Source organism: Schistocerca gregaria, chromosome X (genome assembly GCF_023897955.1).
Source record: "Schistocerca gregaria isolate iqSchGreg1 chromosome X, iqSchGreg1.2, whole genome shotgun sequence".
NCBI lineage: Eukaryota > Metazoa > Arthropoda > Insecta > Orthoptera > Acrididae > Schistocerca > Schistocerca gregaria.
In genome coordinates this window covers 87967933-88040021 of record NC_064931.1, presented here as the reverse complement: position 1 = coordinate 88040021, position 72089 = coordinate 87967933, and positions in this window count along the sequence as shown.

Sequence of the window (72089 nt, the reverse complement as noted above, 5' to 3'; positions counted from 1 at the left end):
GAAATTTATGTTTCGAAATGCCCTCGTATATCTACGACTTCCTGATAAAGACGCTAGAAACAGAGAAGTGGGTAATAAAGCGTAGTGGTCCGGAAGATGAACTGCATCGTATCTGCGATGAAATGATACTGCTTGGAGATAAAACAATACCTCTTGAGAGAATTCTATTCACACTTGAAGAAGGTTTTAAAAGCACTGGATGAAAATGAAAATGGCTCGGAGCGCTATGGGACTTAACATCTGTGGTCATCAGTCCCCTAGAACTTAGAACTACTTAAACCTAACTAAGTTAAGGACATCAAAAACACCCATGCCCGTGGCAGGATTCGAACCTGCGACCGTAGCAGTCGCGCGGTTCCGGGCTGCGTGCCTAGAACCGCTAGACCACCGCGGCCGGCGATGAAAATGAACACAAAGAAAACTGAAATGATTAAAAATGTGTGGAGAAGTAGGTATGAAAGAGAAAACAAGAGATCAAGCTGAATAGATTGTACACTACATATATTTGGGGAGCATGCTAACTGATAACTGTACAAGTGAAGAAGAATTAAGATCAATCACATCAGCGGAAAAGTAAGGAATCCAGGAAAAGCAACGCTTATTAGGCAGAAAAATTGTGCTGGAGCTGAGGAAATGTTGGTAAAAGGCTTCGTGTTAAATGTTTTTCTGTACGGCTGAGAAAGTAGGACATTGTAGGAGAGAGAAAAATACAAAATTTAACCATTCAGTATAGAGGTTTGGAGGAGGATGCAAAAAATAAGCCGGATGGATAAAGTGAAGACGAGTGAAGATATGGGATAGGTACAGGAACAAAGAACACTCCTAAACTTGGTTCAGACAAGGAAAGGAGACATGATTGGACATATTCTGTGAGGAGAAGGAAATGTAACAACAGTTATCGAAGGGACGGTGAAAGGACAGAATAAAAGAGAAAATCAGATGTAAGAAACGCAACATGAAGTGAAAAGAGAGAGGTACCAGGCTGCCAAGCAGTTGGCTTGGATGTGGATCATATGGAAATAGCAACCATGTCTGGCATCTACTAATAGGCAGAGCAATTTATGATGATGATTCTTCCTGCTATATTGTAAATGCACAATTAGTAGAACTTTGCTGTTTGCTATTTTACAGGTTGTTGCACTTTTAATGGCCACATTAAAGAGAGAGAATGAGCGAGAGAGAGAGAGAGAGAGAGAGAAAGAGAGAGAAAGAGAAAGGACTGAGAGGCATGGAATGTAAGTCATCAACTTTCACTCTGCAAATCGTCTTTCTTTGGTATAGCGGTCCGAATGAAATGATTTTCTGGGTGATACTATAACCCTCCAGTAGCTTTGGGATCACAGCCTGAGTGATGCTGAAAATATGTACGGGAGTGGAAACGTACTGTCGTTCTCAAAACACCAAGAAGAAACTAGGGAGAAAAAATGTGAACCTGAAAAAAAATTATAACTGGTGTGACAATAACTATTGTGCATGTTTAGATGTATTTCCATTTAGGTAACCGTTCTGTACTGCAATGTACAAGAGAGAGGCTTCAAATACACCAGGAAATTCTATTCTTCTCTATTGTATACGTACCATCTGAGGGTACGTAATTAATATCATTAGGCCTGAGGTCATGGAACAATAGCGCACAAGATTAGCGAACGCTATACATCGACTTTGTCTAGTATAATTGTGACAGATACTGTCCAGCAGTCAGGTACTAATTGCGCAATCAGTATCGATTCCCACCTCGGCCCGCTAGCAATCCATTACAATGACACCGAGTCCTCACGTGACAGGTGGTTTAATTACGGAGGATTGGATCGACGTGTACAGTCCCTGTGGACTTGGGTTCCGGCGTCCTTGTCTGAGATACGCCCAGCGTCCTGTTCTCCACGCTGTGCTCCCAATAGTACTCTTTTCTTTTATAATAACCCTCGACTGTGTTTTCTAAGCCGTGTTATCTGTGGAAGTATGAAATATAATTTTCTGACATTCATAGTTAAATCGCTGACTCTTTCTGATTAAGCATCTTAGCTGATTTTAAGTTGCTTGACGACAGAAGACTAGTAAGTAAGCACCTGATAGGGAAAAAATCACGTGGTACAAAACTTTCAATTTCTAAAACCAGAAAGTAATGAAACGCCTTAATGTGTGGGACGCTCATCTTAAGAGCATATTTATATTCCATGAAACTGCAACATCAATGACGCACTCAAATCAAAGTAGTGTAAGTTGCAAATAAGATGCAGACTGACATTTCACATATGATGATTAGGCACAAAGGGCACATAAAAATTACCAATATTTTCCCACATATTTGTCCATCGTGCCAATAGTGCCCAAACGAGTCCACAGAATCTATTTCTTGTTTACAGGATCTCTACGAATCCCAAGTAGGATCACATGGGACATAAGAATTTTCAACAACAAGACCGGTTAGTGCCTTTTTACCCAGGAAAATGATTAAGGATAAATCAGTGTTCATAACACAAAGTCCCCGTCCAATGCATGTCTTTTGTCTCATTAAGCACTAGGGATGTTAGCTCGTTGAATGCTAGCCACCGACTATATCTGTCACAAAGACTTCCCGCGCTACTTTCTGCCAAACCATATCTTACAGTCCCACCTGAGGGACATCCATTCAGCTTTTACAGCTCATACAATCCTAAGTTCCTAAGCATGAAACAGTTGTACATATAATGATTTAATACATTTATATTATGAAAGAACCTGGTTTTAAAAAGAACATTTAGAAATTAATTCAGGGTAAATAAAGTTATAGAAATAAGAAATTTTTATTTCCATATGCTTCAAGTCAAAGAACGTTATAACACACACATTTCAGTATTCCGAAGATACACAGAGATTACATAGAAGTAGCATAATCGATAACAGACATAAATTTTAGATATGCCTCATGTTTCAGTGATGTTTCTCGTTTAGGATAGCATCGTGAAACATCTATAATACTTCACACACCCTTGGCCCCACTATATACAAGTTTCAGCAGAAACAACGCATTTTTACACAAGCAGCAATAAATGGTTTGAGCCCATATGGTTCTCACTGCCTCAGATGTTACTTGGCATCAAACTGCTCCATACACTCTTGCCAACCTTTAGAAAAAAGTGAAATCCATTATCTGGTAGTACTGATTCTGGTTTTCATCTAGTTGCAAGGTATTCTATCATTCTGTTAAATACAGCTGCAGTTGTTGCTTTTTCAAGTAGAGAGAGTTCTATAAGGTTGCAAAAGACTTCCAGTGCCAATAGCATATATGTAAAAATTTCCGCAGTCTTCAGGTGAGGCCATATAAATCCACAGAAAATAAATCAAATGTGTCTCCAGTGTAGTATTTGGCGTGGTACCCTTATTGGTTCGGTTTGTAAGTCTTGCCTTTTGGAAAATATTGCACAAGTTTAGAAGATCAGTCCTTTTATTTGCTAGGCTATCAAGAGCTACTATGACATCCAAAATTTTTTCGGTACACTTCTTGGTTCCACAATGTTCTAATGCGAGGTGAAAATAACCTGTTACATCTGTCTCAAAGTATTATGGCAAACAAACCTTCCAATCACCCATATCTACATCTTTCCGTTTATATAAAACGTCTTTGGATATCTTGTAATATTGGGCAATATGAGGATGATTGTCATTACCAAAACTAACTTTAAGCAATTGCCAATCTTATTTTTACATGTATGTTCAGTTTTCTCTTTCCCAGTTACTTCTTTACTGAAACGCATCTGGAATGTACCGTTATCATTATTCTCTCTACATAGACAGATTGGATATTCATGCAGTCTATATAAAGCATCTGCCACACAATTGCCGCTGTATTTAAGGTAACAAATATCATAATCATTTTGTTGTAGGCATTTGCACAGCGGGTTAACCTCTCATTTAATAATCGACAATATTTTAGAAATATTAGTGCTTTATCATCACTATGAATAACAATTTTATGCTCCCATAAATAATTCTCAAAGTTTTTCAATCCCTGTATAATTACCAAAGCTTGTTTCTCAGATATGATGCAATTTAATTAATATTGATTTAGTGTCCTGTTCAGTAACGCCTTCGTTTTGTGGTCTGTTCCACCTGGGGTAATGATTTCTTGCAAGATTTCAACCCCCAATTCCATTTGCAATGCCGTCAGCACTCATATGAAATAGTTGCGTTAATTTTGGATTGTTTAAAATATTATTCCTTAACAATTCCATTTTTAATTCTTTGAAATTGTCTTGGGATTCCTTAATCCAAGTAAAGGTACTATTTGTTCCAAGTAAGTTGTCTGAATGAGGACTATTAAAAGCCCACAGTTTTACAGATTTGCTGTAACATACACACAGCTTGAAGCTGTTTTTTATTCTGGGTGAGTGTACGTTTCAGTAGCTGTTAACTTCTTTAGGTTCTTGGCAGTCTCAGATGTCGGATTAATGTCCCCAGAAATTAAATTCTCTTTTTGCAAATTCGCTATTTTTAAGTTTTAAGGTCATCCAACTGATCGAAGAGCAGTGAAGACTTACTTAGCAATTCACAGTATTCTCGCTACTCTTCTGTGGCAAATGAGAATTCATCTAAGTATAAACTTATTCTGACACTCAGTTCTCACCCTGAAACTGAATCTAATGCAGGGGATAAAGACGGTAACGAATGTATTGAGATCAAAAGGAATCTCTTTCTAATGGTAACATTTGACAGCAAATAAAAATACCGTGTAGTTATGGGGTGTTGCACCTAATGGAACTTGCCAGTATCCGGATGTCAAATCGAGGACTGTTAGATACTATGTGTTAGTGAATTTCTGTAACGTCTCATTTAAGGTTGGTCAGCTTCTTATTTAGCAGTTCTACTTGAAGATTGCGCGTCACTTACCACTCACTGCCCGTCAGCTTTGTTATCCATTATAAGGCGAGGACTGTTGTCTTCTCTGTTGTTCGTCTCAATTACTCACTATCCAGTCAAGTCTGTTTTTGCCTGAACGGCTTGTTTCTTAGCCAAGGCAACTGACAAATGTCTCAAAATAAAAATTCATTACAGTTTATTTGAAAAATACTGTGCAATTCATTTTTCTGTTCTGACGTAAGGTCATGTAAATTGTCAGGTACAATTTCTACATCTAATGACTCAAATTTAGTATCCTGTTTAATTTATGTGCCCTCAAATGCCATGTCTAAAGTACCTGATTTAGTGTTAATTCTGACAGTTTCATCACTATAATAAATAATAACTCTTTGTTTATCCAGCTAATCGATGTTCAAAACTCATCGTGGCATTCAGATAAGCGGCAACCAAAAAATCATGTTGACATTTTTGCCCTTTAATTTTGATATGTACAAGCTTATTCGTTTCTCCTGTAGCCCCTACAAAATAGACACCGTTTACCGACATAATAACTAGACGAGGTTTGTCTATGATATAGTCGAAAAATGACTGTCATTTGTCACTGGTCTGCGATATTGCATCTAAAAATATTTTTAATAAAACACTGTGTATTTCAACGGAAATAATAGTCTGTTTTACTGTCATATTTTCGGAGTTATCTTGGTTCCCTGACAATAAGTTTTGATCGACCATGATATCATTCCAAGTAATGTTGTTAAAGAAATGTTGTTTATCTGCAGATCATCTACATCTGGAGGTTTGTTCCGTTTTCGGATTTCAAAGAATTTTACAATTTGAACCGACTATTGACAGTGTCTTATATAATCTGGAGGTTTTTTCTTTTTCGGTTCTCTGTTTACTTCTGATTTTTGCTTTGAAATTGTTTCATATTTTTGAGCATAAGAATATTTCGCAATGCAATCATATGATTTGATTGCCTGACCATGCTCTTCATCAGAAATATTGGCGGAATCTGACTACTAGGGGTCGCTATTTGGTTCCAACATAAACGCTTTTCTCTGTCGTGTGGCAAATTCTTCATCTGACCTTTCATCATAATTTGAATATTTAGGGTCACAGTTTTCTCCTAAAGTTAATAATCCTTTCTATATCATAACAGGCTTTTCGTCTGATCTGTCTTCTTCATCGGATCTAATGATGTCTTCTATATTTCTTGCAGTCATCATGTACTTCAATAATTCGTAAACATTCGTCTGTACTCACCTAGTCTTGGCTACTGTCGTTTGATTAGTCAGGAATGCCCTCCGATATATTTGTGCCTGTGTATGGATGTCCGAATGAAAATTTCATCGTACTCCTTAACACAACAGGCACTGCAGTAACGTGGTTATCCGCCGATATTAGGCAGCGACTTTTAATTGAAATGTCCTCACCCTGCACGGGAATTATGCAATGCGTACGAGTGCCGGATGTGAGTCATGAACGACCAGGTATAGATGTTCGGGTCTGGCCGTGAGTTGTACACAGCCAGCCAGACCAGCTAAAGCGACTGCTCGCGTAAAGTGGGAAACAAGGGTTCGCATCCTGGTCCGGAACAAATTTTCATTGTCGTCATCTCATTACACAGCTGATGGTTGACCGTATTCGTAGTTGAGAATACATTTCAGGAATACTTTGGATAATGAGTTCCTCTTCATCCATTCCCCTTCTGTTTACGAGCATACTCGTTTTCCTATCACTAATTTCAATTACAGTGGCAGTTTGCGTAGTGTGTGTAGCGCATTTTACCTCGAACCTATCGCCTCTTCAATTCTTTCGGCATAAGAAATCTGTGCTGTGCTATGTATGTCAACGTTCTCTCTGATCTTCTGTTCTTGTGCAACGTCCTACTGTCAACGTCCCTTAGGTGCTCAGCATTCATTTGCTGCGGTTTGGTGAATCCGGGGTTCTCGTGCTGGGAACTGGTAAGCTCCGTCAGTCCTCTGTTACTGTAAGCTCTGGCGTGCTTCAGCGATCACCGTGCGGTGTGGCGGTGGAACGTTGTGTGTCTCAGGGAAGGGGGATCTCGGCTAGACCACCCAGATCGCGAGAATAGAATAAACGTCTATAAAAGGCCCCTCAGTCTCCAGGTGTGCTACGCGCTGATGAGATGCATGGCTGTTGAGGTGGAACAGTCGTTAGCGGACAACCTCTGGGGAACCTGCCGCACCTCAGTTATATAAGACTTACCTAGGCACGCGGGGCTCTGTCTAGGTGGACTTCTATTTCCCTAGCTACCAGGGGGATCGAGATGGATACTACGAAGTTCCCTCTTCCACATCCCAGCGGAATGGGTGGGCCGCTTACAGGGCTCATGTAGCCAGCCCTCCAGACTCAGGAGTTACACAGAGTTTATCTATGCACAGTAACAGAACGCACGCTGCCAGTCAGAAAGTGTTTTATATTGTGAAACGGAAACCACCAGAAAGCTAAATGGCTTGGAGAATATGCCGTAAAAACGGAGCTCCACAACACCTTGAATGATAGCAAAGGTGTTGTGAACTGTCGAGATATTGTTGACATTCCCAAGGAGGAATGAAAGTATGAGTGGGCATAAGAGAGGATCGTTGACATGCAGAATACACTGAAAAGGGTGAATGGAGATCTGGTGAAATCTGACTTTTTCATCCTTACATTCAATAGCACGAAACCACCAGAGCCTATCAAGGCGGCTTTTTTCGTCTCAGCGTATGGCCATATGCCCCTAATCCACATGCGCTGTTTTAAGTGCCAACGGTCTGGGCACACCACCTTAGGATGCAAGGGTAAAGCTATTTGTGGAAAATGTGGTAATGCCACCCATGATGGCGTTGACTGCTCCTCCCCTCCAAAGTGTGTAAATTGCTGTGGGGATCACCCTGTCTGGAGTAGGGCTTGCATTGTCTGCATTGAAGAGCCGAAGATACAGGAGATTAAGAATTCGAAACGCAGCCCACATGGGGTGGCCAAGAAGATCAGTAAGTACACCTCCCACATTCTCTATCTCTTTTGCTTCCGCCCTTAAAAAGCGTCTTTCTACAGCCAAAGCTTCTATAAAAACGGAGGTTGCTAGTGTCGGCACTAGTACCTGCGTTTGTCAGTGTACTTGTGAAACTGCAGTTGTGTCCAAGCCCATAGCCCCTGCGAGAACATATGAGAAAGCCACCTTTAAGGCCATTGCGGAACTCACGGTATCTTCAAGGGCAGAGTCTTGTACAAAATCCAGTGCTGCTTCTGCCTCTGTTGCGGTAGTTCCCGCAAAGCCATTCCAGGTCAAGAAAGCAAATGGATAGCTTGCGCCACAGGCGAAAACAGGGCGTAGACTATCAGACCATGTTGATGTCATTTGACTTGATGGCTCTGCTACTTCTGCTTCAGAGCCAATGGACCACAAAGTCTGCCCAGGGCAACCATCTTGCCAGAAAAAATGAAGCGTCAACTGTTGTGGGCTCCTCAGCCAGGCGGAAAGACAGGGTGAAAATCCAACCACCATTGTAAATGGCTCCCATACTACAGTGGAACATGTATGGCTTCAGGACTCATGTGAAGGAACTGAAATTCCTTGAAAAGGCACAACCCCAGTGCTTGTGTTTACAAGAAACGCACTTCAAAGCTATTGATGCCGCTGTGCTACGGGCCTACACCATCCACTTCCACCATAAGGATGGCCTGACTGAGGAACGAGCCAGTGGAGGTATTGCTCTGTTGGTACTAACACTCACCACTCCCCTGCTCTCCACTTGCCTTGTAAGCTGTAGCCATTACAGCTGATGCGAGTCCGGCGATCACTATTTGCTCCCTGTACTTAAATATGCAGGATATAACACTCTGTGAGGCTCTCACATGCCTTGTTGAACAACTCCCCAGCCCGTTTCTCTTACTGGGTGATTTCAATGCCAATGATGTATTCTGAGGCTCACACTGTTTCTACCCCAGGGGTCGAGTGTTGGAGATCTTCATGATATCTCACAAGCTGGGCGTCCTTAACACAGGCAGTCTCACACATTTCTCGGCTGCTACCAGGCCATCCTCCACCATTGAGTTCTCTTTCTGCTCTCTAGCCCTTGCAAACTCAGTACACTGGGAAGCAACTGATGACCTTCGTTCTAGTAACCACTCCGCCCTGTGGATCCACCTACTGAATGGAGGATTGCTGGAACAGACGCCACCAAGATTGATGATAAGCAGGGCTAACTGGGCCCTGTTCAGCCAGTTGGCTGTGTTTGAACACTGTGACAGCGTTCAGGTATGGATGGCCCACATGACATGTATGATCCATCATGCCGCTGTCCTGTCCATATCAAAGTCTCTAGGTCCTCTTAGGAGGTGACCTGTACCTTGATGGACAGAAGAATAAAAATGGTTCAAATGGCTCTGAGCACTATGGGACTCAACATCTGAGGTCATCAGTCCCCTAGAACTTAGAACTACTTAAACCTAACTAACCTAAGGACATCACACACATCCATGCCCGAGGCAGGATTCGAACCTGCAACCATAGCGGTCGCACGGTTCCAGACTGAAGCACCTAGAACCGCTCGGCCACCTCGGCCGGCAACAGAAGAGTACCGTTCAGCTATCTGGGCCAGGCGTGCAACTCTTCGACAGTTTAAACGCTGACAGACAGTGGACGGCCTCACAGCCTCTAGAATCGCGAGAGCGAAGGCTCGACGCACGTCATTAAGGAGAGCAAAAAACCGTCATAGTAAGTGTTCCTGGACTCCATCAACCTTTCCACTTGTTCTGTAAAAATATGGGAAGCCGCCGGGAGGATTTCTAGTAAACACAGTCGTTTGCAGATAGCAGCAGTACTGAAACAGAGGTGTCTGCAAACAGCGCCCAGACTTATCACTCAGATGCTGGCTGAACATTTTGCAAAAACTACAGCCAGTCGGTGTGGTCGTGCGCTTCTAGACGCTTCAGTGTGGAACCGCGCGACCGCTACGGTTGCAGGTTCGAATCCTGCCTCGGGCATGGATGTTTGTGATGTCCTTAGGTTAGTTAGGTTTAAGTAGTTCTAAGTTCTAGGGGACTGATGACCTCAGATGTTAAGTCCCATAGTGCTCAGAACCACTTGAACCATTTGCAAAAACTAGAGCCGATGCAAGCCAGGATCCGGAATGTTGTCGCTACTGTGCTACTGTAGAGAGGGGCAAGTTGGAGTTCAGATCCACCTGTTCTGAGGCCTACAGCTTTCCTTTCTCCATGTGGGAGCTCGAGTCGGCACAGTGTGAGACTCGTGATACTGCACCTGATCACGACCAAATCCGGTACTTCACGCTTCGACATTTGCCAGTGGCGTCAAATGATATCCTCCTCAAATGTTTCAATCTTATATGGCAGACAGGCACCTTCCCCAACTCGTGGAGGAAGGCGGTTCTAATCCCTCAACTGAAACTGGGAAACAACTGTACATCTTTCAGTAGTTACAGGAGTATCATCTTAACGAGCTGTGCAGGAAAATTTTGGAGCGAATGGTTAACTGTCGTGTGGTCTGGTTGTTAAGGACTAGACAAATCCTTAGCCACTGTCATTGTGGATTCTTGAGATTTCAGTCCACTGTCGGCAACCTGGCCCTGCTGGAGGCGGCTGTTCACAGTATTTCCTACGCAACAGTTACTGTATCGGTATATTCTTCGACATCAGTAAAGCGTACGATACTAGTTTGAGACACTGTATTCCTGCACAACTGCAGTAGTGGGGCTTTCCTGGCCACCTCCACATCTTCATGTGGTCTTTTCTGTCTCATCGGTTTTTTTCGGATCTGAGTTAGTGCCTCAATGTCAGATCGTTTTGAGCAGGAGAATTGTGTCTCTCAGGGCCATAGCCGAAAATAGTATCACGTCTATGGTAAGGAGTCCTGTACAGTGGTCCTTGTTTCTGGACAATTATGCTGTTTTCTGATCATCCTCCAGTGTTGCAACAGCAAGCTGTCAGTTGAAACTTACTGTGCGGGGGTTAGAGGAGTGGGCTGCAAAGATGGGCTTTCAGTTTTCTTCTGATAAGTGTATGTGTGTTCATTTTAATCGTTCTCTTCGTATTTTTTATTTGCCTGCCTTGCACATGGGGGCACCATTTTAGAGACTCTGTGCTGTTTCTGGGCCTTATATTTGACTGGAAATTGTCGTGGTTGCCACACCTGAGAGATTTGAAAGCCAGAACCCTGGAGGCATTGAATCTTTTAGTGCCTAAGCCACAGTTCTTGGGGATCTGACAGGATGGGTTTTCCCCATTTCTATATGGCTTTCGTGAGTTCGCTGCTGGTCTACGGGTGCACAGTGTACGGATCACTATGGCCTTCTTGTCTGGAGACCACTGTCGTTGTCCACAATGAGAGGATTCGGCTAGCTACGGGTGCTTATAGGACCAGTCCCATACCCAACCCCTACGATGAGACCAGGGAACCACCACTTACCATCCGGCAGGAGCTCCTCGTGGTGCATCAGGCGTGTAAGGTCCTTGCAGCTCCGACTTCAGCCGCACACCATACCGTTGCTCGTCTGCCGCTGGAACGCCTTTTCTTCAAATATCCACGAGCAACAATGTCATTTGGGATCTGCGTGCAACGTGTGCTGGAGTCACTTAGTGCGGATCAAGTACAACTTCAAATCCAGATCTTTAACCGTCTGCCGCCCTGGTTACTGCAGAGGCCCAGGGTCATTTTATATTTAGTGCATTACTGGAGAGACTGCACTCCTGCTTCTGTTTTTAATTCGATATTTACAGATATCTTATACGAGCACCACAATTATGTAGCGGTCTTTAGGGATGGGTGAAATCGTGGGGAGTCCGTTAGTTGCTCTGTCGTTTTCCCGAATTGTGTATTCACGGTCCGACTGCTTCAAGACATCACTATCTGCGACTCAGAAGTATATGTGATCTAGCGGGCTCTGGAGCAGATGAGACGTTCGTCCAGTGATAAATTTCTAGTCTGTTCAGGTTCTCTGAGTGCCCTTTACTTTCTCCAACGTTTGTACCCAGCAGTTAAACACATCCAGAATATCCAGGATGCACTCCTTCAACTGCAATGACTGGGGAAAGAGATGCGTTTCTGCTGGGTACCTGGGCACATGGGAACTGCGGGGAACAAAGCGGCAGATCGAGCAACCAAGGAGGTGTGTCGTGATTGTCAGGTATTTCAGTGGGCCATTGCTCTGCATGCTATCACCTCGCTGTTGAGGTAGAAAGTCATTCATCGACGGGAAGACGAGTGGCTGGAAGTGACCGAAAACAAAGCCCCGTGTCGTAAAGTCCACAACTCGGCCGTGGCTTACTTTCTTCCACCCATTCGACGGGACGAAGTCCTTCTTACTCGTCTTCGCGTAATTCACAGCCCAGAGACGCAAGGATTCTTACTCCAGCGACGGGACGCTCCAATGTATGGTGCCTGTCGGGTGCAGATCACTGTGCGCTACATTTTATTGGATTGCGTTTTATTTGCCGACCAGCGGACTGTGGCAGATTTTCCAACGTATCTTTGAAACGAATGTGGTGCAAGTGTTAAAGTTTTGTGAACTTTCCAACATTTTCAACAAGAGTTTAGAGAGATGTTTTAAATACGTCAGCTGCGCTGGATTAGACGAGCGGCCTGAGGCGCTGCAGTCATGGACTGTGCGGCTGGGCCCGGCGGAGGTTCGAGTCCTCCCTCGGGCATGGGTCTGTGTGTTTGTCCTTAGGATAATTTAAGCTAAGTAGTGTGTAAGCTTAGGGACTGATAACCTTAACAGTTAAGTCCCATATGATTTCACACACATTTGAACATTTTAAATACGTCAACAGGATGACTGGTTCACCAAAGTTTTTTGTGAGTGGTCAGCTAGTTACAATTCTCTATGTTTTTGTGTTAGCTCTTTTGTGTTTTGCTTTCTCTGTGTTTTAATTTCCTACACCGCTACTTCACTCTTAATTGCTTTTAGTTCATGTGAGATAATGTGTGTGAGTTCATTTCGAGTGCACGAGTATACCGCAAGTTTAGTTTGTCTCCACATTCGTTTGTTTTGGTTAGTGTAAGGGTGCTTACGACCTCGCCGTCGGGCACCAATAAGATCCAAATACACACATACATTACTTTCAGCGCCTCCTTTTCTCCCTACACTTCTACTTGATTTTCATACCGCATGACCCTTCTAAAAATGTTCTACAGCCATGTTTGAAAGACTTGTATGAGTGGCTTGTAGACACGATCAGGCTAACTTTAGAACTTATTCACATGGATTTCTTCAATTCTGAATCAAATGTGCTTTATTTTAAGTTTTAGACCCGCTTCAGACTGAGTAGTTGACAGTTTTCTCAAGAGTGTCCTACTTCCATTTTGGTCATTCTGAATATACGGCGGGAACACCAGTCCCCTCAAAATCATTTACAAATTTATAGTGGTGTTTGTTCTGTGGACATGGTAGTAAAACAGAATACCACATCTCATTTGCAAGTGTGTAGATATCGAATATACATAATTTACACAGAGAAGTAGGAACCTGTTTTATGTGTAATGAGACTGCACACCTGCACACAAATTACCTGCATCGTGTCACGCTCTTAAAATCCACTCATGAACTTCGTAAAAGGCTAATTTCATCGGACCTTGTTCCCCAATTGGATATTTGTGGTAAGGCCTTATGGGAGCAAACTGCTGAGGTCGTCGGTCTCTAAGCTTGCGCACTACCTGAAGTAACGTAAACTAACTTACGCTGAGGACACGCTAAATCAGTAAGCGGATCGAAACAGCATATCCAGACACTCTAGGATGATAATGGCCCTGAAACAGAGGATGACACGCGTATATCTGAAATACTAAACACCTTTTTCCAAAGCTGTTTCACAGAGGAAGACCGCCCTGCACTTCCTTCTCTAAATCCTCGCACGAACGAAATATGGCTAACACCGAAATAAGTGTCTAAGGAATAGAAAAGTAACTGAAATCACTCAACAGAGGAAAGTCCAGTGGACCTGACATGATACCAATTCGATTCTACACATAGTACGCGATAGAACTTGCCCCCCCCCCCCCCCCTTCTAATAGCCGTGTACCGCAAGTCTCTAGAGGAACGGAAGGTTTCAAATGATTGGAAAAGAGCACAGGTAGTTCCAGTTTTCAAGAAGGGACGTCGAGTAGATGCGCAAAACTATAGGCCTATATCTCTGACATCGATCTGTTGTAGAACATGTTTTTTGCTCTCGCATCATGTCATTTCTGGAAACCTAGAATCAACTCTGTAGGAATCAACATGAATTCCGGAACCAGCGATCGTGTGAGAGCAAACTCGCTTTATTTGTTCATGAGACCCAGAAAATACTATATACAGGCTCCCAGGTAGATGCCATTTCCGGAAGGCGTTTGATACAATTCCGCACTGTCCCCTGATAAACGAAGTAAGAGCCTACGGAATATCAGACCAGCTGTGTGGCTGGATTAAATAGTTTTTAGCAAACAGAACACAGCATGTTGTTCTCAATGGAGAGACGTCTACAGACGTTAAAGTAACCTCTAGCGTGCCACACGAGAGTGTTATGGGACCATTGCTTTTCACATTATATATAAATGACCTAGTAGATAGTGTCGGAAGTTCCATGCGGCTTTTCGCGGATGATGCTGTAGTATACAGAGAAGTTGCAGCATTAGAAAATTGCAGCGATATGCCGGAAGATCTGCAGCGGATGGGCACTTGGTACAGGGAGTGGCAACTGACCCTTAACATAGAAAAACGTAATGTATTGTGAATACATAGAAAGAAGGATCCTTTATTGTATGATTATATGATAGCGGAACAAACACTGAAAGCAGTTACTTCTGTAAAATATCTGGGAGTATGCGTGCGGAACGATTTGAAGTGGAATGAACATATAAAATTAATTGTTCGTAAGACGGGTACCAGGTTGAGATTCATTGGGAGAGTCTTTAGAAAATGTAGTCCATCGACGAAGTAGGTGTGCAAAACACTCGTTCGACCGATACTTGATTGTTGCTCATCACTGTGGGATCCGTACCAGGTCGGATTGACGGATGAGATAGAGAAGATCCAAAGAAGAGCGGCGCGTTTCGTCACAGGGTTATTTGGTAAGCGTGATAGCGTTACGGAGATGTTTAGCAAATTCAAGTGGCAGACTTTGCGAGAGAGGCGCTCTGCATCGCGGTATAGCTTGCTGTCCAGGTTTCGAGAGGATGCGTTTCTGGATGAGGTATCAAATGTATTGCTTTCTCCTACTTGTACCTCCAGAGGAGATCACGAATGTAAAATTAGAGAGATTCGAGGCCCACGGAGGCTTTCCGGCAGTCGTTCTTCCCGCGAACCATACGCGACTGTCACAGGAAAGGGAGGTAATGACAGTGGCACGCAAAGTGCCCTCCGCCACACACCGTTGGGTGCCTTGCGGAGTATAAATGTAGATGTAGATGTAGATGTAGATGCCCGAGGGAGGACTCGAACCTCCGACGGGGGAAGCCGCGTGGACCGTGCCAAGAAGCCCTAGACCACGCGGCTACCAGACGCGGTTGTTCCCCAAGTAAGAGTCGTTGTACCTAACCAAATTCCTGCGGGGTGCCGCGAGTCATTGCTTGGTGGCCCTAATGAATTAGCACTGTTAACGTCACATAGGACTTTACTGCTGTAATTTCTGCGTCGCCGCAACTTCCACTTCAAAACAAGTGTAGACTTGTTCAAGATAGTGAGGAGTCAGACGATACCTCTTCCCTTCTCCGCTCTACTGAAAATATTCCGTTGGAGAATGCCTCTCCGCTCACCGATTTCATATCAGATGGTAAAATGTTAGCTACTGTTCGAGATTCGAAAGCGTCCAGCACCACATCCGTTGTATCTTCCGATACCGAGAATACCTCTTCAGAATCGCATGAGCATGGGCCTGCTCTGGAGCTCCGTACTGTATCGGCGGACTTGCCGGACAACCCTGAGTCTGTAACCAATTACGTGGTGTACGTCCGAAAGTACAGACGCAACATATATAATTAAGGCGATGACCCCGAGTGATCTTTCCAGCGCGTATGCGCGCTACGCACGAAGTGTAACGGGAATGGACGGAACGCCGCAAGTAATGAGGATAATGGGCAGGTGAAATAAATTGGCAATGTTGTGGATAAGTTAAGAATTTGGGCCTGATAGGAGGCGGGCTAGAGGAGTCCGTGTAGCTGCGATGATCACTGTGCCCAGCTACGATTCTTCTTGGAATACTGGCATATAATGATTGCATACTTGATCAGAGCATCTCCTAACTCCTGTAGTGACGATGGAGGTGGAAATCTGCTCCAAAGTCTGCTCTTCAATACCGACCACAAGGGTCCGATAATGTTCAAGTCTGGGGACTATGCTGCCTAGAGAAGACGCTGCAGTTCAGCTGCATGCTCCTCATACCACGACTGTACAGTCCTGGCTGTGTGAATGTGTGCATTATCATCCTGAAATATGCCATCATTGTTGGGGAACAACAGTTGAATCATGGGGTACACTTGATCACCTAAACTGTACACACAATCATGGGCTGTAACACGGTGTTTGAGAACAATGATGGGGGCAACAGAACATCATGATACGGCTGCCCACACCATCATACACCTCAATGCTTAACCGCTGGAATCAAGGAGTTAGGATTGTAGGCTTCTTTTGGCGTTCTCGATACGTAAATCTGGTGGTTGTAATACTTCAACACCGAAAGACTGTAATTTTAATACAGTTACCATGATTCTACCAAGTGAGTTATCACGTTGGTTTATACACTGTGGTCGAAGTCTGAAGGTACAAATTTCAAATCCCAGTCTCTGAGTTATCAAATTTAGGTTTCTGTTGTTTCTCTAACTCACTTCAGTTATAAGACTGGCACGGTTCTACATCGATGTCCAGTTGAACTTGTACATCTTACCTTATGGGTTTCGGTGTATATGATACGTTAAACGTTCAGTTCCCCTTCTTCCTTACTGGACAGAACTCACTGTGCAAAGCAATGGCAAACAGCACAGCCTACCATGAAATACACTTGCAGTAGTTGCAGATCTTGACATAACGCGGTTTCGGGTTCCTTGGGCTTGAACTGATTGCACATTAAGTTAGTCTAAAATGGCTTTATGTGCCAATTTTTTATGGTTCCTCTCCGCACTTAAAAATTATTTTTGGTCTATGTCTTGGAACATGTGGTGATTTCGTAATATATGTAAGGTAAAAGCAAAAGATATCATTTGCGTACTTTGTAATCTTAAGAAAGTTGGTGGTAATTCACTTATGATCAAAACTACGGACACAAACTGTTGTTCGCCACCTACCACATCTGTACAAGATACCATATCAGCAGAGAAATATGTGGATGAAAGGGAGATACAGCTTACGTCAGTGGAATGTGAGATAAAGAAGGCCAAAGGGACGAAGTCGGTATGTATAACGGCGGTCTACGAAGCGGTGCAGACAGCCTATCTCTGCCGTGTCTTGATTTTGCACCTGATAGTACTATGTTGTTGCTGTCCAGTAAACACCCGCCCCTCATGAAGGTGGCTGACGCATCGTCCTGTTCCATTTCGAATATTTCCGTCAGGGGCAAGTATAAAAATCTTTGTAATTTATCTCCTGCCTTTTGCACCACTGTCTTGTATTATTACTTTGCCTCAACACAGCTAAAACATTTGGTGGAAATTTGAGTTCTGAATGGGTCAACTTTGAGCAAAACATAATTTCTTTTCTTTTCCACAATTACACATACGTTTCGTTGAAGTTTCAGTATCATCGGTAGGCTTCTGTTTTCTTCCTGGTAGACAGAAAAGATGCTCTTTACTACATGTACACATATAAATTTCAGTTTTCAGAAAATATTTACAAACTTAAAAACCGAAGTTCTGTACAAACTTAAAAAACGAAGTTCTGTACATATATATACCTTGTTACCACATGCTGTTGTTTTCCTGTTTCTTTTAGTGTTTCTCGTTGTACTTGTTTACATTTCAGTTTTTCACCTGCAACCAAATAAAGCTTAATATAGAGATAATGTGAAACTATATGGTTCAAGAGACCTCGTGAAACCACATACATCTATGATGTATATATGGAGACTGAAGTGACAAATGAAAATGCTGTTCGAGTTTAGGGGGTGTACAAAGTGGTCTGAGGAGTGAGTAGGAATTTGGCTTGAGGAGGGTGGCATGACATGGTAATCTGTACAGTTGTGCATGTTCGTTGTGCTAAGGTGGCGTAGTGGTTATTGTACCTCCCTAATGAGCAAGAGACTCTCGATCGAGTCCCGTGTGTGTGTGTGTGTGTGTGTGTGTGTGTGTGTGTGTGTGTGTGTGTCTGTGTGTGTGTGTGTGTGTGTGTGTGTGTGTGTGTGTGTGTGTGTGTGTGGGCAGCGAGGGGTGGAGGTGAATGGGTGAATGTGTATGAGTGAGTTGGTCGTTGGGTGTGTTTATGGGTAGATTTTGTCTTATAGTTTTATGAGGGCAGAGAACAGAGTTCCATTGCAGGGAGTTGTGTATTCATTTGTTATTCGTTTTCTTTCGACTACAGCTGTTTGTATTTAGTGTTATTGTTTAGTTATTAGTTCTTTCGGGAGGGGGGGGGGGGCTTTTGCTGCATATGACAATTTTCAAGTTGATGCTGATGCGTGCTGGGTTGCGTTTCATATCCATAAGGTGTTCAGCATATGGAGAATAACAGATGTTACTTTCTAATGCTCTTCTGTATCTGTAAAAATAGCGTAATTCTGTTTCTGCATCAAGTTACGACTTTTTATACAGCACTAGCCGTACTGGTGGTCAACAGCAAACAGCAAACAGCTAGAACAGGAGATCGCAAGAGCTGGGGAAGCCCTTCTGTCCGAAGAGTGACGTATCACAATCGAGACGATAGTGGAAAAAGTGAAAGTCGTTCATGGAACCGTTTTCAACATATTTTGAGCATGACAAAGGTTCTGCCCCTTTGGTTCCACAACTGCACAGATCCATTCAAAATGCCTGCCAATGGGACGCGGCAATGGATATTTTGCAACTGTGTCACGCTAATCCCGATTACTGTTTTGGCCACAGAATCATCATGGACGAGTGCTTCGTGTATTACAATGACCCAGAGGAAAAGGGGCATAGCAAGCAGTGGGTGCTTCTACCTTCAGCATAGCCCGAAAGATGAACAGCCAAACACCTGGAGAGGTATGTGGTGTTGAGAGTTTCTGATACTACCACAGGGCTACAATATAATCGGAAGGTTCAAACTGTCACAGGACTACACAACAGAAAATTTACTGGGAGACTTAAGAGAAGTTTCGCAGAAAGCTATCCAAACGAATACTTTTGCTCCACGAAATCAACCCAGATTTTCCTGCACAAAATACAGTCATACATGTTGCTTCTTTGGAATTCCAAATTTTTCCTCACGTTCACGTATTCTTCTGACGTGGCACCCAGTAAGTTGTTCCTCTTTCCTCGTGCTAAGAAACCACTCCTCGACAGTCAAAATACAGACTTCTGCGTACAAGATCTCGGCGAAGTCACTCATCGTCGGGTACAAATGTGTCGCGTTGAAGGATGAATATGTACAGAAAGATTAACATCATCACACAGTTTCATGTTCTCCGATTTTTTTCGAAGTGATGCTTAAAACTTTATGACTGTCTCTCACAAATAGAGAAAAAGGCTATTTTTGGTGCCATGATCTGTAAAATACCTGTGGCTACACACCTGAAAACATCGTTTTACTTATCTTGCATAACTCTAGCGCTGGCCAACGAGGGGAGTAATGTTTGTTTACATAGCTATTGGTCAACAGTCGTGGTAAAGGGAGGGGAGGGACTGCAAGTACGCTTATAGCTTTCCTCCTGCAGAATATTATTTGATTCTTTTTTTCCAGTGAGCACTCTCAAAAAGTTTTCTTTGTATATAATGTTGCGCAGCCTCCACTGTGAGAGCCCATGGGTCATTCGCGTTGCGCTGTATGAGTCCTATCTAGATGACGTCAAATGCCATATCAATAACAGAAATTAGTGATGAAAAAGTTTTGATATTATTAAGAGAGTCATTGCGTAATTTTAAATCTGAAACTCTGAACTTTTATAAGTCTGCTGACTTACTATGAAATGTCTAATAGTTGTAAATGAATGCTTCGGCTCAAAAGTGACAGACAGTGCCACGAAGCTATTGCTGTACATTAGCTACAAAACGGAGCATACCTTAAAGCAAAGTTTTGACGGGCCACAAACAAAATGTATGAAGATTCAACAACTACTGCAGAAATATGTTACTGGAGCATATAGCTGGAAACTATAACAAATTTTGGCCGTGTAGTAAGGTTATATAGGAGAATTAATGAAGTTCTGTGTCAGGATGAGGCCTAATAATGAATCATAAGATATGAATGCGGGTAAGCTACCAAGAACAACATACTGATCGAAACATCTTAGCCACGACAGACACGAAGTCGACACCATAGCAGTGCAAGTTTATATGCCAACTACATCTACAGACGAAGAAGAAAATGGAAGAATGTACGATGATGTAGGGAAAACTATTCACATAGTTAATGGAAACGAAACTTTATTCGAATTTGGTGCTTGGAATTCGACAGCGGGAAAAGGAAGAGATAGCAAAATAGTAGAAGAACATCGAGTGGGAGCAAGGCCTTAAAGAGGAAGTCTCCTAGTAGAATTTTGCACAGGCCATAATTAATCATCACTAACACTTCGTATAAGAATAGCAAAAGAAGATTGTATGTTTGGAAGTGACCTGAGGGCACTGGAAGGTTTGAGGTTGATTATATAATGGTAAGACCGACAATTAGTAATCAGGATTTAAACTGTAAGGCCTTTTCAGCGACAGTTGTGTATTCTGACCATAATTTAAAGGCAATGAACTCTAGATTGAAACTGAAAAAGACGTATAAAGATAGCAACTATGTAGACCTTCCCGGCGTATTTTTATATCAAATTCTTGTCGGGTTTCCAGCCGCGTCAAACTGTCATCTGAGCACAATATTTCAGTGGTCCACCTTGCCACCATCATCAGGAGATGGCGGCTAAGTGGACCGCTGAAATATTGTGCTCAGGTGACAGTTAGATCTGGCTCGAAACCCGACAAGAATTTGATACGAAGATAATATATTAACGAGACAGGGCATGAATTAATTCCAGGAACCAGAGTATGTTCGGAATCTCAGAGGGTGCAAAAGGCAAAGTTGAAAAGAAAGCAGGGAAAAGGAATACAGTAGGAGACGAATGGCTAGCTTACAAATGAAATTCTGAATACTGCAGAGGATCACACAGGTAAAAATCCAAGGTGTAGTAGAAATCCTTGTATAACACGGTAGGCATTGAACTCAATTAATAAAGGGTGAAAATAGAAAGTTGGAGCAAATTAAGGGGGGTAAGAATTCAAACGGGCCCACTTGGAGCTGAAGAGGCATCACAGGACATTTTAATTTCCAGTGTCTATACTTTTACAAACAAAATTCATATAACTTTGTCAGCATCACCAGGAAGGATTCAGAATTCACACTCATAGCAATGGAAGTTTGAAAACATAACGAAGTAATTTTTTTACATGTGAAATTTCATCATTTCTTTCACTTACTAATGGCAGCATTTGTTGCTATAGGTCCACCCCCCTAAGCAGAATACAGACGGCTGAAAAAGGAGATTGACAGAAATTTCAAAACTACTACGCAGGAATGGCTATCAGAAAAATGCAAGGACGCAGAAGCGCACATCTACATCTACATATACACTCCGATATCCACAAAGCAGTGTGTGGCGGAGGGCACTATTCGCGCCAAAGTCATATTCCCCCCCCCCCCCCCCCCCCCCCCCTCCGTTCCACTCGCGGATCGGGCGAGGGAAAAAAGACTGTCTCAACTCCTCAGTACGAGCTCTAATTTCCCTTACCTTTGGATGGTGAACATTGCGCGATTTGAAACTTGGTGGTAATAATATATGCTCTACATTCTCGACGAAGATTGGATTTTGGAATTTAGAGAGCAGTCCCTTCCGTTTATGGCGTCGTCTATCTGCAAGTGTGTCCCAATTCATACGTTCTATGAGATTTGAACGTTCTCACGATCGCTAAATGTACCAGCCACGAATCTCGCTGCTCTTCTTTGGACCTTCTCAATCTCTTGAATCAGACCCAACTGGTAAGGGTCCCATACAGACGAGCAGTACTCTGAGACTGGACAAACTAAAGTATTGTAAGCAATTTCCTTTGTTGAAGGACTACATCGCTTCATGATTCTACCAATAAACCGCAACCTAGAGTTCTTCTTAGCGTTACTTGTGTAATCTGATCGTTCCATTTGAGATCATTTTGAATAGACACACCCAGATACTTGACGAATGTTACCGCTTCCAAAGACTGGGCATTTATTTTGTACTCGTACATTAATGGGGATTTTCGCCTTGTTATGCGCAGTAGCTAACACTTACTAATATTGAGAGATATCTGCCAGTCATTGCACCACGCATTTATTTTCTGCAACTCCTCACTGATTTGTTCACAACTTTCGTGCGATACAACTTTCCTGTAGACTACAGCATCATCGGCAAGCAGTATAATGCCTCTTTCAATACCATCAACCAGATCGTTTATGTAAATCGTAAAAAGCAACGGACCTACTACGCTGCCCTGGGGCACACCTGATGTTACGCTTATTTCTGTTGAAGTCTCCCCATTCAGGACGACGTACTGCTCTTTGTCTGTTAGAAAACTTTCTATCCAACCGCATATGTCATGGGATAGACCGCAAGCGCTCACTTTTTGGAGCAAGCAACACTGCGGAATTGAGTCGTACGCCTTTCAAAAATCGAGGAATATGGCATCAACCTGAGAGCCGGTATCTAGAGCCTGTTGTATATCATGCACAAAGAGGGCCAGGTGTGTCTCGCATGACCGCTGTTTCCTATAAACGTGCTGCTTTCTGCAGATGAGCTTCTCAGAGTCCAGGAAGGTCATTATGTCTGAACACAAAATGTTTTCCATGATTCTACAACAAACCGATGTCAGTGAAATTGGCCGGTGATTATGTGCATCCTGTTTTCAACCCTTTTTATAGATTACTATGACCTGTACCATCTTCTAGTCCAGTGGAACTTTCCGCTGTTCCACTTATCTCTGATAGATGATGGATAAGAATGGTACTATATTTGCAACATAGCCAAATTTTTGGGGTTATTTTTAGAATCTGTAGATAAAGTATTGCTTTCAAATTCGGTAAGAGAATCTCTCATTGACCTTTTGAAAGCTGCTTTCATTTCGCATAATTTCTATTTGTCAGTTTAAAACGACTGTGCAAAATTCTCTGCTTTTCAGCAACTTCCTAGTATGTTTGTTGAACCAAGCTGGAACCTTTCCCTCCCGTATATTTTTGCTAGGCACATATTTCTCTAGTACGTGGTGGAAAATATCATTAAATTCCGACCGAAGATGCTCAATATCTTTGTGTCCTGCGGTGAATGTTTGGAGTTGACTACGAAGATATTCATTAATGACACTTTCATTTGCTTTTCCGAAACGAGAACCTCTAGGCTGTTCCTTTGGTTTTTTGTCAGATTCCACTGACAAAGAAGCAACAACGAAATTATGTTCGCTAATAGCTTCTTCTATATTAACTTCCTCAAAATTATCAGGTATGTTTGTTACCAAGACATCTAATATGTTCCCATTTCGAGTTTTCTAACCAATTGCTCAAGGCTATATGATGAGAGCGCTCCTAGAATAATTTCCCACGAGTCTTTGCTTCTGCCCCCTGTGATAAACATGTAATTTTCCCAGTCAATGGATGCCAGATTACAGTCTCCACCTATAATTAATGGATAATTTGGATATATATTTCCTATGTACCCAAGACCTTCCCTGAAACATTCTGTGACGTGTGTTGCGTATGCTGGTGGTCTATATAAACCTCGTAATACAATGGTCACTCCTTGTCTAACTGAGAGCTTTATCCAGACTATATCACAGTCTGACCCAGTATCAATCTCAACTGCATTTAAAAAGCTTTTAACTGCAATGAACACACAGTCCTACCCTTCCTAAACATTGTCCAATCCGAGTTCAAAATTTCACTGTTATTTATGTCTGGTTTCAACCAGCTTTCGGTACGAAATACAATATTGGCGTTACTACCATTTATTTCGGAGAGTAACTCGGGGATCTAGCTACAGAAACTTCGAAAAGTTACTAACATGATATTTAGCATATTTAAATCCTTTGGCATGACCTGTTTAGGCGAACTAACAACTTTTACAGTCGGCACACCCACATCAGTGTCATGAACTGGTAATTTTTCAGACCAACATTTTGTTTCCCGCGCAAGGAACCAAATCTGAAAAACCAAGCCGGCCTGGGTGGCCGAGAGGTTCTAGTCGCTACAGTCTGGAACCGCGCGACTGCTACGGTCGCAGTTTAGAATCCTGCCTCGGGCATGGATGTGTGTGATAACCTTAGAAGTTAAGTACCATAGTGCTGAGAGCCATTTGAACCATTTTGAAAAACCCACATGTGCACGCCACAAGTACTATGCTACCCATGTAGCTGCTTCCTGTGTGCAGTGCACCCGTGGTCTATCGAGGGGCGTCATACAACCTTCCATCACAAACTTCAACCATTTTTGTCACAGAGTCGACGTAGCCTCTGGTTCAGATTCTCCACTCGGCTCCAAACCAGAGGACCCCGGTCCATCCTGGGTACAATGGTGCAAGATGGAGGGGGAGAAGGAGGCCGTCTTCGCCAGTTTAGCTAGCCGTCGAAAGGACCCAAGCATTTCCTCGGAAACCGGACGACTGGTATCGTTGGTGCCGACATGTACAACAATGTGCAGCTGGCCTCATCCTGGACAACCCCTCCCCCAGCAAGCACACCGAGTAAACGCTGGGCTTCTTCCCAGCCTTAGTCGCTATGTTCCTGCGGAGCTCCATTACACGCCTAACATTGGAGCTCCCAATAACTAACAAACTCCTATCCGCACCTTCCTATCCGGACCTTGTTGAAGGAGCGGCAATTATCCTGGAAGAAAGTGCATTATGATCTGGCTCAGCCCCTCCCCCCACCATCAGATAGCACACTGGATCTATTGGCAAAGTGGATGGTATTTGGCAGGAGCCTGTTGACTGTGGCCAACAAAGCTTCCAGCTGCGTCTGGACTGTGGCCAACTCCTCCTGCATCTGCACACAACAGATACAGTCCCTATCCATCTAGCTAATATGTGATTTACTATAAGACACTGAGGAAACCTACTGCCACTCAAGGTTAACAGCTACACTCTAGTTGGCAGAAAGGACACTTAACAATGAAAAACCATAAAAATGAATGATAGAAGCTAGAGGTGATGCTTAGTTTCCTGTTATGGGCTATCTTGTGAATACTAAAGAAAGAAAGAGTGACCTGGAGTAAACTGCAAGGACCCATCTAGTGAATACTATTAAAAAATTAAACAGTGACCTACGGTAAGCTACACCTACTGATTAATACCTCGTATTTATAACGTAAACAAACGTTTCCATACAGGTGAAAATTGCCTAATGAAACTATAAAAACTGCTACCTGCAAAGTATCGAGTCTAAATGACACTAATAAACGTAAATACTGAGTATTGTACACTGACAGATGCAGGTACAAAACAAAACCTTTAGCTAACAATAAGAGTTCAGAAAGTAAAACACAAATACGAACTCTACTTTATAGGAACCGATGGGCTTATAGTGCACGACCACTAAGGCCCACAACAAGCTAAGGAATTTAAACAGACGTCGAGGTGAGTTTTAGCTTGCTGCTAACTAAATGGTATGTAAGAAGGGCTCACAAGATGTATTATAACACTTATTTACTCAGATATTGTAGTGTAACACTAATTTACCACATATTTTACGTTTGTTTAACTGTTAACAATAGCAGGTTGCGCTAGTCAAACGTATACAAGGGAGGTTCAAAATGGTTAAAATGGCTCTGAGCACTTTGGGACTTAACATCTGAGGTCATCAGTCCCCTAGAACTTAGAACTACTTAAACCTAACTAACCTAAGGACTCCACACACACATCCATGCCGGAGGCAGGATTCGAACCTGTGACGGTAGTGGTGGCGCGGTTTCAGACTGAAGCGCCTAGAACCGCTCTGCCATTCCGGCCGGCTATACAAGTGAGGTAAGAATTCACTGTCAGTATCACTTTTCCTAATAAAACGTATTCAAACTGCTAAATGACACTAATAAACGAAAATACTGAGTACTGTTCACTGACTTACTTGATAATCCCGCGTATTTAACGTCAGTTAAGAATGTAACCAAACGTTTGCTTACACGCGAAACTTCCTAAACAGAAACTTCGCTTTTGCTATTCATATGCAAATGAAAACTGAAACCTTCAGTTTGTCAAGTGTATCTGACACTAATGCACGTAAATACTATAGAATATACAGCAAAAGCATCAATTACTAGCTAAATTACTTATCTCGTAACACAGCAAGCGAAAAGCACTCGAAGCCGGCGTTAGGGCTGCTAACTCCTCGTACATTCCACAAGGGGAAAATTAAATAAACTCTTAGAGAACTGGAAGCAGCTGTATGAATATCAACGGCTCCGATGGCAAGCCAGTACTAAGCAAAGAGGGGAAAGCTGTACGACAGAACGAATATATAAAAGAATTATGCAAGGGAAATGAACTTTAAGGCAGCATCATAAAAAAGGAAGAGAATGAGATGGGAGATATGATACTGAGAGAGCAATGTGACAGGGTACTGTAAGACGTGACTGGAAACGAAGCCCCTGTAGTAGACGGGATTCCCTGAGAACTACTGAGATTCTTGCGAGTGCCAGCCATGACAAAGTTATTCCACCTGGTGTGCAAGATGTAAGACAGGATACATATTCTCGAAGTTCAGGACGAATATAATAAATCCAGTTCCAAAGACAGCAGGTGCTGACAACTGTCAATACCCCCGAACCAAAGCAACGTCGCAGAATACTGACAAGAATTATTTATAGAAGAGTAGAAAAACTGAAGTCGACTTCGAGGAAGATCAGTTTTGGTCCCGGAGAAATACAGGAATATTCAAAGTAATACTGACTCTATGCGTTATCGTAGAAGACAAGTCTAGGGAAAGAAAATATACGTTACACAATTTGCGGGTTTCGAGAAAGTTTTTAGATGTTGGCTGAAATACGTACTTTGAAATTTTGAAGGTAGTTAGGATAAAATACAGGGTCCAATAGGTTATTTACAACTTTTAGAGAAACAGACTCCAGTTATAACAGTAGAAGGACATGAAAGGGAAGCAGTAGTTGAGACAGTAGTTAGATATGATTGTAGCCTATTCCCAATATTATTAGATCTGTACGTTGAGTAAGCAGTAAAGGAAACCTCGGAGAAGTTTGGGAATTAAAGATCAAGGACAAAAAATAAATAAAAATTTCTGGCACGCCGAAGACATTGTAGCTGTCAGAGACAGCAAATAATTGGGAAGACCTGCTGATATTGTGTTGAAAAATTATTAGGTGCACACCAAGAAATGTAAAACAAGGGTAATGGAACTCTGAGAGAATTAGATTAGGAAGTAACACACTATATGTAGTAGATGACTTAAGCTATTGGGGCAGCAAAATAAGCGATGACGGCTGAAATACAGAGGATATAAAATACAGACTGGCAACAGCAAGAAAAATATTTCCGAAAAAAATATTTTCTTAATATAAAAAATGAGTTTAAATTTTAAGAAGTCTTTTCTGAAGGTAAATTATTTATCTGAAGTGTAGCCCCATGTGGATGTGAAACGTGAACGATAAGCTGTTCAGACATTAACAGAATAGAATCTTTCGAAATGTGGAGCTCTAGAATAATGCTGAACATTAGATGGGCAGACTGAGTGAGATACTGATTTGAACTGGGAAGAAGAGAAATTTGTGGTACGACTTGCCTAAAAGAGCCAAAGGCCTTGCCGCAGTGGTGCCATCGGTTCCCGTCAGATCACCGAAGTTAAGCGCTGTCGGGCTGGCCTACCACTTGGATGGATAACCATCCGGTCTGCCGAGAGCTGTTGACAAGCCCTTGTGAGGCAAACTGAGGAGCTACTTGAATGAGAAGTAACGGCTCCGGTCTCGGAAACTGACGAGCGGCCGGGAGAGATGTGTGTTGACCACATGGCCCTCCAATCCGCATCCAGTCACGCCTACGGGGTGGGATGACACGGTGGCCGGTCGGTACCGTTGGGCCTCCCTGGCCTGTTCGGGAAGAGTTTAGTTTAGTTTTACTTGCCTAAAAGAAGGGATCGGATGGTAGGACACATCCTAAGGCCTGGGGAATCGTCCGTTTGGTAATGGAGGGAAGAGAGAGAGAGAGAGAGAGTTTGTGAAAGGAGAAAGTGGTAAAATTGTAGAGGTAGTCCTAGGCATGAACCAGACAGGTTCAATTGCATGGAGGTCGCAGTAGTTACTCTGAGATGAAGAGGCTTGCACATGGTAGACTTGCAGGGAGAGCTGTATCAAACGATGACGACGACAACAATATTAAAGATGTCAGTGGCACAAAAACCGTTGATTAGAGTTCTGGACGAAACAGGATCCTAAAAACATAGAACAAAATTAGAAACGTTGAATTCTGTCTTCAGACATTCCTTCACAAAGGGAAATCGGGAAATACTGCCGTCTGTCACTAACTGTTCCGCTGGAGTAGTGACGTTGAAGAACGGCTTACGTCACTATAACACAATCAGCCCGTATGGTCCGATAGAATTCCTGCCAAGCTATAGAGAGATTTTAGTAAATACCACGGGTCACACCTGCCTACGAGAAAAATGTAGAATCGATCCACGGAAGTACTGTTCTATATAACTCACATCTGCAGGGTTATTCATTTATTCATAAGGCCCTCCTTGGATTGAGGACTATGAAACATACAGAGAATGAAACATGTCGCTGGACAGAGCAGCTCTCGAACTTCCAAAGCGTAAGAGGCGCCGTGCCACAGTCGCAGAGCGCACGACTTGGCAGCAGGCATGCACTGCTGGTAGCGGGTGGTGTAAGTTGGAAATGTGGATCTGATAGGAGGCGTACTAGGTTAGTCCGTGAGTTCGGATAGCATAGTGGTCAGTGCATCTGCGTAATAACCAGGAGACGCAGGTTCGAATCCCAGTTAGGCACACATTTCAAACTCGCCTCTTTCATATAAATCAAAGTCCACTGGCCGCTAATGTCTTCATTTCCTTTCTGTCTTGATTCATAGTGGCTGCAGGATCAAAATATTGTCTGTTCTTCCGGATATGTCGTACACAACAGACACCACATATACATATTGAATATATTGGATGCACGTGCCCTCCCGCCGAGATCGACTTTAGCAGCGTAACAAACGGTGTCCTTACTGTACACCTTTAAAGTGAGTTCAAAATTCGGAGAGACGCTCTATCCACTTATGTGTGTCATTATTTCGTATGCTGTGTAGGTCTCACGCAGTCGTTTTCTGAAATTCCAAAGGTACTTGTGAACGACCTCGTATTTGTTGCAGAATCAAAGAACACGTTCTGAGTTCAAGCTTTGTAATCTAACTAAAAAAAAGAAAAAAACATTCCATATTCTTAGATATCCGAAATGCGTTTGATACGGTGCCTCGGTGCAGACTGTTAACGAAGGTACGAGCATACTGACTAGGTTCCCAGGTATGTGAGTGTGTCGAAGACTTCTCAAGTAACAGAACCCACTAGGTAGTACTCGACGGCGAGTATTCTTCTGGAGTGCCACAGGGAAGTGTGAAAGGACCGCTCTTATTCACTATATACATAATGATCTGACAGATAGAGTGAGCAGCAATCTGCGGCTATTTGCTGCTGATGCTGCAGTATACGAGGTGGCATTGTCATTGAGTGACTGTAGAACGTTACAAAGTGACATACACAAAATTTCTAGCTGGCGTGACAATTGGCAACTTCTCTGAATGTGTAGAAATATAAGTCGACATGAATGAGTAGCGAAAACAATTCCTTAACCTGCGAATACGGCGTTAGAAGTGTGCTGCTTGACGCACTCACTTCGATTCAGTACCTGTGCGTAACATTGCAAATCAGTATGGAATGGAACGAGCGCGTAAGGATGGCAGAAGGGATGGCGAATGTTCTCCTTCAGTTTATTGGTCGAATTTTGGGAAAGTGTGGTTGATCTGTAAAGCAGACCGCATATCGAAAACTTAAGCCACCTATTCTTGAGTACCGCTCGAGTGTTTGGGATTCCCACTAGAGAGGATTAAAGGAAGACATCGAAGCAATTCAGAAGCGTGCTGCTATTTTTGTTACCGGTAGATTCGAAAATCACCTGAGTGTTACCGGAATGCTTCGTAAACTCTGGTGAGAATCCCCGGAGGAAAGATTATTGAGACGATGTAGAAAACCGGTATTTGAAGCTGGGTGCTAAATTATTCTACTGCTGCCAACATACATTTTCCATAAGGATAATGAAGATACGATCAGATGAATTAGGGCTGATACTGAGTCATAGATTTTCAATATTTCTATTTGCGAGTGGAACAGGAAAGGAAACAGCTAGTAGTGGTACAAGGTACCCTCCACCGCGCACCACACGGCGGCTTTCGGAGTTTCTGAAAACATGGATCATGTTGAAATCACATCACGCTCTTGACACATGATACCCGCTGTGTCTTGGATTGAGGATTGATGTTGATGATACCTGGTCTGTGGGACGCTCAACTGCGCGGTTTTCAGCGCCCGTACAAATTCCCAATCTTTACACAGCCCAGTCTCACCACATTCACGAATGATGATGAAACGATGCAGACAACACAAACACCCAGTCCCCGAGCGGAGAAAATCTCCCACCCGGTCGGGAATTGAACCCGGGAGCCCGTGATCTAGAAGCAGCTACGCTAACCACCAGACCTGCGGACTGGATTGAGGGAGCGCGGTTGATTTGGCTTTCCAGACATCAGAAATGCTTCTGATTCATTATCCCAAAGACGTCTCTGACAAAAATACTGTCTTATGGTTCATCTACGCAGGTTTACGACTGCATCGAAATTTTCCTGTCAGCAGAACGGAGCAAATTATCCTGGAGCCATCTTTAGAGAATGAGGGTTACATCTGGTTTCCCCCACGCAAGTATAACAGGACCGTCGGCCGGGGTGGCCGAGCAGTTCTAGGAGATACAGTCTGGAACCACGCGTCCGCTACGTTCGCAGGTTCGAATCCTACCCCGGTCATGGATATGTGTGATGTCCATAGGTTACTTAGGTTTAAGTAGTTCTAAGTTCTAGGGGACTGATGACCTCAGAAATTAAGTCCCATAGTGTTCAGAGCCATTTGAACCATTTTGTAACAGGACCGTTGCAGTTCACGATATACAGCGCACAATTTTAGTTGCCACATCAGGCTTTACACTAGAATAGTCAATGAAGAATCTATATCCAGGAAAAACTGTAGCAACACTCATTTGGCTCTCGAAAAAATATCAGCCTTGTCCAAAGACTCCGAACTAACTCTTAATGTTAAGCAATGCAAAGTTGCTAGTTTCACAAAACGCAAAACCACGATGTCATTTGACAATCGTATTTGTGAGTCACAAATATAGTCACTCATGCCATACAAATTTCTGGGAGTACCAATGTATGAAGTGAACCGTTTAGACTCAGATGTAGTGAAAGCCAATAACAGACTGGGATTCATCGACAGAATATTACAGATCAGCAGTTTGTGTACAAAAGAGTTTGCATACAAAACGCTTGTATGGGATTCAGATCAGCTCGGAAAATAAAACAAGTTACAAAGACAGGAGTCGAAGGAATACAGATAGGAGGGCTATAGAAAGTTATTAGTGACTGATAAAATGGGTTAGGAAAAACGGCTACATATTAATGAAGCAACGAGTTGATTCACAGGATGATGGTGCGGATTGTGATACGCTTGTTTGACTGACCAGAGTCTAACAGAGATGTTGAAAAATTTTACTGCCAGACACTCAAGACACATTCCATTGCTATCACCAGAAACTAGTTAGTCAACGTTAAGGATTTTTTGTTAGGGTAGAAGCAACGAATATTTTTCGGCCCACTACCCATGAACCCTATTACGATCGCATGGATATAACAAGGCAAATAACCCGCACAGAGGCGTTCAAGCTGTCATTCTCCTCGCACGCTATTTATGAATAGATCAAGAAGTAACGTCTTTCACAAATTTCACACTGATTCGCTGAAAATAGCTGTAAAAGCAGAGCCGGTTATTTAGACGACAGAGCATTAACTGAATCAACTGTCTTCTTTTGGATGGCGTTATTACTGCTACTCATATTGCGTTTAATATCGCCATACGTACTTTGCAAGCCACTTTGAAGTGCATGACAGAGTGTACTTAGCATTCTACACCATGTTAAGATTTCCTCCCGTTGCAATTGCGCTACGAGTAGTTTAATCTTGCTTTCGCGATCGCTGCGGAAACTATGATTAGGGGGCTGAACAATATCTCAAGATTATTCACTTAGTAGTGGTTGTTGAAACTCAATACGCACGTTTTCGTGAGATAATTGGCGTCTGCCTTTTGAGGTTTTCTAGCATTTCCGAGACATTGTCGCGTGAAGCAAACAACCGACCATCTGATCTGCTCTTCTTTGTACATCCCTCGTTTGTCAAATTTGCTATGGATGCTACACAGATGAGCAGTATTACGAGATGCAATACAGATTTTTTTGTAAGCTGTTTCCTTTGCAGATTGATTGCATTATCCAGGTATTCTACCAGTGAAAAGAAGTCTGCCGCCTGTTTTACGTACGACTGAGCCTATGTGATCATTCCATTTAATGTCAATACAGATTGTTACATCCAGGTATTTTTATGAGCTGAATGATTCCCGTTGTCCCTCACTGATATTGTAGTGTCTTTCACATTTACGTGTTTTGTGAAACGCACAGTTTTACATTTTTGTGCACTTAAAGAAAGTTATCAATCTCTGCATCACACTGAAATCTTACCAAGATCTGCAAAATGTTGGTGTAGCTTTTTTCAGGTGGTACTTCCGTACACATAACTGCATCATCTGGAAGATATGTAAGAATACAAATAATACTGTCTGCAACGTCATTAAAATGCGTAGTGAACAGCATGGACCCTTCTACACTGCCCTGGGACACACCTGAAGTTATTTCTACTTACGTCGTTTGCTCTTCATCCAAGATAACATGCTGCGGTCTTCAAACCAAGCAGTCCTCAAACCAGTTACTAATTTTGTCTGATACGCCATATGATCCTACTTTTGTTATTAAATGTTGTCATAGTAGCGAGTCAAATGTTATGCAGAAGTCATGAAATACTGCCTCCATATGACTGTCTGGAACCAAGGCTTTCGAAATGTCACGTCAAAAAAATGTTTTCATAATTCGTAATGATTCAATTCTTCTTACGACTGGCTCTTCTGTACGCACATTGTCAGCTTTACCTCGAATTTAAGCGCTAAAATTGTTTGCGAGTCATGCAAGCTTTTAGCAGTGATCACAGAGAGTATCTTCGAGACATGTGTACATAATGTACAATCTATATTTTCTGGCATTCTGCCATGTCGAAGCTTCCATTCTCGCGCTTGATACTCTGCTAGGCACGTGGTAGAAGATACGTCTGATACGGACCACGCTGGAAAAACAAAGAGGTCGGGAACATGTGTGATACCTGAATGTAGAACTACAGTGGATGAAATGCCACCTGCCTTTTCGAGAACCTGTAGTTCGCAGATAGGTGACAGTAAGGAAAGCTGGCATCTGTGAATAGAAAATTACTGTCATTCGGAAATGAGTAGTAGTGTAAAGTAAGGGGGAGACTGAAGCGAAGTCTAGCAGTGATCTTGTGGCGTGGCCTAGATGTGGCTACTGGGGAACTGTTCCCGTGCAGCGGCGATCACGACTGCGTGGCCTTGCCATTTTCCGGAAGCCGGTTTGCCAGTGTCGTAAGCGCGCGTCTCTGGCGCTCTGCTGCTACGTAGCCTTGCGCTTTCCGGTGAGCCGCTGCTGCACAAGTAATAGATTCTTATCGCGCTCGGTGGCTGTGTCTGCCGACCCTACCTTCAGACTGCAACACTTATCGATGTTCGTTGCGTTGAGACGGGAGTATTTTGGTCCATATTGGTGTTTATATAACAACCTCTCCGCGATTCAGTATCTAGTAGGAAGCACTATAGAATTGTAAATACTTTCTTTAACTTATTTCCTCTGAAGTGCTTAACATATTTTCTGATTTTTATATGTACAAACAAATAACGGGAAAGTGTTATGTTGATTGATACTGTTACCAGGTCTGTAATGCTTTTTCAGTGTGTATGTGTATATTGCTACTGTATTTCTGGAAGTTTTGGCCCGCTATGGAAAACATCATCTATGTAAAATTTTCACGAACGTTTTAACAAGCAGTAGACAAACACAGTAGTTCATGGTGGGACTGGTCAGCGTGAAGACGGTCGACTGTGGCATGTCGAATTATCGTTGAAATGCCATTATATTTTTTAGGAAGAACTCTTTTTTCATAGTCACCTGTAGGAGGAGTCGTTTGGAAGAAGTGAATGTGCATCTTGGAAACCGTAAGCAGTTTAAGCTAGGACTTGGAACTTTTTAGACGCATCGGTAGTGAGTGTGATGTGGTTTAACTAAATTGTGGAAAAGAGAACATTTTTGGGAATACTGAAAGGAGGTGAAGTTTCTGAGTAATCAGCAGCATTAATTATGAGACGGTAAACGTTGTTATCTACGAGGAATACTAAATGGTTCAAATGGCTCTGAGCACTATGGGACTTAACTGTTGTGGTCATCAGTCCCCTAAAACTTAGAACTACTTAAACCTAACTAACCTAAGGACATCACACACATCCATGCCCGAGGCAGGATTCGAACTTGCGACAGTAGCGGTCACACGGTTCCAGACTGTAGCGCCTAGAACCACACGGCCACTACGGCCGGCATACGAGGAATACTAATTTAGCGTGTAACGTAATGGAAGAAGAGTGTTGCAATGCTCTGCTCTGTTTTACCTAATTTTAAGAAGAAGAATTTACTTTGGTGCAGATGTAAAAGAGGGAATGCGAGTGCAGAAGACATCACGAGATGAAAACAAAAAATTACACCCAGGAAGATTTAGAAAATCACCGTGTAGATGGCAGTAAAAGGAAGAAACTATAGATCCATTGCACTTCCTATAATCAACAGCAATCGGTTTCGAGAACACTGTTACATCGTCGCTTATTTGGTCAGAACACCGCACGATTACGACATCTTTTAAAGTCAAAACAGAGACAATGTATTTCTATTGTGCTACGGTATTACGAGTTGGGACTAATCGGTATTATTCGGTGCATGGAACAGCTAACTGCTTTGTTTTTAACTGTGTCTCAATAATGTCCGTTAAACGAAACTGCTAACAGTTTTTTTTTAACTGTATCTCAATAGTGTGAGCGCCAAGCTTCCGAACAGTTAGTTTGGAAGAAGTAATAAACTGTCGGGTTTGCTACTCAAATATACGCTCAAGCAGTCGTCTTTGTTGAGTGTGAGAATCCGTGGTCCCAATAGTGAGCTGAGGGACACTGTACAGCATCAGTTAAAGTTCATTTGCCGTGAGTCGGAGCACTGTATACTTTATTTCATCGTTATTATCTTTCATTAATTAGCAAAATAGATCTCGCCACTTGCCGAAATTCAGTGGGCTACCAGAGATAATAGCATCGCATCGACGGCAGAGAGTCTACCACCCTGCAGTTCGTTGGGTGGCAGGAGCATCTGTAGCTCAGCGAGCAGCTGTCAACCACCATCTGTGTCGTACAGCAGATTACATCAAAATGTGTTAGGTAGATGAGATTAAAGATGGTATTAATTTATCTGAAGTTACGAGCATTAAGGCAGAGTCTGTTGTGAAAATTTGACAGATACTTCGAATTGATACAGCGTGCAGAAGAGTTGTTATTAAACATTTACATTCAGGGCCTAGTCAGGAGAGCAAATCATTTGACTACAACTACAGTTGACATTGCTACATGCTTCTAGTTGTCCTCAGCTCGTGGTCTAGTGGCTAGCGTTGCTGCCCTTGGATCACGGGTCCGGGTTCGATTCCCGGCCGGGTTGTGAAATTTTTCTGTCCAGGCAGTGGGTGTTCGTGCTGTCCTTATCATTTCACCATCATCATCATTCGCGGCTGTGAAAAAAAATTGGACTGTGTAACAACTGTGACTTTGTCCGGGCGCTGATGACAGGGCAGTTGAGCGCCCCACAAACCAAAAATCATTATCATCATCATACTTCTAGCCCTTATAGTATATAACATTTTATTACTACCATCGATCTAAACTTGTACTGCACCGATCTGTCAACACGCATACACTGATAATCCAAAACATTATAACCACTGACCACCGAGACGCTGGATACCTCCTGGTGGCGTTGGGGGCACGTAACGCGCTAACAAAAGTACGTAAGCGGAACAGACACGGACGGGGGATCACCCTAGCGAAGATGTGGCTGTAAATGGAGACTTCCATTGAGATAAGCGATTCTGGAAGATTATTATTACGCAGAGCCTGTGAACGAGTATGTCGCGTAGCTGGTCGAATGTTCACGTGCTACTGTCGTGAGTATCTACGGAAAGAGGCAGAAGGAGTGTGAAACTACAACAAGCGCTAAATGGTTGGATGTCTACGACCATTCACAGAACGTGGCGTCGGAGGATTATCTGCTGTGTAAAGTAGGATAGATGGTGATCTGTGCAGAGCACAATGCTGGTGCATGCACAAGTGTTTCGGAACACACCGTTCATTGTATACTGTTGAACATGGAGCTCCAGAGCAGACTACCCCTACGTGTTGATCCAAAACATCGTCATTTACGATTGCAGTGGGCACGGGACCATCGGAAGTTGGCCATCCATCAATGGAAACGTGTCGGCTCTTCTGGTGAATCTCATTTTTGCCACACTATGTCGATGCTCGTCTCCACAAATGCCGTCATCGAGGTGAACGGTGACTCGAAACGTGCAATCGCGCCAATGACGCAATCTGGTGGGAGCAGTGTTATGCAGTGGGAGACATTCTCCTCCGCTTGCATGGTTCCTTTGATAGTAATTGAAGACACGCTGATAGCTGCGAACCACCTGCATGGCTTCACCCTTGATGTCTTCTCGAACTGTGAGATCATTTGTCAGCAGTGTAATTTCTCGTGTCTCGGAGCTGAAGTCGTGCTACAGTGGTTTGAGGAGCATTATAGCGAACTCACTTTGATGTATCGGTGACCAAATTCGTCTGATGGAAATGCTATGGAAACCATCTGAGTCGTTATCTGGAACCGTCACCACAAACCGCCCCGATGGCTGAGTAACTATCGTACATTTAAAGATCTCATGATTACACGATGGACTGCCATGTACTGCGAATTGATGTCTCCCAACGTGCCTCTTCCACCCGCCTTCGTGGAAGGAATGACCATCCCCATCCACAAACCATCTGGCGGCACAGGGATACAGGCCTACCGGCCACTGACCCTTCTTAATTGCGACTACAAGATCTACGCCAGGATACTTGCAGCACGCTTTAAACGCGTAATACGCCAAGTGACTTCACTAGACCAAACCCAGCTAGGAGGAGACAGTAATATACAAACGGCACTCAGTGACTACCGCGATGTTATCGCACTGGCATCAACATGTCGTCTCCGGGGTGTATTAGTATCGATAGACTTCGATTGCGCATTTGACAGGCTGAGTCATACTTATCTCACGGACTTGATGACGAAAATGAAGTTTCCGGAAAGTTTTGTCACCGTCGTTATGAGACTACTCCACGGAGCCGCATCCAAAGTGCTCATCAATGGACGCTTGGTGGGGCCTATCACCATCTCACGATCGGTCAGACAAGGGTGCTGTCAACGATATTGTATGCCATCGCTGTCGAGCCGCTGCTCTGCGGGCTCCGGAATCGACTCCAAGGAATGACTATAAGGCACAACAAGTTGATATGCCGAACATACGCAGGTGACCTTGTGTTTTTAGTTCGGTCAGGCGACGAGGCAAGAGCGGCCTTGCATTGGATTAATTTGTATTGTATGGCTACGGGAAGTCGCCTGAACATGGCAAAGTCGGGAGCGATGAACATCGGGAGAAGACTCCCGACAGGAAGAGTAGCACCATCACAGCCGATCAACAAGATGAAATGCCTAGGAATTATCTTCACTACAGACGTTCGACGCACGGCGGCACTGAGTTACAGACATCTTCTGCAAACAATTCGTTTGATTGTCCGAAGTCACAGGTTAAGGGTACTGGATATGACACAACGGGTTACCTTTGCCAACACTTATCTAGCCTCTCGCATCCCCCACCTGGCACAAGTTCTTCCTATGCCGGTGGCGTTGGCCCGCCGAATCCTGGCGGCACTAGGATATTTTGTGAGCACATGTCTGCTTTTTAAGGTAGGATACGAAACCCTCACCCTTCCTCGTAGTCGTGGAGGTCTTGGACTAGTCCACGTACGTGACCGGGCAGTGGCTATTTATGTAACCACAATGATAAAGATGTGGACACGACACCAGACATGTCTGACGGGCACCTTGATAGACGAACCCGCCCACCTTCTCGTTCGGCTCCGGTAGGGGTGGCTCACATCTCACCATCGCTTGCCCATATGCGAACCTTTTTTGTGGAACACAGTTATGTACATATGGAACTACCGACTACCAGGACGGCAACGGCACGTGATATATATCACATCTTGACTCGACGACGGCCGAGTAATGCCGTAGAGCGCCGCCAACCAACAGTTACGGGTCAGTGGTATGGCGTACAGTGCACCATCCACACCTTGATACGAGAACGCGCGCACTGTGGTATCAGGTGGTAAATGGGAGATAGGTGACCCGTTCCAGGTTGCATACAATTCATATGGCGGACGAGCCACTATGTCCTCAGTGCAATGTTATAGACACAGAGGAGCATCGCCTGATATGCGGTCTTTCGGCGGACGTATGGTGTTTGGTCAAAAAAATGATCGCCTTCCTCCTTCGGGTGGGGCCGCAAACAGTAGAACCACGCACATTACTTCTCCCAGATAGGACATATTATCCCCGAACAAAGACAAACGCAGTGACTTGGATTCGAAGTTTGACTGTGCGTTATCTTTTCCGAGACGGCAATAAGAATGTGCTTGACTTCTGGGCCTTACTACAGGAACATCACTCACAGCTTATGACACATCCGAGATATCGAACATATTACGCAAATTTTTTAGGGAGTGCCCTGCTTGATCCCCCACCCAGTTGGGGTGTCCCGGGTAGGAGAATGTAATTATTGTCTATAAGTATAAGAACAAGAAAGGACCAGGACAGTGGAGAGGATCCACAAACACACGTGAAGACGTACCCGACACCAACGCGAGGTATGACGGGATTAGCAAGGTGCGCGCCTGAAGGAGGAACGTAGACCGTTGTTGTTTTGTCCTGACAGAAGCAGGATATTTTTTCTTTTTCTTTTTTTCACTATTATGTAAAAAAATAAAAAGTACATTTATTTACGTTTCCCAGAAAAATTTTATTTTATAAAGTCATCGTCTTATATATTAAAAAATGCTAGAACCAAAAAAAAAGTTGTCAGCGTGACGGATTGCCGTTCTACAGACCCGGGTTCGATTCCCGGCTGGGTCAAGGATTTTCTCTGCTCAGGGACTGAGAATTATGTTGTCTTCATCATCATTTCATGCCCATCCGGCACGTAGGTGGCGCTGAAAGTAATAAGACCTGCACCAAGGTGGCCGGACCTGCCCCGTAAGGGGACTCACGGCCCATGACACCTAACGCTCATTTCTATTTACCATCATCACATACGCAATTCAGCGACCCGTTATTTACGCGAATTACATGAGCTGCGCGTAGACATCTAATGCCCCATAACTCCACAAAGCCGCTAACAAACTGTCGGATCCCTGATACGCAGAATCTGTGATGTATTTCGTTCCAAACACAGGCAAGCACGCTACTAAGTAGTTGGTCATAATGTTTTGGCTCTGCAAGTGTAAGTGAGGCTATTCTATTCGTTTACTGCTTGCATCGCAGTTAGATGAAGCTATTTAAGTACCATGCAGCTACGTCCTGTAGCTAAAAGCTTATCATCAGTACACTAGTGCTCATAGTATTTGTGTCTTTTGGATATTCATCGGATAGGATTTATTGTTTTGTAAGTGGGATTCTCGATGTGTCTGCGTATTGAATTGACCATTTCAGTCGGATATAAAGAGAAAAATTAGGTGTCAGATGCTTTTACCGATATGTATCGTGGTGAACTATGGGGCCTATATTAGACGAGGCCGTGGATTGAGTGTACTGCTTTGTCCCTTATTTAGCCTTCATGCAAGGAAATACACTTCCAGCAGGTGATCAGCATCATAAGAACTTGTCAAGTTAGAAATCTATGTCGCCACATTACTCTTTTTTTGGAGAAATACATATCTGGGAGTGGGGGTGCATATCTGCAGCTCCCCTCGCGGCAACCGCCCCCCCCCCCTTTCCACCGCCTCCTCACCAGCTCCTCTCTGGATACGTCACTGAGTCACTCACGTGTCATATCAAGCTAGTAGTTGTTGTGCCACGTGTGGGCTCTGAAATACTACTTACTCGAGACAGTATAGTGTAGTGTTGCCACCAGAAGCTTCACTACAGAGCGAGGAATGTATTGGTTTTATCATTACATGTTAACTACAGCCGGATCTCCTGCGGAGCACTTCAAATTTTTACAGGTTCAGAAAACTTCCATAACACTGTCGTAACCTACATCGATACAACCGCAGCAGTTAATCACTCAGCATGTAGAAAGTTAGGATCGTTTTAACCTTTGTCACGTTTGCTCCCTATGTACGATGTCTAGCACTAATGGCGTACATTCTTTAATGCGACACATTTTTCCCAACGACGGATGTCTCTCTCGATGGAGACCTTGCTTACTGAAGTGAGAATTTCTGCTGTTAAGGATAAGCTCCAGCATTCTGAAAATGTCTCCTATGCAATGGTTTCTCAATCCGGGGAAAGAGAAAAGAGTCACATGGTGTTATGTCAGATGAGTATAGTGGGTGACACACAATTTGATAATCCAATGAACGAGTATTTGTTACTGTCTCCTGTACAGATGAAGCTGGAGTTTTTTTGCGGAGAAAAACTTTCCCTCGGATAGCTTTCGACGACGATTAGTCCTCACAGCCTCTTGTAACACAGTCAGAAATTTTCGATAGCATGCTCCTCTGATGGATTTGCCATAACGAGTGTAATGTACGGTAATGATGGAAGCTGAAAAAATTAATCAAAACTTGTGTCATGGTCGGGACTTTCCCCTGGGTCTCCTTGCCTACTAGGCGGTATGCTAACATATTTTCTTTTATTGCAGGTGCATTAACCACTATGCCATCTCTTTTTCCTTTCTGGTATGTTATAACCTTAAGCCAGATCAAAACTCGAGCTGGAGACCTTTGCCTTTCAGAAGAAAATGGTCCACCGACTTTTTCCCCTACAGGAATAAACAGACACAGTGAGCTTCACGCTCGGTGAAGACAAGGTGGGCAGGAGTCGATCAAAAAATGGCTTTGAGCACTATGGGACTTACCTTCTGGGGTCATGAGTCCCCTAGACTTAGAACTGCTTAAACCTAACTAACTTAAGGACATCACACACATCCATGCCCGAGGGAGGATTCGAACCTGCGACCGTATCGGTCTCGGGGTTCAAGACTGTAGCGACTAGAACCGCTCGGCCACTCCGGCCGGCGCAGGGGTCGAAACCAGAGGCCTGGCCATGATGCCTCCACCCCACCTGTCACTGTGCAGGTCCCTCACTTGGGCATGGTACTGGGGTGTTTTTTTATATCACGCCTTTATTTTGTTTTATTTTTTATTTTCTTGTATTTTCTTAATTTTTTTCTTTACTTTTGTTGTTTTTTATTTTATGCAAAGAATACTTGTCCGACAAAAATTCCACAATTCCAGGACTCAAAAAGAAAACAAATTTCTTCTCTATGAAGAGCACAATGACAGAAGGTTCCAGCGAAAAAAAAGAACCTCTCCAATTTTGACTATTGAAGACAAGGTGCAACATATTTGTAAATAAAGCACGATAACGTAGAAGTCTCTGCCACTTCCAATGAGCATTCACCATGGATTGGCGAAAAACAAGAGGATTGGGATCGTTGTCACACACAACTACATAGTGAGAGTAGTGTCCGAGGAGCAATACGATGGAATTAGTCTTGGTCCGATGAAAAAGGAAAAGTCCGGACGCATGAGGATTTCAACTGAGAGAGCAACTTCAGCTGATCAGGTAAGGAAAGCCAGCTGTCGGCGAATCCAGTGCCAGTGTCCCACAAGAGACATATTTGTGAGGTGACGTACCAGGTTGATTATATACGTCGCAAAGACCAGTTGGACTAAGACAATTGCGACGGAGACGTTCGTCGGTCAGGATCAGATTGTGACTGACCCTATACGGCCATGAGGCGACCTCCATCGGGAGTATAGGAAGACTAACGTGAAACCACACTGTTTTCAAGTTTCCCAGGGTACCAACGGCACGGCCATTTCAGCTGGGGAGAAATACACTATGTGACAAAACGTATCCTGACACCTGGTTGAAAATGACTTACAAGTTCGTGGCGCACTCCATCGGTGATGCTGGAATTCAGTATGATGTTGCCCTTGATGACAGCGTCCACTCTCGCAGGCATACGTTCAATCAGGTTCAGATGGTTCAAATTACACTAAGTAGTATGGGACTTAACATCGGAGGTCATCAGTCCCCTGCACTTAGAACTACTTAGACCTAAATAACCTAAGGACATCACACACATCCATGCCCGATGCAGTATTCGAACTTGCGACCATAGCAGCAGCGCGATTCCGGCCTGAAGCGCCTAGAACCGCTCGGCCACAGCGACCGGCTGTTCAATCAGTTGTTGGAAGGTTTCTTGGGGAATGGCAGCAAATCCTTCACGGAGTGCTGCAGTGAGGAGCGGTATCGATGTCGGTTGGTGAGGAGTGGCACGAAGTCGGCGTTCCAAAACATCCCAAAGGTGTTCCATAGGATTCAGATCAGGACTCTGTGCAGGTAAGCCATTAGAGGGATGTTATTGTCGTGTAATCCCTCCGCCACAGGCCGTGAATTATGAACAGGTGCTCGATAGTGTTGAAAGATGCAATCGACATCCTCGAATTTCTCTTCAGCAGTGGGAAGCAAGAAGGTGCTTAAAACATCAATGCAGGCAAGCCTGTGCCGTGACAGTGCCACGCAAAACAACAGGGTGTGCAAGCCCCCTCCATGAAAAACACGACCACACCATAACACCACCGCCTCTGAATTTTGCTGTTGGCATTAAAAACGCTGGCAGATGAAGTCACCGGGCATTCACCATACCCACACCCTGCCATCGGATCGCCACATTGTGTACCGTGATTCGTCACACCACACAATGTTTTGCCACTGTTCAATCGTCCAATGTTTACGCCGTTACACCAAGTGAGACGTCGTTTGGCATCTACCGGCGTAATGTGTGGTTTATGAGCAGCCGCTCGACCATGAAATCCGAATTTTCTCACCTCACATCTAACTGTCATAGTACTTGCAATGAATCATGATGCAGTCTGTAATTCCTGTGTGATGGTCTGGGTAGATGTCTGCCTATTACACATTACGACTCTTTTCAATTGTCTCGGCCTGTATGCTTTTGTGCTGTACGTGTCCCTTCACGTTTACACTTCACTATCACATCGGAAACAACGGACCTAGGGATGTTTAGGAGTGTGGAAATCTCGCGTACAGACGTATGACACAAGTAACACCCAATCACCTGTCTACGTTCGAAGTCCGTGAAGCCCATTCTGCTCTCTCACGATGTCTAATGACTACTGAGGTCGCTGACATGGAATACCTGGCAGTTGGTGGCAGCACAATCCATCTAATACGAAAAACGTATGCCTTTGGGGGTGTCCGGATACTTTTGGTCACATAGTGTATGATTATACTCTCCAACAAGAAAGCAAGGATTACGTGGTAAGATGTGTCATTGATAAAATGTCAGCTACTTGAAAAATTATTATCGTATAAAATTTACGTACGTGACACAATTTAGAGGTGAGCCGGCCAACATCGGCAGGGGGAGTGAGACTGGCCTGTCGAAGACACATAAATCAGCGAGATGTAATAGAATAAGTTCCTCGAGTACGTGTTAAAGCGGTACGCCGTATAAGCAGTAACGTAGACCTCACTTTATACTGGTAAGTCCCAATCCTCCAAGGTGACGGGGCGTCGCATCCACTTGATACCGAAAACGAAAAATATGACTCTTCCAAAGGAAACGATGGGATATTTGCATCAGTTTGCGCGCCATCATCGCAGGTCGCGGGAATCCTTGAATTGGATTCTTCACCTCCCGCCAATTGAGTGCAGCCATTTTCATCTGACAGCGATCTATGGTAATTCCCAACGATTTGTGGCTAGCGACAACCGTTGGCTGTGGAATGAAAACGTGTTTGAAACCCTGCTATGGTAATACGGTACGTTTCCGTTCATTAATGGGGGCCACAGAGAGAGAAAAAAAAGGAATCCAGTATGATGTAGCAATATCATTACATCATCCGCTTACGCTCGTATGGAGAAGGTCTCTCCTAATATCTTCCAGCCACTTAACTGACCAGCAATACGGTGGTGCAAAGGTTCTAATAACAAGATCAAAAGGGGGGGGGGGGGGGAGAGGCGGTTCCCTTGCGGTAAGCACGGTCGGATGATGGTCTGGGGAATAAGTTGTCCATTCACTACGACACAGGTTTGGATACAAGTAAAAAGATTGAATAATACCTGACACGCATTATGGCTGAGTCTGGTCACCTTGAGCACCTGCATCGAGAAACGGTGACTGATCCGGTCAAATGCTTCATGGAAATCGATAAAAAGCAAGGCTCCAGAGACAGAAGTCGCTGCAACTACCGAGACAACGTGGTGGCATTTGCCTTCTGAAATCAGAATCGTACGCGCAGGCACACAGCTTTGTTGGTCAGTAAGAATTTTCTTTGGAAGTATTGACAAACGGCTATTAACCACCCAGTCGACAGATTTGTAATCGAAATTAAGTAGTGTGATCGGGAGGAATTTATCAGCGTCTGGACGTCCGGTTGCCTTCGGAATTAGAACGGTTTTACCAACCTTGAAGGGGTCATGAATGAACCCCCCCCCCCCCCCCGGATCACCTCATTTACCAGTGACGTAATGGTGTCACCTATAAGAGGTCAACAATGTACATCAAGTTCCTCAGGAATACTGTCTGGTTCCGGCGATTTTTGCGCTGGTGAATCAACAATAAGGCGATATACAGTATATCATCGGAAGTAAAGTCACTTAGTTAACGGTGAATGTGGGAACAACCCATGCGGGACAATCGTACCAGTAGTAGGGTCATCATAAAGTTCGAGATAGGTTTTATAGACCGCCGTGGTAATGTCACGTTGGGATGTCAGTATGTGACCATCAGCGTAAGGAAGGGACGTCATACACGCTCGTTTGCGACGCGTCCTCAACAGGATAAGGCAAAAAAGGAGGTCAGTTCATCCTGTAGGAAGGAGCGGAATTTTGATCGCACCCTGAGTCCTTCCAGTTGCTTCTTTAACTGGAGAAGTTTCACCTTAACATGAGGGACATCCATTATCCATGAAGGAACTTGTGTGGCACCGTCATAAAGTTGACGCCAGACGGAATAATAAAATTCTTGGGTCTGACGGAGATCCCTCGCTCTCAGCGCCGTAACGCATTAACGCTATCAGGAGCAAAGGTTTGGCAGGCCGTGAATGCCATTCCATAAGAGAAGGGTCCTGCGAACGCAAACTGCGGGCACAAAGGTCTAGAACGATAATCTAAAGAGAAGGACCATTTGAGAGAGACGTGTTCAACATCCAGGGGAGGCGACACAATTTTACTGGTTGCCACACATTATTTAAAGTTATAGCTACGGCACAGTGATCTGTGAAACAAGCGGGTATGACGCCTGTCGCTAACAGCTGTCCACATAAAGAGACAGAAAGATAAAAGCGAGCTAGTCGGCTGCAGGAAGCAGATGTAAAATTCGTATACCTGACGAGAGTGGGATATTGACAAATACACGCATCGAGTATTTTCGAAATATGCACCAAAACATCTAGTTCCTCACTGAAACTAAAATTAGGGGCCTGATGTACGAGAACCAAAACACAATTTAAATCTCCGCCCAACATAACTTTCTGCGAAGTCTTACGTAGTAAATAAACTATATTCTCCTTACAAAAACGCGCACGATCTGTAGAACGATCAGATTCTGAAGGAGCATAAAGAAGATTGAAAATAAAGTCACAAAAAGCGCCGCGTATTCCTCGGTCGTTATCAAGAACTTCGAAATCTGTTAGTGGTATTATCTCTCTGTAACATAGTCCCTTTAGAAACTTCAGGAACCACATTAAACAAAGCAGAAAAGCCGAGAATAGAAAAAATTTCACATAATACTTCTTGCAAAAATATCACGTCAGCACCTGAATCGCAACGCCGCCAGTCTAAGCTCGGAACTAATCCTGTTCAGATTTAACGAAAGAAAGGTACAGGTTTGCCACTATCGATTACAAAAATTATGCATCTGATTACTTGTAAATGGCCGTTAACAGTCCATTTCACAGTGAACGGATGAATCTGAATGTAAAATGGTAAATCTCCCTCTTTCCGTTTTTTCTTTGTTCGCGATGCCACGCGCTCACGTTGAAAACGTTTTCTGGTGCGGCTGTACGGGAAGGCGACTGCCGCACGGGGCAACTTGGGGGAGAGGGATTCAGTATCAGGTACAGAGTATGGAGACTGTGGCTACCAGGAATCAACGGAAACGGAACTGACGGCACGTCTTTCGCCATCGTCGCATATGCCGCTGGCACACTAGGGCCGATCTGGTTCTGATCAGGAGCGTCATGTGGCATTCTTGTCCCATCAGGGGACGCAGAAGAAGAGTGGCATTACGTTACAGACTCAGGGATGTCTGGCAAGTCCGTAGACATTGTACGGAATTCCGGAACAGGTCCGTCGTAATGTGAGTTCCCGTCTCGGGAGTCAGATCAGAGGGAGCTCTGGACGCTTTCGAATCTTGAAACGCAACCGAAATGTTATTATCTGGTCTGAACTCAGAGAGGGGAGAGGCCTCCTCAATGAGAATCTTCTCAGTAGAGCGGAGAAGCGAAGAGGAATCGTCGGACTCTTCACCATCTTGCGTCACCTGCGCCTGTTTTGAAGTGAAGCTACAGTGGCAACGTTCCTCAGCGAGGCTAACGGCGGAAATGGGCAAGGTCCATCACCCAATGACTCTCCTTGCCCTTCAGAAACGTGGATAGGAACGATTGCTGTCACTTGGGGAACCAGATCCACTAACGTTAGCTTTTTACGTTGTTCATGAGTGGATTTTAAGATCGTGACACGACGCGGGCAATTTATACGGAGGTGTCAATTCTCATTACATGTAAAACAGGTCCCTTCTTGTCCTGTGTAAATTATATGTAGCCGGTACCCACCCGTTGACCACCATACTCACGGATCGAACTCCGCAATAAACTCGTAAACAATGTTGAGCGGACCAGGTTCCCGCCGTATATTCCGTGTATTCCCAGACGGAAACAGGACGGTCTTGAGGAAACCGTCATCAACTTCGGGCAAAAGGTTAAACACCCTAACATTCGTATATTCCACCTCTGCGTTCACCAGAATAACCATGCTATTAGAGACACCGCGATGAGTGAAAGCAACTTGTCAGTGCTGCAAAAGGAGCCTATCAAACTGAAGCGGGTCTATAAACTGGACACAAAAAACATACGATTCAGAATTGAAGCAAGCTACGTGAACCTGTTCTTAAGTGACCGTGCCAAATATCCTACGAAATAAGAATCAAACGAAAGAACTACAAAGAACTTGTCTAGATTGAAGGGGGAAATCAGATGACGCTATGGTTGACCCGCTAGTTGGCGCTGCCATAGGTCAAACGGATATCAACTGCTTTTTTTTTTTTTTAAACAGGAACCCCCATATTTTATTACATATTCGTGTAGTACGTATGGAAATGTTAATGTTTTAGTTGGACCACTTTTTTCGCTTTGTGATAGTCATCTTTTAACTTATTTGTGTGAGTATGTTTCTAATCTGTTGGAGTGTTGTAGAACCTTCGTTCTCCTATCCTACCGAGCGAGGTGGCGCAGTGGTTAGCACACTGGACTCGCATTCGGGAGAACGACGGTTCAATCCCGTCTCCGGCCATCCTGATTTAGGTTTTCCGTGATTTCCCTAAATCGCTCCAGGCAAATGCCGGGATGGTTCCTTTGAAAGGGCACGGCCGATTTCCTTCCCCATCCTTCCCTCACCCGAGTTAGCGCTCCGTCTCTAATGACCTCGTTGTCGACGGGACGTTAAACACTAACTACCACCACCACCATCTCCTATCCTGTTACCTCACCTTAGCCCATAACTGTGTAATAGTGGCAGGGAGATATTGTCTTAGCGGTGTACTGCACCAGAAGCCGTTTCGTGAACTCACAATCTCGGCCTACCGTAACAACAATGGCAACTCGGCCTCCACAGTAGTAAAAACTGGCGACGAGGGTTTACAAAACTAACAGCCTAACACCGATCTTCCAGCGTTTTATGCGAAGAATACTCATAACGTTTTAATAATCATCTAGAAAAAGTAAAATCATTTGATTAATTTTTTTGTTTATATTGTAGGACTCTGCAGTCCTGGTACACGCTGCAATCTCCGCGTCATAGTACCGTAGTACCCCACTTGCACAGCCACAACAAAATACGCAGCTCATTGATAAAGTGGGCTATCGTGTATTTCCTGCATTTGAAGGAGAACGACGCCGCAACACTCCATGCTCAGTTTTTGGAAGAGTGCGGGAAGACTTGATTATCATAAAACATAATATTTATGTGGCGCACACACTTCCAATAACGTCAGACAAATCTGAATGGCGGATGAGAAGTGGACGCCATCTTTCTGTGACTGACATGACACTGCCGAGTAAGTGGATACCCTTGTCCTCGAGAACCGGCATATTGCACTCGGGGTGATAGTAAAAGTGGAAGTTAGTCATGGAACAGCAATCATTGCTCAAAAAGATTGAGATCTAACCACCATGGGCAAGGTGATGCTGTACGTTTCATGGGGCTGCCATGTTGGGGGTGAACCTAAATCTCCTGGAAAGGTCACGGAAGGCTGTGAAGACGAAACGTCGTGGGATGTTATCGGAGGGGTGTTTTTGCTCCACGACAGTGACCACCTTCATTCTGCATAGGACGCAGTCAAGACTCTGCTTCATTAGTTTACCAAATTTTGCTTCATGCCGCCAGTATTCTTCTGATGTGTCACAGAAAGAGTTTTTCTCCCTTCCCCGGATGAAAAAACGGTTCAAATGCCTCTGAGCACTACGGGAATTAAGTTCTGAGGTCATCAGTCCCCTAGAACTTAGAACTACTTAAACCTAACTAACCTAAGGACATCACACACATCCATGCCCGAGGCAGGATTCAAACCTGCGACCGTAGCGTTCGCGCTGTTCCAGACAGTAGCACCTACAACCGCTCGGCCACTCCGGCCGGCCCTCAGATGAAGAAACTGTTGCGTAGCAAGGATTCACAGAGTAAAGACGAGGTGACTTTAGAAGAAGCAGTCAAAGTACAGACTTCTGCAGCGTGTGTCACTACTAAGTCACACAAAGTTGGGAAATATGTGCCATATTGTAGGACTCGTATATACAGGGTGTCCTATTTATCTTGACCATCCTAAGCAACTGTTTGTCCAGATGCAAATTACAAAATGTTTCAAGAAAATGTTCTTCAGCCGTCAGGGGGACATCAGTTAGCTTCATTGCCTTCGTTGTAGCTCTGTTTTTTTTTTTTTTTTTTTTTTTTTTTTTTACAAAGATATGAACAGCGGTATGACTGTTTTAAATGGAACCCGGTATCATTTATTCGGTAGTTCATTTTCTCTCCTAAGGACCTATTCAAAAATGAATCACAGTTTACTATTCACTGAAACACAACGTTATTAATTACATGTCCAAACATTGACGTTGACGCTCCCAGCGCTTAGTGCAGGTACTCGGGGTAATGGAACACATCCACGTGCTGACGTTGACAGAGGACCAATGTAAACATAAGTAAATGAACACCCGTCATTCCGCCAACCATAGTCAGTTGAAGAGTTGTGTGAGTAGAATGTACACCAACGTAGAGTAGGTAGGAATGCTAATCATCTATGGGGAATGTAAGTTAGCAGAACAGTAATTGCAATACTCTTCTCTTATGTACGGGTACATTTAGTACAGGAGTTTAGTCCTTTTATCTGCTGTTGTGAAGAGTAGGCATACAGTAAAGGCTGTCTTTCCTGCAAATTGCATCGACATAACGTTTCTTTTATCGTTGTTGTGGAAGGTAGACAAAATGCTACGCAGGCAGCGCAACTGTACAGAGGCGATATCCTGACAAGAACCCCTCTTTCCGACCGATGTTTTCTCGTCTTGTTGCGATGCTTCAGCAGACGGTAAGTTTCACTTCACGACAGCGCAATCGTCGTAGCACTCGCACAGACGAAGCTCCCGAAGTTACTGTTCTCGCTTCCGTTGCTATGAATCCACATGTGAGCACACGACAGCTTGAACACGGGGCTGGCATTCCTAAAACCAGTGTACATCCTATTATTACACGTACCGGTTCCATCCTTACCATGCACACCTACATCAAAAATTGCATTGGAGTGATTTGCAGAATCGTGTACAGTTCTGTCGGTGGGCACAGCAGCAAATCCTCGCCAGAACTTCTTCTCCAATGTTCTATTTACCGATGAATGTTCCTTCCCAAAGGACAGCTGAGTACAAGGAACATGCATTATGGGTCTAGCAACAACCCACGATGGCTTAGAGAGATGGAACGTCAGCGTCAGTGGAGAGTTAACGTCTGGTGTGCGATGCTTGTTACTACAATTAGTGGTCCTTATTTCATCAATGGTAGTATAAACGACACAGCGTATCCAGACTTCCTCAGACGAATTCTTCCTCCTCTTCTGGATGAAGTGCCGCTAAGAACCAGAATGCTTATGCGGTATTAACACGATGGATGTCCAGCGCATAATGCCTTGCGTGCGCGTCGTGTCCTGAACCGAAGGTATCCTGCCAGATGGATTGGTCGAGGCGGAACAGTTACTTGGCCTGCTAGGTCCCGTGATTTAAATCCTCTGGACTTTTTTCTTTGGAGCTGCATTAAAGACGTTGTCTATCGCGATTCCAACAACTCCAGAGGACATGCAGGAATGTATCATGCTTGTTTGTAATTCTCTTCAGCGGGCAACGCTGGAAGCAGTAAATAATTTTTTCATTCAACGAGTGCACAGTGTATGGGTGTGCAGGGTCACCACTTGAGCACCTTTGAATGTTCTACTCATGGGAAATGGTACATGAGAGTCAAAGTCAATTTTGTGTTATGTTTTTATTTAGTTTTCATTTGTTTTCTGCCAACTCCAGCAAGTGGACGAGTTTGTGATCCCGGGCTTAAAGTCAACGTCAGTGTTGTGTTACGTAACTACTGATGTTGTATTTCAATGAATGGTACACTGTGATACATTTCTGAATAAGCCTTTAGGACAGTAAATGAATTACCGAATAAAAAACAGTGGGAGCCATTTAAAAAACTCATTCTGCTGTCCATGTCTTTATAAAAAACAAAGCTACAACGAAGGCAGTCATGCTGATTGATGTCCCTCTGACGGGTAAAGAACATTTGCTTGAAACGTTTTGTAATTTGCATCTGGACAAACAGTTATGTAGGGTGGTCAAGTTAAATGGGACACCCTGTATAGAAGGACTTGCACCAACAGCAAGTTTCGTTGTCACACGTTTTCCTGTTGCGGGAATTTGTACATTGATGGGCGGTTTTGGAATTCCAGGTAGCCCTCCAATTCCCTTCTTCTGCAGCTCCCTTCGTATGGGTTTCGTGCTGAATGAGTTAGCGAATGCGACATCCTGTTCGGCAGTGACTTTGCTGCTGTCGTCCCTTCACTTTTCATCAAAATCCTTTTCAAGAAACGGCAAGCACTTGAGCTCTCTTGGTTACGGAAGCATGCACCATACGAGCACCAATAATGTTCCCACGTTCGATTCCACTTAGCTGTGTCCTAATGCACTCAAAACTACAAAGAACACTGTTCTGACGACTGATACTTGCGACTTGTTGAAAGGAAAGACAGAGTGCATTGGATACAAGGTGGGCTGGTTTTCAGCTGTCACACAATTATTCGAGGGAAATATTTCGGAATGAATGTTAAGAACTGTGTTATTCAATACACAGCTGAAAAACTACACGTTATTAGAGACGATCGATTTCAGTCTAGGATCCGACCATCATAGGGTCCACAGTACCAGTATTTCGGAACGAATCTACACAGGGCGCTTCCAAAAACCCTTCGAAACACATCAGCCAGAATTTTGCTTCTCGCAACAAACATATTTTTGTTCGAACTGCCCACGGGTATACTGCCGGTGCATAGTGTCCAACGGGCACAATATTTCGGCGATGAGTCATGTGGCCATCGTCAGGTGCGCTGACGAACTGAGCTCCTGAGCTTTTTTTTTTTCTTTTCTTTTTATTTTGCGCTTTTCATTCCTTCCCGTAAAGGGGAAGGAGGGCCTTACGAGAGCGTGCGTTGCTCTTTTTCTGCCGAGGGTGTTCGGGGCACATCATTTGGTTATTTTATTTTATTTGTTTGCATATGCGCCAATGGGGATTGGGGGGGGGGGTACTCATATCTCCCAATTGGGAATTGGTTAGCTCTTGAGGGCGGGCGGCCGATTTAAATCCCCTCCTCCCGCGGGCCGCTTTCTTCACCGTCCGCGCCCGCGCGCCGCCGGTCGCGAAGACGTTGGTGTCGGAATCTGTCGTAGCGCCGATGTGCTTGCTACGTCCGCCCTGGTCGCAAGTTCGTACTTCTTGCTGAGAGTCATCTAAAATACATTCAATTCTTGCTGAGACTATAGCCGCTATCTCGGTTGATCCGATCTTCCCTGGTGCGAATTTCGATAGCGTCCCTTACAACGCTGTCACACTATCAACCGAGATTGCGGCTACAAATATTGTTCCCGTTGGACGCTATGAACCGGCAGGATACCCGTGGACTGTTCGAGTAACAAATACGCCGGGAGAAACTAAAGAATCAAAAGTATTTTTACTATATACAAGTGTGCCAGCTTTCATTGCCAATGTCACTGAAGGTAAAACTTTCTATGTTATGAGGTAGTGTCACGTTCTTCTTAAACTGCTTTCTCGGCATTAGACCTGGGAACTTTGCAAAATGGTTCAAATGGCTCTGAGCTCTATGGGACTTAACATCTGTGGTCATCAGTCCCCTAGAACGTAGAACTACTTAAACCTAACTAACCTAAGGACATCACACACATTCATGCCCGAGGCAGGATTCGAACCTGCGACCGTAGCTGTCGCACGGTTCCAAACTGAAGCGCCTAGAACCGCTCGGCGACCTCGGCCGGCAACAGAAGAGTCTTGAAAGTTGAACGTTCATATTTTTTGGAAAGCTGGTTACCGATTCTACTGTTGCGTGCATACACGAACTCTGCATCTGAGGTATTATTTTCGGGAGTGTTAACGAGCGAATAGTTGTTGAGAGTAGTGGGACACAGCCAGCCGTGGAAAGAAGCCGCGCGTCAGGAGAGGTCGCAGCCCGCTCTGACCGTGCTATTAGCGCCAGAGGAGCTTTTGGTATTAATCGAGGATTTTTGCTAATTTGCCTTTTTGCTATACGTAGTTGTTGCTTGCTTGCACACTGGAGGAATTTCATCAGATTTGTTTATGCATACTTTGAGAACAATATTCGTATCTACACTCCTGGAAATGGGAAAAAGAACACATTGACACCGGTGTGTCAGACCCACCATACTTGCTCCGGACACTGCGAGAGGGCTGTACAAGCAATGATCACACGCACGGCACAGCGGACACACCAGGAACCACGGTGTTGGCCGTCGAATGGCGCTAGCTGCGCAGCATTTGTGCACCGCCGCCGTCAGTGTCAGCCAGTTTGCCGTGGCATACGGAGCTCCATCGCAGTCTTTAACACTGGTAGCATGCCGCGACAGCGTGGACGTGAACCGTATGTGCAGTTGACGGACTTTGAGCGAGGGCGTATAGTGGGCATGCGGGAGGCCGGGTGGACGTACCGCCGAATTGCTCAACACGTGGGGCGTGAGGTCTCCACAGTACATCGATGTTGTCGCCAGTGGTCGGCGGAAGGTGCACGTGCCCGTCGACCTGGGACCTGACCGCAGCAACGCACGGATGCACGCCAAGACCGTAGGATCCTACGCAGTGCCGTAGGGGACCGCACCGCCACTTCCCAGCAAATTAGGGACACTGTTGCTCCTGGGGTATCGGCAAGGACCATTCGCAACCGTCTCCATGAAGATGGGCTACGGTCCCGCACACCGTAGGCCGTCTTCCGCTCACGCCCCAAAATCGTGCAGCCCGCCTCCAGTGGTGTCGCGACAGGCGTGAATGGAGAGACGAATGGAGACGTGTCGTCTTCAGCGATGAGAGTCGCTTCTGCCTTGGTGCCAATGATGGTCGTATGCGTGTTTGGCGCCGTGCAGGTGAGCACCACAATCAGGACTGCATACGACTGAGGCACACAGGGCCAACACCCGGCATCATGGTGTGGGGAGCGATCTCCTACACTGGCCGTACACCTCTGGTGATCGTCGAGGGGACACTGAATAGTGCATGGTACATCCAAACCGTCATCGAACCCATCGTTGTACCATTCCTAGACCGGCAAGGGAACTTGCTGTTCCAACAGGACAATGCACGTCCAAATGTATCCCGTGCCACCCAACGTGCTCTACAAGGTGTAAGTCAACTACCCTGGCCAGCAAGATTTCCGGATCTGTCCCCCATTGAGCATGTTTGGGACTGGATGAAGCGTCGTCTCACGCGGTCTGCACGTCCAGCACGAACGCTGGTCCAACTGAGGCGCCAGGTGGAAATGGCATGGCAAGCCGTTCCACAGGACTACAACCAGCATCTCTACGATGGTCTCCATGGGAGAATAGCAGCCTGCATTGTTTCGAAAGGTGGATATACACTGTACTAGTGCCGACATTGTGCATGCTCTGTTGCCTGTGTCTATGTGCCTGTGGTTCTGTCAGTGTGATCATGTGATGTATCTGACCCCAGGAATGTGTCAATAAAGTTTCCCCTTCCTGGGACAATGAATTCACGGTGTTCTTATTTCAATTTCCGAGAGTGTATGTTGTGACCAGATACGTTATTATTGATTATAAACATCTTCATTTAAGAATATAGTAAATTAAAAGTTTTCATTGGTTCTTTTCATTTTTACACCGTTTAAGGATTGTTGGCCAGTCCCCTCGTGATCATTCAATTTCTGTATACCGGGTGATAAAAAAGTCAGAATAACTTTGTAAACTTAATAGACCACGGAATAATGTAGATAGAGAGATAAAAATTGAGACACATGCTTGGAATGTCATGGGGTTTTATTAGAACAAAAAAAAAGTATTGCTAGACGCGTGAAAGATCTCTTGGGCGCGTCGTTTGGTGATGATCGTGTGCTCAGCCGCCACTTTCGTCGTGCTTGGCCTCCCAGAGGTTACCTGAAGTCGCAAGTGTATCGTGACAGACCGACTTCTCTAGGGATGCTGAAAGACTACATCCGACGCCAGTGCTTCACCCTAACTCCGGTCATGCTTTACAGTGCTGTTCACAATATTATTCCCCGATTACAGCTATTGTTGAGGAATGATGGTGGACATATTGAGCATTTCCTGTAAAGAACAGCATCTTTACTTTGTCTTACTTTGTTATGCCAATTATTGCTATTCTGATCAGATGAAGCGCCATCTGCTGGACATTTTTTGAACGTTTGTATTTTTTTGGTTCTAATAAAACCCCATGTCATTCCAAGCATGTGTGTCAATTTGTACCTCTCTATCTACATTATTCCGTGATTTATTCAGTTTTCAAATGTATACTGACTTTTTGATCACCCGGTATATAAAAGAACCATATGAGTAGTTGGGTCAGTAGTTGTAGCTCTACATTGCAATCTGTAAGGAACCTAGTATTTCTTTTGAATTATTTTAACATGTTGCTGGTCATGAAGTTGCAGTGGCAAGACGAGGTAAGTTGTCTGTTGCGTACAGGAGCATTTCAGTATAACTGTTACGAGACGTTAAGGAATATTTTAAAATTCGAAGTCAGAAACTAAAGAACTGATTTTTCATTATTAGAGTGAAGAGTAATTTTTGTTTTTTGTTCTCTATCAGAATACTGACATGTCCGATTATAGGAGGTTCAAGAAAATGTTTGAATACAAACATGGTGGAATAAAGGTTTTCATAATACAAGTTGTACGGCTACGTATCAGATTTTGTGGTCACGATGATAAACGTTTCACCAGATCGTCTTGCAATTTTTAGAGAAAACTATAGACAACTATAATTTTGTCAGAGATTGAGCTTTACACATTGCCATACGTCTTTCAACATGCCAATAATAATTATTATTGCAAGTATTGACAAACAAGTTGACAACTTTTTGAGACCTCTGTTGGGATCTTCTTCTAGAATCGTTTGGTGTCCACGGCTGGTTGAACCAAACCGAGGACTTTAGAAGATTCCTAAATAAGCTCCCAGTAGAGCTGTCGAAATGTCGAATGTTGAAAGAGTAGTTTGAACAAGAACATGACGCGGCCTTGTGACCTAGAGCACTTCACGTACAAATCGTAGCCTGTTTGGTTCTAAATGAGGTGTGCACAACCTCTCAAGCACTCAGTTTCTCAGCTGCAGATTATTGCAGGCCAATCTGATACCGTTCCGTTCTTGTAGAATAAATAGATATCTTGCTAAATGAAACGTTTTACACCATCACTATTTGTTACAGACTTATAGCAAAGGACGATATTTGATTTCAACCCAGTATTGCCTCACTCTCTATGATGAAGCAGGTTGAGATGTGCCAATAGGTCCAAAAATTTATGTTTGTGGTCATTCACTGTCTGAACATCAGCCGTCTACAAAGAAACTGGAATCCATAAAAAGGGCTGCTAGCTACCACCGCCGGAAGTAGTCAACGTGACAAAGTTATCTCCATGATCACAACATTTTAATAAGCGAGCGAAGCTGCCCATAAAACTAGCTGCTGTAGTCGATAACAACCTAAACTAATTGGGAAGCCCTGAATGGTCTACTTCGGTTATGAAAGTATGTTTCTCGAATATAGATATACTTCAGGGATTTCTCGTGAAGAACATTCTCTGTACCAAGAAGAAATAAAAATACAGGGAGTGGTAATTCAGAACTAATAAGCATCTTTGCTAATCTTGCAATTTACATTATCTTTTCGTTCAAAATTTGATTCTATATGACATTATGTCATCGAGTTTCATTGTCTGAGCCTTTGCAGCACCTGCAAAAAGTTAACGTGTCTTATGAGAACGGTGGAGAGTAAACGGTTATCAGTCGTCTGATTTGAGAGACATGTAGCCAGTTCAAAGTCAGAATCAAAAGACTGTACTATTTATTTCACGTTTATCAAATTGCAAATCCGTTGGAAATTTTGAAATGGGTGCCACAGACGCTTAGGGAAATCAAAATGACAATTTTACGAATGCGTCACCAACAACGTACAGAATGTTTCATTATTGGTTCTGACAGAGAGAGCATGGTGATGGATTGACAATGTGTGTACGAGTCCGTGGATGACTAAAGAGTGCTTCTAAAGATATTCGTTGCTTTTGTGATTTTGTGGGAACATATGAAATTAAGAGAAGCAGAAATTTGCTGTCAGCACTTACGTTGCACGTAGCACAAATGGAAACACTGAACTTGTGGTGTCACCGCCAGACACCACACTTGCTAGGTGGTAGCCTTTAAATCGGCCGCGGTCCGTCAGTATACGTCGGACCCGCGTGTCGCCACTATCAGTGATTGCAGGCCGAGCCACACGGCAGGTCTAGAGACACTTTCTAGAACTGGCCCCAGTTGTACAGCCGACTTTGCTAGCGATGGTTCACTGCCTACTTACTTTCTCAATTGACGAGAGGATAGTTTAGCATAGCCTTCAGCTACGTCATTTGCTACGACCTAGCAAGGCGCCATTATCTGTTACTATTGAGATCGTGAACTATGTACCGTCAAGAGTGACGTTCATCATTAATGGATTAAAGTTAAGTATTCCACCAGCTACGTCCGTTGTTTCTAAATTCTAATTTCGTTGTCCTGTTCCAGACCTCACGCCAGCCTGCGTGAGCTAAATCGCGTGCCTTTCGGCCTCCTCTAGTAACACGGTGTTGGCTCTCCTGACAACCACAAAAGAACTCAAGTTTCCCATCCGATGGAAACCGTCACTTGTTCAATCTCGAGTAGAGACTGAGGAAAGTTTTGGAGTGAGCCCAAGACATATCCACTCAGTGTAGTCAGCCTTTAGGAATTTCGTGCCATCATTAGTCTTTCCGGTAACGTCAAAAGGGTACCGATGGAAATTTCATTTATCCCCAGGATTCGAAGTGGCTGCTTCCTAATCGAGTATCACCACCCTCCCACGCGTTATCAGGATTGACTTCTGAGCTGAATAGTACTATAGCGAGGGATGAAGTACAATAACAGGAAATTATTAAACATATTTACGCCAAGATACAGGATGGCAGTTATTGAACTATATGAAAGAAAATCGTCAAAAACTTTAGAACGTTTTGCATTAGGATGTTTAAACTGCATGTTTGGCTGCGGGGAATGATGGGAAACAGTATGCACTCTATTCTTTGGTTTAATGACGAAGCCCATTTTCATTTGTATGGGTTCGTCAATAAGCAAAACTGGCGGATTTGGTGGAGTGAGACCCCGCATTTCGCGTTAGAGAAGTCTGTTCAGCCTTTAGGATGACTGTGTGGTGTGCAATGTCTAGTAGCATAATAATCGGCGTGATATTCCTTGACAGCACGGTAGCTACCGAACGGTACATGAAGCTTTTGGAAGATGATTTCATCCCCATTATCCAATGTGATCCTGACTTCAACAAGATATGGTTTATTCACGACGGAGCTCGAACCCTTCTAAGCAGGAGAGTGTTTGATTTCCTAGAGGAGCACTTTGGGGACCGCATTCTGACTACTTGGTACCCAGAACCCAGTGGCATGGGTCTAGATCGGCCGCCATATTCTCCGGATCTAAACACATGCGACTCCTTTTTGTGAGGCTATATTGAAAGCAAGGTGTACAGCAAAAATCCCAAAACCATTGCTGAGCTGAAAACAGCCATTCAGGAGGTCATCGACAGCATCGATGTTCCGACACTTTAGCAAGTCATGCAGAATTTCACTATTCGTCTGCGATACACCATCGCCAATGATGGCACGTATATAGATCATCTCATGACCTAAATCTGAATATCTGTAGTGGTGTTTCCATGTTGAATAACGTGTGTGGACGCTGTAGTTTCTAACTAATTTACGTCTTTTTCCTTATAGTTCAATAATTGTCACCCTTCATGTAGGATGTGTGGAACACGTCTGTCTTGATAACGGACCTCAGGCTATCTCTCTTTCATAAAGTAGGGAGGAGTAAGTGGGAGACGTTATTTCAAACGTTTCCGTCTATGGAGCATACTTCCTGAAATTTTATTCCATTAACATGATCATTTTCCTAGTAGTTTCTGCGCATTCTGGGACTTTTAATGTGCGGTTTCAGAGTACTCTACACAAAGAAAAGTTTCTGATAAAGTTTTTAAGGTTTCATGAAGCTGAGAAGAAAACGTGTACAGTCTTGACATGATATGCGCAGCGGTGACGATTTGTGATAAGGTAAAATTGTGTCCCGGTCCGAAACAAAAATTCAACTTGTCATAAATGCTTCTAATGCGGCGTCTCCGAGGAGGCTCATTTTACTTTTGTTAACCATTTTTTCAGATTAATTTATGGCCTGACTGTTTCCAGTGTTTGAAATTCACAGTTACAGATGATATTACTTCCCTTGTGCCTTAAAGGCCACTGTATTTTAATATTCAGCCATAGTGAATATAGCTAGATATGTCATGTGTAGATCACATTTCCTTCTCTGTAATATACTGATGTCTTTCACATCTATAGCGTTGTTGCACGTGAAAATTAGTGAAAGGTCTCCAATACCTTGCTAATGTCAGATGTGGATTGTAGTCATTTTAATGGAGATTCTAATAGTAAAATAGCGCGTTTATACAATATACCAGTACTGACAACATCTCGAACCGATACAAAATAAACAGCTACAGAGGTTCACTGATGCATAAACCTGACTCATTTGTGTATGGTAATGAAAAAACCGTCATAATCCTGAAAGGGAACCGTGTCTATAAAATTTATTAATTCATCCTAAATGAATACTATTTGCAAGTAGTTTACAGCCGTTTATTCGGCAAACCCGTCTAAATACACATCTCACTATTATTTGTGTGACGAGAACAGTCAACAACAGCGGAAAAAAAGCTCTATAGTATCATAAGAAAATGATGGGTCGTGATAATGTTTACCTAGTCCCATAACAAAATAAGTGAACTGAAAGTGCCAGATTATGAAGTGTTAGTGGAATAGAGATCGCACGTGCCATGCACATCTATGTGCAATTTGTATAATCTGTTACAACTCTGAAGAGTACTCAAACGATAATCTCTGAACGCAAAGTGAACTTTTATATTAGCACTACCCGAGTACCTGGTGTTTCCCAGGTACGGCTTTATTCCAGTCCTCTATTAGTAAATCTCCTCCTTCCCTCTCTCTCTCTCTGTCCATGTCCTACTCCCCCTCTCTCTACACACATCCTCTTCCTCCCACTCACTGTCCACCTCCTCCCTCACATCTCTGTCCCCCTCCTCCTCTTTCCTTTCTCTGTATACTTCCTCCTCTTCCCTCTGACCATTGTTCAATTCTTTCTCTACCCTGTCTCTGTTCATTATCTCTCTCCCCTTTCTCTGTCCATCTGCTTCTTCCCCCTATGTCAATCTCCTTCTCCAACCTCTATCTGTCGATCTCCTGTTCCCTCCTTTCTTTGTCCGTCTGCTCTTCCCCTCTGTCTCCGTCCATCCCCTCCTCCCCACTCTCTCTCCACGTTATTCTCCACCGCAATAGGAAGTTGCTGGTTCTTTTCTCCACAGTATTTCCATCAGATAATAAGTAATTTGTGCACAATTTTAGGGTTAAATCTATCCCGTGATTTACTAGGAACTTTTACTCATGGCTCTGCCCACGCACGCACATGTCGCATACATTGCGCAAATGTTCCAGGTATTTTACTCATATTTATACATTTATTTCACCTGTACTAAGGCAAATTTCGTCCTGTAGTGTCGTTTACATGCAGTGGAATGTTAGTGACTTCATATCTCCTTAACTTGTATCGTACAACGGTGGAATTTTGTAGTTACATCCAGTGATATATGCAAATACTGTCTGCAAAAGTGTTGCGAACAGACGTAGTAGTAAAGAAGTAATAAATAAAAGATCATGAATGATGTGGAAGTTTTGCCGCATCTCATTGTTTATGAAGTCATATCTCCTGACCGATGTGTCATATTATAGTCTACTTTTGCAAGTAAATTTAGAATTATGTGAGAATCTGCCTGAAAAATCTGTTGCAAATAAATTTAGTAGTAAAGTGGCAATAAATTGAAAGGTCTGATGCGGGAGTATCGTCGGATGAACAGCGAAAATATAGTAAGCGATACACTTTTTTCCTCTCAATATTTTGTGGGTGGGTGTCAGCGAGGAGGAAAAAACTCGCAAAGTTTTGAAATTTTGTGAAAATTTTGTTGCAAGTTATTAAGTTCTCTCATTCTCGAATACCGGATGAAAATATTCTGGCTATTGGCGTGTCGTGAGCTATACTTCGTTTTAGGCCCCACCCCTTTGAGAGGTAGGTAGTCCTTACCTCCACAGTGGTTCTTTCCAGACAGTGAGTGATATGTGTACCACGTTTGGTTAATGTCGATCCACTTGTTTAGGAGGAGATGTCGAATATACATACATAAATCTACTTTTATAATATGAATGGATCTGATGAGAGCAGATCTGCAGCAAGCGCTTGTTGTGCTGCTGCATTTACCATCAGTCTTCCGTATGACTATTACCGGAAAATGCTGAAGCTTATAATATAACACTTGCAACAATGAAGAATGTGCAAAGTATTTTTGAATGGTGGTACAGTTAAACAGGGCGTGGGTAACTGTATGGCCAGTTGCATATCATAGGCATCGTATAAGCACATGGTTGTGGCGAATACGAAGCAAATTTTGGAAAACAGATACGGATACCAGGTTTGTTAATAACTTGCTCTATTAGAAAACCGCTCTTTTTATAGATTAAACAATTATGCAATGACGGTCATTGATCAACATCGAAACCTATGTACAAAATGTGGGTCACTTTACATGAAACATAAAATAATGGTGTCAGAGTCGGACTGACTTGTTACCGAACGAGAGGAGGGGTGTAGTATCCAGTATGCCTACGTATGACAACAGAATGCATAGGTATCCCGATACATGTGGACACATGACGCAAACCCTCCCACACCATCCACGTTCCATTTTCAGTCGAGATACCAAAGAATCTGAAATATTTATTGTATGTAATCACGACTTTGAAAAAATAAATTCGTCCAAAGGGAATGCAGCTGACTTTATTTGTAATGAGGCCTCACCAACATTTATGAGCATGAAGTGAACACAACACAGCCACACACAACCGATAACCCGATGCCCGAAGAGAACCAAGACAGAAACAACAGAATTTTAAACACAAAACATCGAAGCTCAACTGCAGTAAAAACGAACTCTCGTGTCAAAGAATATAACTGGCCATCACAACCAAAGATCCTCCCATGAGACATGCCATGCATCCAGCAGCTTGCTAGTCCCGAGAGCTACACAAAGCACTTCAGCATCATTCATAATAGTTTACGGGCGTGCCTGTGTCGTACATGACATAGTAGCGTTGTTTTAATGTGCCAATGAAACGAGTCGTAAAACAGACAGCTAGCTTGAAAACAATGGGTAAAGTAGCAGTTAAACTTTTTGAGAAAGGTGAGGGAAAAAGTAGCTAAGAGACATTAACCAGAAGGCTATGTAGACGAGTCTACAACTGACGAGTCGTATGAAAAAAAAAAGAAATCCTCTGTCAAGGAAGTTGAACATACGGAAAACTTGAACTTTGCAACCAAAACTGCCTCAGTAAGAACCCAGAGTGTTGGGAACATGTATTTGTAATTGAAAGTAAATGTAATGTTTCTTAGCAGATGCTAAAGCTCGTGTGTGGTTACGTGTCAATGAAGGAATCCATAAGAAAATATCTCACGTTATAGTAAAGCACACCAGACAAAATATTAGTCTCCCCCTCGAAAGAACTCAGAGGTCCTTCTGGAGCTCCGCAAATGGCTTAGAAATACCAGTGATGTGTTTGTGCCACTCAGTCGTAGTGAATCAAGCCAGTAAGATGTGCTGACGAGGTGTCGTAACGCAATGTCAGAAACGAGCTATCTTGTTGGAACATGCCTACGACCACATCGAGAATTCAGTTGCCCGATTTGTTAGTGTATCAATGCAGACTGTCCATTTTCTCTACTACGAGTGGTGTTCCACGTGCAGCCATGTAACTCGGTGCGGAAACAGTGATCGTAATAAGATTCTAACTGACAGAGGCTGGAGACGTGCGTCACGTCTTGTCAGTGACATCCGGTTTCAAACCCTACAGAAGCTTCTGGGATCAGTGAATGGAGATTCATCTCAACCAATTTCTGAATGAATTTTGCGAAAGGATATACACTCCTGGAAATGGAAAAAAGAACACATTGAAAACCGGTGTGTCAGACCCACCATACTTGCTCCGGACACTACGAGAGGGCTGTACAAGCAATGATCACACGCACTGCACAGCGGACACACCAGGAACCGCGGTGTTGGCCGTCGAATGGCGCTAGTTGCGCAGCATTTGTGTACCGCCGCCGTCAGTGTCAGCCAGTTTGCCGTGGCATACGGAGCTCCATCGCAGTCTTTAACACTGGTAGCATGCCTCGACAGCGTGGGCGTGAACCGTATGTGCAGTTGACGGACTTTGAGCGAGGGCGTATAGTGGGCATGCGGGAGGCCGGGTGGACGTACCGCCGAATTGTTCAACACGTGGGGCGTGAGGTCTCCACAGTACATCGATGTTGTCGCCAGTGGTCGGCGGAAGGTGCACGAGCCCGTCGACCTGGGACCGGACCGCAGCGACGCACGGATGCACGCCAAGACCGTAGGATCCTACGCAGTGCCGTAGGGGACCGCACCGCCACTTCCCAGCAAATTAGGGACACTGTTGCTCCTGGGGTATCGGCGAGGACCATTCGCAACCGTCTCCATGAAGCTGGGCTACGGTCCCGCACACCGTTAGGCCGTCTTCCGCTCACGCCCCAACATCGTGCAGCCCGCCTCCAGTGGTGTCGCGACTAGCGTGAATGGAGGACGAATGGAGACGTGTCGTCTTCAGCGATGAGAGTCGCTTCTGTATTGGTGCCAATCATGGTCGTATGCGTGTTTGGCGCCGTGCAGGTGAGCGCCACAATCAGGACTGCATACGACCGAGGCACACAGAGCCAACACCCGGCATCATGGTGTGGGGAGCGATCTTCTACACTGGCCGTACACCTCAGGTGATCGTCGAGGGGACACTGTATAGTGCACGGTACACCCAAACCGTCATCGAACCCATCGTTGTACCATTCCTAGACCGGCAAGGGAACTTGCTGTTCCAACAGGACAATGCACGTCCGCGTGTATCCCGTGCCACCCAACGTGCTCTAGAAGGTGTAAGTCAACTACCCTGGCCAGCAAGATCTCCGAATCTGTCCCCCATTGAGCATGTTTGGGACTGGATGAAGCGTCGTCTCACGCGGTCTGCACGTCCAGCACGAACGCTGGTCCAAGTGAGGCGCCAGGTGGAAATGGCATGGCAAGCCATTCCACAGGACTACATCCAGCATCTCTACGATCGTCTCCATGGGAGAATAGCAGCCTGCATTGTTTCGAAAGGTGGATATACACTGTACTAGTGCCGCCATTGTGCATGCTCTGCTGCCTGTGTCTATGTGCCTGTGGTTCTGTCAGTGTGATCATGTGATGTATCTGACCCCAGGAATGTGTCAATAAAGTTTCCCCTTCCTGGGACAATGAATTCACGGTGTTCTTATTTCAATTTCCACGAGTGTATATACAATGGAGATTTTGCGCTGATCATCATAAAAAGAGCAGCACTCAGAAGGATCTGACCAGTCCACTGCAAACTAGATGTTTATGTTGCATAGCATCTGTTACAGCAATAACTTTAGTCTGCGCGGTCGACCGCGAACGCGGGTAGCGTGGGGAGGGCAGCATGCGGTACCCATCGCTTGGTGTAAGAAGACTACAAACGGCCGTCCCGATCAGCACCACGGCCGGTAGAGTCACTAGAGCACATCACCTGAATGTTCGCCATGCCCGGATTACACGTTCGACAAGAGGCTGCCCATCTAGAAATGTTCGTGAGGGATTGCATCGCGTGATTGCGGTAAGCTGGTTGGTCCTATCGTCGTATTACTTGCCACAAGGGTCGTATGGAGACCAGTATTGCACATTATTGGCGTCAATCGATACAGGAAGGCATACATGAACGACATGTAGGATATACACGTCCGACACGCAGTGCAAGGACAAAGGACCGCCGGATTGTCCGTCACTAGCGAACAGATCCAGTGGCAACGATATGGGCAATTCATGGCGCTCTCCTGCCTTCTATGCTATATCCTAAAAGTTCTAGTACCATTGGCAGACTGCTGCATGACGCAGAGTTCGCAGCACGCCGACAGCTACGACATATGACACCCGCAAACACGCAGCGTCGCACCCGAGCTGTAACCTTGCAGCATCTCATCTTTCCGACAATTTCTGCTTCTGTGTTGGGGGCAACGACCTCCGGGTTAATTCTGGAGGCGCAGTGCAGAGTGCCACGAAAAGTGGTTTGTGGTCTCTCATCAAACGTCCCGCCGCACTAGTGTGATAGAGTGGGCAGCGATATCCGATGGAGCCCCCTGTTCCTAACAGGATCCGTGACAACTGCACTGTACTTGGAGGAGATCCTTCAACCTGTTGAAACGTCCCCTTTGAAGAATTATTACAAGACTGTGCTTAAACTGAAACACAATATTTTTGGCGCAACGCAATCTGACTTCCAAAAATCCCTACAAGAGAATGGCCCTGACTAACATTAACCTATACGTTTCACAAATCACTTACCTCACAAAAATCTTCGTTACTCAAGCTACTGCAATACAGCGAGCGCTACTACTGCCAGCTAAATAAAAGATTCAAACTACGGAAGTCACTAACTACTGATAGGCATAGTTAGCAAATGAAAGATTTTAATACAGAACAAACAATGTATTTACCTTTATAGTCATAATATATATATATCAGTTCATGACACCAATTCTTACAAATTTCAAAACTCCTCCATCTCTCTCCCCACGTCCACCACTGCTGGCGGCTCACCTCCAACTGCGCAACGCTACGCGCTGCTAACAGCCAACAGCCTAACGCTACAATGGCGAGTATTACAACAATGCCAACCAGCTACAGACTGTCCACAGCACAGCCAGTGATTTTCATACAGAGGTGGTGTTACAAATAAAAAAACCTAAACAGCCTACTTACACTGTGGCCCGCTCTGGCCATGCCCTATCTCGACAGGACATCGGTCGTCCTCATGCTGCTGCCACTTCCCGAGCATGCCATGTGGCTGTGGAGACTGTCGTGGCTAGCTGCATCGACCGATCTGTCCCCAATCGCTAATGTGTGGGGTTTCGTGATGCATGCCGTCAGGACTCGAACTTCAGCCATCAAGCTGTGCGACGGAGGAGCCCAAGTGCGAGCGGAATGGGATGGTGGATCTCAGGACTTCTTCAGAAACTTGTACAACTCCGTGCCGTGACTTCTGGCGTCTTCTATTCAGAAGCACGGGTCCTGATTCCACACTAACATTTACGTTTTGTGGCCTTATTTAGCAATAAGTGATGGTTTTTCAAAGCTGAAAGAGACTCATTGCGTATGTATGGTACCACCCCACATTATGTGGAGAAAGCAGTTCAAGTCAGAAGTGGTTATGTGATATTTTATTGGTGTGTTTCGTACCGTTACTTGGAGTCACTAACTCAGGTTACCATGAACATAAGTTAGTATGGCTATTGCAACATTACCGGCGATCAAAATTGCCTTTTATTCTACATCTTCGTGCTGAATTTGCTGTGGGCGTTCTCATCTTCTAAGATGACAGGAGCAGCGTTCACAGGGCTACATGCTAACGTTCCTGGTTCGACGAACTCTCAGGCATACTGTTGTAATCCGATTAGCCTGTTAAGTCGCCCAGTTTTAATCTCATAAAAAATATCTTGTAATATTTGGAGTAGCGGGTTAAACGTGGCAGTCAACATGACCGTAAATTGGTAAGTCTGCGATATTTAATTATCAATGAATGGCGTCAGCTGGATATCGCACACTTGAAGAAACTTGTGGACTCTTTTCCTCGCCGAAAGAGGTATATTATCCAGGCCTAATAGTAAAATTGTTATGATAAATGTGCAGGAACCTTTAAAACAAGCAATATATTTAATACTAGAGTGTGAACGAAAAGTCCGTTAATATTTCAAAATTCACGGTATAATGTACGTAGAGAGGTAAAACTTGACACACGTGCCTGAATTGAAATGTGGCATTACTGAAACGTAAAACGAGAGTAAAAACCTGCCAACAGATGGCGCTGGACAGCAACGCGTCAGTGACACCACATGAGAATAGTTGGAGGGAGACAGATAAACAAGCAACCGCAACGTGTTGACTTTACCAGAAATGGCACTGTTAATGAAGCTTTTGTATCTGAATGATACTGCAGCTTTAAGATCCTATCACCATAAGAAAGGTATTCGAACGGGTAAAGGTTTCGCGATAAGTGAGTGACCAGACACCAGTGATACTGCTGCCCGGACTGTTCAGCAAGAAATGAAGGCTTTAGCGGAGTCATCTCCGCATGGTGAAGTCTACGTTCGTGAAGTTGCTCGTTGCATCGACTTTCCACGCACTGCTGCTTGGAGAGCACTAATACGTAGCCTCCAATGCTATCGGTACAAAATCCAATGTCGTCATGAACTGTTAGCCATCGATTTTGTGATGTGGAGAGTATTTATGGCGTGGGCGCTTCAAAAAATGGGGAAAGATGACGATTCGTTGTCTAACGTGCAGTCGACCGACGAAGCCCATTTTACAGTCCGAGTGCCCATCAACACACACAGCTGCAGAGTTTGGATTACCTAAAATCATAGAACTGTCGTGGAAACACCACTGTATGACGAAAAAGTCTTATGGTGTGGATTTACCACATCAATCGTGATCGGAGCCTCGATATGTTACAGAATGCATCATCTCTAGTCTGGCTGATAAACGCTTGCTGGAAGGCACGAGTTTTATGCAGGATGGCGCTCCACCCACTGTTGCAACATGTCTGAAAAATCTCTAGCGCGTATCATTTGGTGAGGATCGCGTGCTGAGACGCCACTTCCGTCAAACCTCCTCTCCCCGGTCCCCAGAGGTCAATGCGGATGATTATTGGTTGTCGGGTTACCTAAGTCGCAAGTCTACAGCGATCGTGCGACCTCATTAGGGATGCTAAAAGACTGTAGTTTCTCACCACACCTAATGATACGCTGTACAACGCTGTTCACAACATTGTCCCTCGACTATAGGTATTTTTGATCAATGACACCCGACATACTGAGCATTTGTTACAGAGTACATCGTCTTTGTTTAAAAATCAGTTGTTACGCTAATTATTGCTTTAGTATCATACGAAACGCGATCTGTTGGTCATTTTGAGCATCTTTTTCGGTTTCAATAAAAAAATGGCTCTGAGCACTATGGGACTTAACTTCTGAGGTCATCAGTCCCCTATAACTTAGAACTACTGAAACCTAACTAACCTAAGGACCTCACACACACCCATGCCCGAGGCAGGATTCGAACCTGCGACCGTAGCGGTCGCGCGGTTCCAGACTGTAGCGCCTAGAACGGCTCGGCCACTCTAGCCAGCTTTCAATAAAACCCCACACCATTTCAAGCATGTGTGTCAGTTTTTGTCTCTCTACCTACAGCTTTCCGTGATGTACTGAACTTTCAAATGTTAAAGGACATTTGTGTCGGCCTATATATACAATGCTTGGCGAATAATTTTTATTGAGAAAAACCGACATCTTGATTTTGGCACAGGAAAGTCATTTATCGTGGGAGAGCGGAGAAGTACTTTTTTTTTATTTTGATTAAAAAAAGTATTTACTATATAATTATTGTTCGTGATTGATATAAGTAGAGAAATGGCACAAGTAAACTCGTATAAATTTGATGTTTTTCTTACAAGTATGCAGGTAACATTACAAACATGTTGTCGTACCAGTGGATAAATAATAAACTGTGACAGTGTACTTATATTACATCCGATGACGAACTTGGTTAGAAAGAGCGTTTCTTAGAAGTCACGCTTCTACTTTGTGGGGGAAGGTGGAACATCCAATCAGCCGTCTTACTATGGCTAGACGTCTTCAGCACGGCAGGAAATTTTATCGCGGCAGGCGTCGCTTGGTTGGTGAGCGTCAGAAGGAGGCACATTCTTTGTGGCTGTAAGTGCACATTGAGAATGATTTCCTTATTACGGCGGGAAGGCTGGAGGGAGCGCTGAATGGGCCCCGCAGATAAGCAGCGCATTAACTCGCGCACTGCCCCCTGTCGTAAATCATAGGCCGTGCCCACGCGTATCGACAGCTCACTCATGACGGCAAACAAACACTTTGTGACTGGCTACTATTTGAGCGGCGCTTAACTCAACAACTCACTCCTACGCGCCTCGTGTCGAACACAGCATGCTGTTTTCCCAGTGACGTGTATAAAACTAATTTTTTAGTGTCAGTCATAAATGCCGAGAAAGGGACCATGGTCTGCGACGTATTTCATCAAAGAGATACACCACTGATCTCACATTTCGGAGAACAAAAGCATCTAGCTCCTGTGTTACCAGCGTATCAGACTAACCATCTTCTCAGCTTATTGTTTATCCCAATCGTCTACGTACATTCATTCTTTATGTTCACTTTTACGAAGTTTGGAAGGAGTATAATGGATCACACAGAAATGTGTCTTGTTGAGAATCTGTCTGCCTAGAATTTTACGTCCTCAAAGGGATAATTACGTATTGTCCGATTGATACATATATCTCTCAACCATTTATCAGTGCGGCTATGGAACGTATGAATGTAGAAAAAGCTCTCGAGAATGAAGTTCCCATGTGATCGGCGTTGTTCTTACAACGGGATTCGTATCTCTTCCCCGACATTTGGGCTGACCGTAGTTTCTCAAAATCGCTTGAGGCAAAATCCAGGAGGGTGATCTCGAAAGGACATTGTGCAATATTTGAAGAAAGAACTTCTCTCTTACAAGGGAACCTCCCCATCGCACCCCGCCAGATTTAGTTATAAGTTGGCATAGTGGATAGGCCTAGAAAAACTGAACACAGATCAATCGAGAAAACAGGAAGAAGTTGTGTGGAACTATGAAAAAATAACCAAATTCAAACTGAGTAGTCCATGCGTAAGACAGGCAACATCAAGGGTAACGTAAGGTTAGGAGCGCCGTGGTTCCGTGGTTAGCGTGAGCAGCTGTGGAACGAGAGGTCCTTGGTTCAAGTCTTCCCTCGAGTGAAAAGTATGCGTTTATATTTTGGCGAAGTTGTGATCTGACCGTTCGTTCATTGACGTCTCTGTTCACTGTAATAAGTTTAGTGTCTGTGTTTTACGATGGCACCGCAAAACCGTGCGATTAATAGACGAAAGGACGTGCCTCTCCAATGGGAACCGAAAACATTGGATCGTAAGGTCATAGGTCAACCGATTCCTCCACAGGAAAACATGTCCGATATATTCTCTACGACACTGGTGACGGCATGTGCGTCACATGACAGGAATTTGTTGTCGACCCACCTAACTTTTACACTTGGCGATGGGTAAAAAGATTCTTCTATCTTGCCCGATTTAGGTTTTCTTGTGGATGTGATAATCACTTCCAAAAAAGTGATGAAAACATAAGAGTTTGTCACATAAACTGCAACAAATGAATGCAACAGTTTCACAGTCGCACATTTTTCCCTGTGTTCTATCAAAACATATGTTTTTAACGTTTTCAAATTTTTCCGTTTAGGTGTAGCGTCCCCATACTACGGCGCAGTTACCTCGCATCGGACGGACGGACGGACAGATAATAATTGTCTGAAAATAAAAAATTAAACTTCTTACTCGAGGGAAAACTTGAACCAAGGACTTCTAGTTTCGCAGCTGCTCACGCTAACCACGAAACCACGACGCGCCTGAGTTCGCATTACCCTTGATGTTGCCTATCTTGCACATGGACTACTCAGTTTGTATATTTTGCTTATTTATTTCATAGTTCCACACAACTTCTTCCTGTTTTCTCCATTGATCTGTGTTCAGTTTTTCGAGGCCTATCCACTGTGCCAACTTATAACTAAATCTAAGGGGGGTGCGACGGGGAGGTTCCCTTGTTATATTATCTCTTAGTTCCAAGAGTAGCTTTGTTGCCAAATGTATTTGCCATTTCATCGGTTTTGTAAAAGGCCTTTAATTATTCCACATTATTTTCTTCATTATATACATATTTTAGGTTTTATATTAAAATATTGTGCCCTCATTGAAATGGTGCATTCAGCGTCAGGTAACTTTTAGACTAATTACCTCACATACTCCTCTCTTAGCATCATATAATTTTGTAAAATGCATTAACTAGCGTTTTTTACTTTGTGATTAAATCATAAGAAGTTCGGTTTGTATCAATGTGTCACGTTCCGGAAGTAGTACTCGTAAAGAAGGATAATTATGAGCCCAGATAACATGCAATATTGACGTCACTGCTCTCGCCTCACGGGCAATTGTGCGTTATATATCCAAGGTCAGGATGCAGCCTGATTCCTGTCACATGTCAAGATGAGGACCCCTTCGACCGTCAACGCCTGCCGGGCGCGAGTGTGACTACAAAACGGCGGGAAAATGAAGAACTCCCATCCACTGTGCCAGTTCTGGCCCCAAA